The sequence below is a fragment of the Solanum lycopersicum genome, chromosome 9, assembly GCF_036512215.1.
Source record: "Solanum lycopersicum chromosome 9, SLM_r2.1".
NCBI classification, from domain to species: domain Eukaryota; kingdom Viridiplantae; phylum Streptophyta; class Magnoliopsida; order Solanales; family Solanaceae; genus Solanum; species Solanum lycopersicum.
In genome coordinates, this window is record NC_090808.1 from 59,518,694 (window position 1) to 59,590,782 (window position 72,089).

The 72,089-nt window shown below is 34.2% G+C and overlaps 4 protein-coding genes across 6 annotated transcripts; 2 read left to right on the plus strand and 2 right to left on the minus strand.

Annotated features, from left to right (window-relative positions):
• Positions 1–11,296: 11,296 nt before the first annotated feature.
• On the minus strand, positions 11,297–11,875 carry LOC138338629 (uncharacterized). Its single transcript, XM_069289602.1, has one exon. The coding sequence runs from the start codon at positions 11,873–11,875 to the stop codon at positions 11,297–11,299; it is 579 nt and encodes a 192-aa protein (XP_069145703.1).
• Positions 11,876–12,010: 135 nt separating this feature from the next.
• On the minus strand, positions 12,011–15,000 carry LOC138338630 (uncharacterized). The gene is made up of 4 exons (XM_069289603.1): positions 14,306–15,000; positions 13,409–13,693; positions 12,419–13,334; positions 12,011–12,136 (listed from the first exon to the last, which is right to left on the minus strand). Exons 1-4 carry the CDS (start codon positions 14,998–15,000, stop codon positions 12,011–12,013), a joined length of 2,022 nt encoding a protein of 673 aa, XP_069145704.1.
• Positions 15,001–33,896: 18,896 nt separating this feature from the next.
• On the plus strand, positions 33,897–34,565 carry LOC138338631 (secreted RxLR effector protein 161-like). Its single transcript, XM_069289604.1, has one exon. The coding sequence runs from the start codon at positions 33,897–33,899 to the stop codon at positions 34,563–34,565; it is 669 nt and encodes a 222-aa protein (XP_069145705.1).
• Positions 34,566–46,401: 11,836 nt separating this feature from the next.
• On the plus strand, positions 46,402–52,791 carry LOC101253418 (probable F-box protein At2g36090). 3 transcript variants are annotated; one of them, XM_026032806.2, is made up of 2 exons: positions 46,402–46,503; positions 51,498–52,791. In XM_026032806.2, the coding sequence occupies exon 2, from the start codon at positions 51,512–51,514 to the stop codon at positions 52,637–52,639; it is 1,128 nt and encodes a 375-aa protein (XP_025888591.1). In that variant the 5' UTR covers positions 46,402–46,503; positions 51,498–51,511; the 3' UTR covers positions 52,640–52,791. The 3 variants fall into 3 exon arrangements, with proteins under 3 accessions (XP_025888591.1, XP_004247155.1, XP_010326365.1); XM_004247107.5 differs by having other exon boundaries at positions 46,404–46,846; XM_010328063.4 differs by having other exon boundaries at positions 46,407–46,468.
• The last annotated feature ends 19,298 nt before the right edge of the window (positions 52,792–72,089 follow it).

A 72,089-nucleotide genomic window follows, 5' to 3' on the forward strand; every position in this document is an offset into this window, starting at 1 on the left:
TATTACTTTTATATGAAAGAGATTTTGAAGACTATTTTATGTTTTGTGAAAAGTTTTAATTTCGCACTACTTTTCACTATGTTTATGCGATGAATGATTTGAAAGGGCTTGTATAAGACCTCCGAGAGGTCCAGTACGCCGGTTACAATCTGAGATTGTACCCTATCTTCTAGGGTGTGCTTTTGAGTGTGACAGTGATTTTCTTTTTTTGGAAGAACAAGCGGTTTTCGAGCCAAAGGGCTATTTGGTCATTTTATCAAATTAATATTCATCTTGTTTTAGTCAAAATACAACTTTTAACACAAATTTAATAATGCAATAACTATAAGATTTTTAAAATAAAATTTAAAATTGATACTTACATTTACTTAAGACTAAATTAACTCTAAAGTAGACCATATTCCTGACCCAACCTCCTGAAATGGCATAGTCAACAATGTTTGCTAAGAAAAACACTTCAATTTGAAATATAATATTTCTAACGTTTGAATTTATATATCTTAATTATTTTCTAGTTAATTATACATTAAAATGATTTTTAATATTTGTCAGTGAATTACTTTGTTCCTGGATTATAATGGAGAAAAAAAGTTGATTTCAAGAAATAAGAATCTAGTCAAAAAGAAAGGAACTTTCATTACTAAAATAGCATTTTTTTTCACTTTTAAGAAAAATTTAAGGGGCTATAGAACTCCTACGAAATAAAGTGTCTAACTAAAAAAATCAATCTTAATTTAGGGAGTAATTATGCTTTTTAAGTATTATTGTTCTTTTATCAATAACGATAATCTATATATAGGACCTATGATCATGTTTAAGCATATGGATGATATTTGACGAATTAGTATTATTTCTAGGAGAGTGTTTTTATATTATACTGTAAAGAGTAATGCAATAGGCCGGTTCATCTGAATTCCTTTCGACAAAAAATTATAATATTATTTTTACATTGTTAAAATAATTTTTATATATATTTGATAGTTATCGAATCTCCCTCGACTACTTCACGTGTCTATTTCGTTAAATTTTGAATGCCTTATCGAAAATTTTGACTCCATCACTGGCTCGACATGGTAGGATTTCTTCAAATTTTGAATCTCTTATCAAAATTTTCTGACTCCACCACTAACTCGACATGATAGGATTATTAGTTGGTAGTGAATGTCATTTGTGATGATGTTGCCATAAGAGATTGTTTCTCTTATGTTATTGAAAAAGATTATCATTCATTGGGAGGCAGATATTCCATATGTAATATAAAATCATGGTGTCTCACGATATTCAAGTATTACAAGATTTTTAATTTCCTAAAAACCAATCAAAAGTTCAATCCAATTGTTGGTATGATCAGGGGTGCGCAGCAAATTGAATCGAAAAAAATATTATTGATTTATCATTATTAGTTTACGTATTTTGCGCATTACACTGTCCATTGATAAATGTTAAAATAACTACAGTAAAATCTCTATAAATTAATACTCAATATATTAATAATCTTTTTAAAATAATATTTTTCTCCTGTCTTGACTTGGGAAAATGAAAGAAATCATCAATTTCGATAAGATAATATTTCCAAAAGATCCCTATATAAATATATGATGGTCCCATTAATATCATAAACCAACAATCCTTTAAAAAGATCAAATATATCTAAGAAAATTTAGCGAAATATGATTTTATTGTGTGTTGTTTTTCTTAAAATTTAAATCTAGTTGAAGCTCATCTCGAACTTTTCTTATTTCATCCAAGAGTTTCGGTGTTGTCTTTTCGAACTGCACCATAAAATTGTGAAGAGTTCTAGATGTGGCAAATGCTTCTTTACGTGTAACTAATTTCAAAGATATAGTATTGTCTTCAACTTCATCATCAACATTGTTTTTCCGATGGTATCCATAATTTCTTCTAAACTCTGGACCTCTGAACATGTATCACTTTCACCCGGATAATCCAACAGGTTATTGATTGACATCCATTTTATTGTGGTAACCGAGATCATTAATCATTACCTCAAGTTCATGAATTACATTTTCACAAGTGAGTTCATTCAAATTCTCTGATATCGCATCTCCTCGTACGAATTTTACAGTGTCAAAAATAATTTGCTAATTGTTTATTGTTGAACATTTGTTGTCCAAGCAAGATCACAAAATTGATAGCATCCAAAACATTAATTTTTATGAGATTAGTTTGTCCCACTTCATAGCCTTCTAATATCCTATGATAAAAAAAAAACGATAATATATCTTGAAAGCTCTTATTATTCAGCATTACAAGGTTGAACTTAGTAAAATATAATGATTTTGGTGTATTCGTTTTACTTGATGTAACGACCCGCTAGGTTGTTTTGAGAACTACCACTATTTTGACTCTTTCCTTAAAATTTAAATGGAAACTTTAAAATATTCGATAACTAAGAGTATCTAGTTGATAAAAATTTTAATAAATAATTAATATAGCTAATAGTTAGTGGGCCAAATTCATAATTCACCTTATATACTTGACCCATATAATTAAATTAACTTAGTGGAATTAACCACTTTAAGTACTTAATTATCATTAGAAAAGAAAGAAATAAGGGCACAAAAACTTACCGGAAAAGAAGTGGGCGACTCAATCAAATTTTGCAGGTGAGTTGATGCAAATTATATTCTAGGTGCTTGCATGCCTTAATTGCTAAGTGTCCAAAATAAAATACTATTATATTAGTTAATATTGTTAAGGAATTGGAAATTTGCTATATTAACAGAGATTGTACCGTAGGATGGTTTTTTAGTAGGATAAAATTAATTGCTAATGATGATATAATGATTGCCTAATGATGGCATAATGTTTGCCTAATGATTTCTAATGATTGTCAAAGTAATAAGGGTGTAGAATTTAAAATTCATGTGCAGCGGCATAAGCGAAATTGCAGGTTCTGGAAAATTGGGACTATAATTTTCTTATTCTTTTAAGGTACTAAAATGGCGGGGGACAAGATTTCATGATTGATGTTTTTATCGGAAAAAATGAATTTCGGAAAGAGTCTGTTTTGTTTTAAAGATTATTTCGACATTTTAGGAGTCTCCACTTAATTTTTGAGAAAAATTAAGAAAATCATTTTCAAACAACTTAAACAGGCAAATTGTTTTGAAAATATTTTATGGGTTCGGGATTCCTATTAGTGTCTTAGGAAGGTGTTGAAGGCACCTAAGACACTCCGTTAAATACGGTTTTCCGGCGATTAACAATTTGACTATTTATTTTAACTTTTGCGAATCTTTTGTTATTGAACTTATTAGGAATTTACTTAGGCGAATTTTCAAATTTTGAAATATTTATTGTTTATCTTGCAATTTTTGCGAATCTGTTTCGAAGTTAAAATTATTAAAGTTTTTGTCTAAACAAACTTTACGAATTTTAAGATATTTTGTTGTAAGATTTAGTTTTAATTTTAAATTTTGATAGAATAGTCAGGCGTTTCTATGAGGTTTGGAGTTTTCTAACCTTAACTAACGACATTCAAGTAAACGTGTAAACGAATAATAAAAGAGAGAGAGAGAGAGATTTTGGGTCCAAATTCGGGTACTGTTTGCCTTGACCGAATTTTGGACCCACCTATTTTTGGGTGTTCGACCCATTTCTATCTCGCACCTGTCCTAGTCTAAGCATGCAGAAATACTACAATAAAATCAAAACGATAAGGGTTTATGCCCATTACAAGTAAGAATGCAAGAAAGTGAATAAAATCCAATTTCGCCTTCTTGGATTGCTTCACTCTTTGATCATTTGCGTTGTACGTTGCCTCAACTTGACAAAGGGATTGAGCCTTTACGGCTCTTCCGGAATGACCAAGAAAAGGGGAGCCCCAAAGACGGGCTCGAGGGGGGTATTCACATGCCACAATGAAAAAACAAATAGAATGAGAATCAGCACCTTAACCAAATAACTAACACAAACACAATTCTCTTCTATCTCCTTTCATGGGCATTTAATTTTAAACTTAGAGGATTAAAATAAACTCACAACAGTAAGCATAAAAACAACCCAATATTAACCAAACTTAATTTCTCGCAAATAGTATATAAAACAATTAGACGGGAACAAATTTATCCAAAACTAGAAAATAAAAGGAGCCGTGGTTCGAGTAAAAACAAAATCTGCCAGGCAGTAAGCTAAACACATAGTTGCAAAAAGGAATATAGGACGAACCGGTACGCAACATCAACAGACAAAACTCCCAAAGAAAAAAAAATACTCGTTCGATCGAAACGATATATAACAGTCCAACACCAAATTGAATTTAAGCAGAAAATGAGAAGATGAGTGACATTTTGTCACAATTTCCTTATCTGACTCAACACAAGAATGACTCTATATTATATATATATTTTTTTTTACTGTGGCTCCACGAAACGAAACTTATATACATAAGGTAACTAATAATGACAAATTTATTTGAGTCACCCAAAGATAAGTGGGGGCAACTCTTCATCGAAACTTTGACAAAGTGAGAAACAAACAAAGTAGTTTATTAAAATTACTTGAGTTAATGGAACGCCAAAGCTTCAAAAATGGAGAAAACTACATGTAAACTAAGGAAAACAAGATGCAGCTACCTCGTGTGATTCCTTCAATTAATTTCGAAAGGGCGAAACTCACATACGTGACAGTACCGATGCCGAACAGGAAAACCCAAACAATACATGACCTTTAGACGACTGAAAACTCAACACAACTCCATGCGGGCATCTCAACTCATTCACTGACAGGATATGACGAGATGAAAACTAAGTGTAGAGAGGGAAACAACAATGCAGATTCGTGTAGATGCAATATATGTTAAGCGTAAAGTGGCAACAGCCTATGAGCAACCCATCCAATGCTCACCCATACAAATTTTAAACAACCTTAAACTAATAACAGGGAAAGCATGCTGTTGATAGAAACCACATAGCGAGCCAACGAGGGAACACAAATTCGCAGACTAAAAAAAAACAAACGAAAGCGAACCCAACAAGGTATTTACGAACATACAAAATCAACGTGATACTTCGATGGAAAATGAAAATTATACAGCCAAACCAATACATATTGTAAAGCTACATAAGCAAAACTCAGGCGACGAATGCTATCTCTCGCTCGAGACCACTTCATGACTCTACATCGCAGAGACTCGAAGAGGGAGTGAAAACAGAAACGACTCGAAAAATAACATATCGGTGCAGCAAGACCAAACGAGAAACCACCATGTACACCAAATTCAGGGGAGACCAAATAACTAAAAGCATTCAGAACAAGACATGATCGAAAAGGAAAGAATATTACCTTTTAGGATGCAGCGATACCGAGACGGGAACAAGCAGCAAACGACAACAACTTCCACACCAAACGGAAAAATGCGAACACGAGATGATGAAACACGAGTCGCGGAATCGAACAACTCGCCAGTCCTCTGTGACAAAGCGGTATTTCTGGAATTTCTGAAACCTTTCTTCCAATAAACAGTGAAGCCAAGGATTCTTCCCCTCTTTTCCTTATCAACCTCAAAAATCTCTAACCCAATTTCTAACCACGAAAATCCAAACCCTTACCATGTATGAGGTGGGGGTTTATATAGGAGGGGAAAATTAGGGTTTCTCTAGGAGGGCGGGGGGAAATAGGAAAAGGTTTGGGGTAAATTGGAACTTTTTCCCTCCATTTTGAAATTCAAACCTAGGAAGATAAGGTTGAAGCTGTCAATAGTACAATACTTGTACCATTTGCAACGGACAAGGAATGGGAGCCGTTTGATTGCGCTCCAAGGACGCAGGGGCAAGGGGATGGATCCATCTGGCCTGCTCACGTATGAAAAGGTCGTCCTCCAAAAGAGGTACGAACGGATAGGGAGAGAGAGGGAGCGATGCGGTTGAGCGCCACATGAGGGAGAAGACGAAACGGAGAAAGTGCGTTTCTGGGAATTTTTCCTTGCGCGTGGGTTATGGATTGTGGGAATTTTGACGCGTTTGGAGAAGCTTTCTGCTTTTCTGGGTTCGTACTATTTTCCTGAAGAACGCGTGAGGGGGGGGGGGTTTCCGTTTTTGGGTATTTCTTTTCTGGGTTTCTGTTGGGCATGTCGTGTGAGGAAGAAGAATAGGGGGGGGGGAAGGGATTTGGGTCGGGTCGGGGTTTTTATTGGGTTGGGTTGAGGGGTTTTTATCGGGGCGAAATTAAGATGTGGGCCGCCTGAGGGAGAAATGGGCCTGGGAATGTTGGGATTAATTTTTAGGGAACGGGTTATGGGTTTAGGCTATAAAAAAGGGAGTTGGGTTGGATTGGGATGAAGAATTGGGATGATGTTTGGGCCTGGGAATTAGAAAAAGAGATTAAGAAAATACATAGGCTAAGAAGAGACAAAAGGGAAGGGGCCCAAATTTGAATCAAAAAGGAAAAAGAGTCAAATTAATATAAGGTAATTGATTTAAAACAAAACGAGTTTGGTATAAATTTATTAACGAGCTTATTTACTTAGTAACATAACTATTTAATGGTAAAATGGCGATTAAAATATAATTGTGATTTAAAATAAACTAGTTAAATAAAACATTTAAATGTACATTTTGATGGTTTTTTGGGATAAGCATAAGATATACTACTTATATACATAATTATGTAAAACACATATTATCGAAAGTTATGTTAAATGTATTCGAAGTAACATAAAATTCATGTATTATATTATTTAATTTTTGCAAAATTATAAAATTAATTAATTAAAATAATTTGGAAAACTTACGAAGCTCGATAATTAATTTACGCCGACGTGGGTCAAAATTGGGTGTCAACAACTATCCCTCATTTTACTTGGGTTGATGCAAGAAACTCAAGGAAAATGAAATTGACCAAACCAATTTTGACCAACCCTATTCATTTTAAGGAAGGATTTGACAAAGAGTTTAGGAATTATGGCCGAACCCTTGAAAACGGGTTTCCTACATATCTCAGGCTATATGAGAATTCAGGCCACTTGTAGTTTGATAAGTTTGATTTACCGCATGATTTTGAAAGAATCAAAAGCCACTTCGATACCGGATTATGAAGGTATCGGAATGCTCGAGAATAGAATTCAAGAGCGAGTGTTAGAATACAGCTGAGTTTCAACATTGAATCCGCCTACATATCCTTAAACCTTCGAAATCAGGCTGTGTGTAGTTCGACTTAATAGGTGGAAAAGGAAATCTATTATGCTAGATAACCTTTGGTTTTGGACAAGTGACAAATCAACGAGTATGAAAAGCAGGCTTGTAACCTCTTAGCCATGAATGTGGCGCTTCACACCCATAATTAAGAACTTACACAGACATAATTTCCAAAGCTCTTGGCGCATCGTCACTCAGATTGGAAACTTGCTTCCGATAAATCAAAACTTCCGGACGCGAGACTGAAACTGACATAACTAAAGAAAGACCTACATGCTTCGAGAGGGTGGTTCGATTGTGGTGGAAGTCGCTCCTCTGGTCGCGTCCTAAGAGTTTGACATTCCTCTTTGGACACTGTCCAGTTCGCTGCTAAGAAAGAGTTCCACGTTGTGCTGCATCCTTTTTGATGTCGTCCGCACTTGTGGTTTTTGGAGAATTCATCCTTTTGGATGCTCTCGACAAAGACTGAGATAAAACTCGTCAGCTTAAAAATGCAATTAGGATGGGAGACAGTGTCTTTTTACCACGTCGACACTTCGTTGTTCTCCTCGATATTTGTCGTCGACTCGATCGGTCTGACGTCCAGCAAATAAAGCTTATGCCTTGTGTTTTGCGATATACTCTTCAATATATTCTATATTTGATGTCGAAATAAATAAATAAATGATGATGCGATATTGATGTTTCTTTTGTCGTTATCTTCGATGCTTTTCTTGATGTTTACTTTTATAAGAAATAACAGAATGCAATCGAGGCCAATGGATAAGTGTTGATCTTTCTTTATCCGTGTATGTCCTCTTGCGTGGCATGAATATCTTCCCGCGATATGTAAATTCCTGCGAGGCATGAAATCTTCTCGACATGTTCAAATTTCAACGAGGCATGGATTCTTCTCGTGATGCATAAATCTCGGCGAGGTATGAACTCTTCTCGCGATGTCTAAATTTCAACGAGGCATAAAATCTTCTCGCGATGTATAAATTTTGACGAGGCATGTAATCTTCTTGTCGTGAATAATTATTGACTCGCAATGCATTATTTTCCGCAATGCATGACTTTTCCGCGATGCATGATTTTCAACGAGGCACGGACCCTTCTCGTGATGCACAAATTCCAACGAGGTATAAATTCTTCTCGCGATGTCTAAATTTCAGCGAGGCATGAAATCTTCTCGCGATGTATAAATTTTGACGAGGCATGGAATCTTCTCGTCGTGTCTAAATTTCGGCGAGGTATGAAATCTTCTCGCGATGTATAAATTTTGACGAGGCATGAAATCTTCTCGTGTACATAATTGTTGACTCGCAATGCATGATTTTCCGCGATGCATGATTTTTCCGCGATGCATGATTTCCGCGATGCATGACTTCCGCGATGCATGATTTTTCTGCAGTATATGACTTCCGCGATGCATGACTTCCGCGATGCATGATTTTTCTGCAGTATATGACTTCCGCGATGCATGATTCCGCAATGCATGATTTCTGCAGTATGACTTCCGCGATGCATGATTTTTCAGCAGTATATGACTTCCGCGATGCATGATTCCGCGATGCATGATTGTTCAGTGTATAAATTCCGCGATGCATGATTTTTCAGCAGTATATGACTTCCGCGATGCATGACTCCCGCGATGCATGATTCCGCGATGCATAATTCTTCAGTGTATGAATTCCGCGATGCATGATTTTTCAGCAGTATATGACTTCTGCGATGCATGACTCCCGTGATGCATGATTCCGCGATGCATGATTCTTCAGTGTATGAATTTCGCGATGAATGAATATGTATATCACCTCCGCGGATAATGGCAAGACGATCTTCAAATAATATATCGACTTGATCGATAATGGTAAAATAATAATAGCACAACTATCTCTTCTGATGTAATGCATTGTCTTGATCGACAATAATTATCTTGCTTTGATAAAGCAATGCAAATAGCATACTCTATAAAATCGTGAAATCCTCGTTGAGATTCCTATTTGATTCACCTTTGAATTTGGCTGGACACTTTTGTAATATCATATTGTTGGGAATGTCTTGACATAAACAAACACATTCACAAGCATCCTGACACAAATGAGATGAACAGCCTCCCGCTATCAGTAACTTCACTGGTTTTGGTTATGGTTTTCTCCTCTTTGGGAGCTCTCCATATTCATCCATCGGGAGAATTCAGCCGATTTCAAAGCAAAGCTATAAACCTGCATCCACAGAAAAATTGTCAGTTTTAAACATACTGATATGTGTCGATTCCTTCGGTTGTTTGCTCCTTGTCTTGATATCTCCGGTTGATTTCCCGATCTCCCGACTCTTGATATATAAGAAAATATCTTATGCCAAAACAAATGAAACACAAAGGGGAAATTTTAAGGGAAATAAGAAATTTTTAAGAAATTAGTATCTTGAAAAAGTCACTGCCAAGTCAGGTCATGTCAGGCTTAACGAGCTCATTTGAGTCCGACATTCGCTGATGAGTTTTAGAGGCACTCCGGACTTGTAGGGAAAACCCATAAAGAAATTTTGAGGCCATCCTCAAAATTTCTGTCCCAGTTTACTGTCCTGCTTATCCTTCTACTGTAACTGAACAGATCGCGGGATTTTTAAGATCCTCTCAAAAATTCTGTCCCAGTCGCAAATCTCAACGTCTTTGGTTTGACTTGCTGAAGAGAAGGCTTCTTCCGGAGAATTTTTGAGTCCCTCTCAAAAATTCTATCCAGTTCCTATTGTAAAGGGGAATAGAAATCTTACGAGAGATATGACCGAACCCTTGTGGCGCCTACGTATCTCGTTGAGGCAGGAATCAGGTCAAACGTAGTTCCCCCTTAAGGTTAACAAGAATACAATTTACAAAGAAACCGAACGAGGCCGACAAAGGCCGCCTACGTATCTCATTCTTGAGAATTCAGGTCAAACGTAGTTCAGACACAAAGAAATTATTAAAAGGGAAGTAAATGGGGTGACCGAAGCCGACATAGGCCGCCTACGTATCTCGTTCTCGAGAATTCAGGTCAGACGTAGTTCATTAAAAAGAGGGATAAGAATTCAAATTGAACGAATACAAGCAAACAGAACGATTACAAGCAAATGATAGAAAACACAAAACGAAACTTCACGCATAGTATTTCTTGACAGCATCTGAGTTGATAGCTTGGGCCATACAGCGCCATCCATCTCTGACAGGACCAAAGCACCTCCAGATAATACTTTACGAACCATGTAAGGACCTTGCCAGTTTGGTGCGAACTTTCCTTTGTACTCGTCTTGTTGAGGAAAAATACGCTTAAGAACCAACTGACCAACTTCAAAATTTCTGGCTCTTACTCTTTTGTGAAACGCGCGGGTCATTCTCTGTCTATACAACTGGCCATGGCAAACGGCGACCATTCTTTTCTCATCAATCAAAGCTAGTTGATCAATCCATTTACCAACCCATTCGGCGTTACTTAATTCGGCTTCTTGGATGATCCTCAACGATGGTATCTCGACTTCAATAGGTACGACTGCTTCTGTTCCATATACTAGCAAATATGAAGTAGCACCAGTCGATGTTCTGACTGTTGTTTGATAACCTAGCAGAGCGTATGGCAACATTTCATGCCAACCTCGCTGTTTGTCAATCATTTTCCTCAAAATCTTATTGATATTCTTGTTGGCGGCCTCTACAGCTCCGTTCATTTGGGGGCGATAAGCAGTTGACTTTCGATGAATAATCTTAAATTGTTCGAATATCTCTTTCATTAGGTGACTGTTGAGATTTGCACCGTTATATGTAATGATGGATTCCGGAACTCCAAATCTGCATATCAAGTTGTTGCGGACAAAATCGACCACCACTTTCTTGGTTACCGACTTGTAAGAGGCTGCTTCCACCCACTTGGTGAAATGATCAATGGCAACCAAAATAAACATGTGTCCATTAGAAGCGGACGACTATATAGGACCGATGACATCTTTTCCCCAAGCTACAAATGGCCAAGGTGAACTCATAGCATTAAGTTCGTGAGGTGGCACCGGTATCAAATAGCCGTGCACTTGACATTTATGGCATTTTTGCACGAATTTGCAACAGTCATTCTCCATAGTCATCTAGAAATAACCGGCTCGAAGCACCTTTCTTGCCAAAGTGAGCCCATTCATGTGTGTACCGCAACTTCAACATGTATCTGTTCAATAAGCCTCACCGCTTCAGCAGCATCCACGTATCTTAAAAGACCCAGATCTGGAGTCCTCCTGTACAGGACTTCTCCATTTAGGAAAAAATTAAGATCCATACAGTGTATCAACTTCTTCTGACCAGATGTAGCGTCTTCTGGATATGTCCCAGACTCCAAGTATCTCTTTATGTCAAAATACCAAGGCAAACCATCTGGTTCTAATTCAACGTGTGAACAATGGACTGGATGTTCCTTCAAATCTATATCCAGCGGGTCAATGTAATCAGTATTCGTATGTTTAATCATTGAAGCGATGGTGGCAAGAGCATCAGCTAATTCATTTTGTATTCTGGGAGTGTGTCTGAACTCGATCTTGCGAAACCTTTTACACAGATTTTTCACATACTGTACGTAAGGTACAATTTTCGGGTTTTTCACAGCCCATTCTCCTTGAACCTGATGAATCAAGAGGTCTGAATCTCCAATAACCAATAACTCGCAGACGTTCATGTCGACGACCATTTTTAAACCAAGAATACAAGCTTCGTATTCAGCCATGTTATTTGTGCAATTGAACCGGAGTTTAGCTGCCATAGGATAGTGCTGACCAGATTCTGACACTAAGACCGCTCCAACACCTTTACCTTGGTGATTCGCCACTCCGTCAAAGAATAATCTCCAACCTGGATACGCTTAAGAGATATCTTCACCCACAAATGACACTTCTTCATCGTGAAAGTAAGTCTTGAGTGGCTCATATTCTTCGTCAACGGGATTTTCTGCAAGATGATCAGCCAAAGCTTGTGCCTTTATTGCCTTCTGAGTCACATACACGATATCAAACTCACTCAACAGCATTTGCCATTTAGCTAACTTTCCCGTTGGTATCGCTTTCTAGAAGATGTACTTCAATGGATCCATTCTGGAAATGAGATATGTAGTATACGAAGAAAAGTAGTGTCTCAATTTCTGGGCAAGCCACGTCAGAGCACAACATGTTCTCTCCAGCAAAGTGTACCGGGACTCGTACGAAGTAAATTTCTTGCTTATGTAGTAGATAGCCTTTTCCTTCTACCCTGTCTCGTCGTGTTGACCAAGTACACATCCAAAGGCACTATCCAAAACAGACAAATACAGCAACAAAAAACTCCCTTCTCGTGGCAGAACCAATACTGTTGGGTTAGACAAATAGCTCTTGATAGCGTCGAAAGCAGTTTGGCACTCCTCAGTCCATTTAGTCGGGGCGTCTTTCTTCAGCAACTTGAAAATGGGCTCGCATACTGTTGATTGTGCTATAAACCGGCTGATATAGTTTAACCTCCCCAAGAAACTCATCACCTCTTTTCTCGTTTTCGGTGGAGGTAACTCTTGAATTGTTTTGATCTTCGAGGGGTCAAACTCAATGCCTCTTCTGCTGACTATAAATCCCAACAACTTTCCAGCTGGGACTCCAAAAGCACATTTGGCGGGATTTAGCTTCAAGTTGTACCGACGCAAACGTTCAAAGAATTTTCTCAGGTGTGTCAAATGATCCGAACTCTCGCGGGATTTGATTATGACGTCGTCCACATACACTTCAATTTCCTTGTGAATCATGTCATGGAAAATAGTCGACATGGCTCTCATGTAAGTGGCACCGGCGTTCTTTAGGCCGAACGGCATCACCCTGTAGTGATATACACCCCAAGGTGTGATGAATGCCATTTTTTCCGCGTCTTCTTCATCCATTAAAATTTGGTGATAACCTGCGTAACAATCCACAAATGACTGCATCTTATGTTTGGCACAGTTGTCAATCAAAATATGGATATTCGGCAACGGAAAATTATCCTTCGGACTAGCCTTGTTGAGGTCTCTATAATCAACACAAATCCTGATTTTTCCATCTTTCTTGGCGACCAGAACGACATTGGCCAACCAGGATGGATATTGCGTTACTTCTACCAATCGAGACTCTATCTGCTTGGTGATTTCTTCCTTTATCTTCAAACTCAATTCAGGCTTGAATTTTCGAACCCTGAGTTGATAGGTAGCTTATGAGATACGACATCAGTACTCAACCCCTGCATGTCACCGACTTCCTAAACGAACACATCACTGTATTCGGCAAGCAAATGAACCAGGCTCCCCTTCTGAGTTTCATTCAGGTAGGTGCTGATCTTAACTTCTTTGACACATTTCGAATCTCCCAGATTCACCGTTTCTGTCTCCTCTAGATTCGGTTTATGTTGATTCTCGAATTGTCGGAATTCTTCTGCAACATAATCTGGTTCCCCACTTTCTTCGTCGTAGTCGTCAACCTCGTCGTTGTTTATCTCATTTTGTTTATTTAGCCCATGACATGACATGATATTGGCAGGTCTGTAATTTAAGTTACTGAAATTGTAAACAGACAAAATTACGAAAGTAAAGTATAACAAACAATTAAATAAACAAAGTTAAAATAAGGAGGCTTTCATTTAAAACAAAATGCAAACTTTGGTCAGGCACAGGGCCATGTCGCTTTTTAAACATCACAACGAAAATTCAACATTTGAACTGTTAAGAAAAATGCAGAAATGGTGGGTCTCGTGCCTCTTCCGTACAACCACCGATTTTAGTATGCATAAAATAACTCCTTTATACCAAAGAGTTCGGGACATCAGGATTGGCGTGGAAGTCCAATTCTGCAGCATGTCCCCTGGTTCCGCATCACGAATTCTAGCTGGCTCGACCTCCTATTCGATGATAGAATTGATCTCCTTGAAAAGGTCACAGATTCCTTCCCCACAGTCTTCAGGCTCGGCATGCTCCCGGACTGGATTGGATTGATACAGATGCGGGATCGGCTTAGCTAACTCTTGATCCTTTTTCTTCTTGATCTTCGCATCGTCATCTGTGGGGATGTACCCCAAACCATATTTGGATCCTTTAACAAGGACAGGAACTGGCCCGATAATCCCTTAGGAATTTTTTCCCAATCCGAAACCTGGTTCGAACCCATTCTACAGCATTACCGTGGCGATCATTCTGTACACGGACGACATGGGAGTCTGCGGGACCAAACCCTCATCGGTGGCATTTACCAACTCCACCGTGTAAAAATCTGAACCTTGTGGCATCTCGTCAAAGACCGGTACCTGCTTGCCTGAGTGGTTTCTTTCACCATGAATAACTAGCTCTTCATTTTTCCATACTAGTTTCATCATTTGGTGGAGAGTGGAGGGGACAGCTCCAGCCATGTGAATGAATGGCCTTCCCAAAAGAAGGTTATAGCTAGTGTCGATATCCAACACTTGGAACTTTGCCTCAAACTCCGCCGGGCCCATTGGGAGGGTTAAGTTCACCGCTCCTAATGTGTCCCTTTGTAGACCATCGAACGCCCTTACATTAACCTGGTTTTGCTTAAATTTTCCGAGGTCAAACCTCAGCTGTTTCAATGTGGACAAGGGGCATATGTTCAAACCAGATCCATCGTCTACCAAAACATGATTGACGACCTTTTCGCGGCATATCACAGTGACGTGTAGAGCTTTGTTATGGGATCTCCCTTCGGCCGGCAATTCATCATCGCAGAAGCTGATGCGGTGTCCCCAAATGACTTGGTGAATCATGGCAGCTACGTTGTCGCTGCTTGTACCCGAGGGAACGTATGTGTCATCCAGGGTTTTCATCAAAGCCTGTCTGTGGGACCAGGAGCTCATCAGTATAGCCCACACAGAAATCTAGGCTGGAGTCTTCTCCAAGTGCTTGACAATGGAGTAATCTTTAGGCTGCATTCTCCTCCAGAGCTCCTCGGCTTCTGCTTCACTTATTGGTCTTTTGACATGATCTTTCTTTTGTCCTCCGAGATCAAGCTCATCAGGAGTGTAGCATCTGCCAGATCTAGTCATGCCTTGGGCCACGGCCGTTTCTATGACAAACTTGGGTTTGGCGAGAGTCTTCGAGGTCACCAAGGCAACAACCTTTGCAGGTGTCAGAATAACGAACTCTTCTTTTTCCCTGACGCTTAAAGAAGCGACAACCTTTTCCAAGTCTTCCTGCGCAACAAGAGTAATCCTCTTAGTTTCACACTCATCTTCGTCTATTTCTATCATGTTGATGTTTCCACCCCCATGATTCGACAGCGGATTTGTATTGAAGTTCGGCGCCGCAGGCTAGAGGGAGACCACTTCCTGGTTGATCAAATTTCTGGATCTTGTGCTTAAGATTGATACAGTCTTCAGTGCCATGTCCAACGCTGTTGGAATGATAAGCACATCTCTGCTCTTGTTTGTAGAATCTGGAGTTGACATCCACGGGCTTGGGCCCCATAGGGTGGATGTATCCAGCCGCGGATAATCTTTCGAACAACTTGGTTCTACTTTCAGCCAGTGCGGTAAAGTTTCTGGAGGGCTTCTTCTCAAACCTGGGACGAGAAGGATCATACCCGTTCTGTTGAGGGGGAGGAACCTGTTGATAATTGCGAGCATTTGGGCGAGGAGCTTGGGTTCTAGGGTAGGGATTTGTCTGGTAATTTGGCATTGGAGCTTGGTTATTTGGGAGGGCTTTGATATGCTGGAGTTTGGATTTGATATGCGGGGGAAGGTGCTCGATAGCTTGGCTATACATTTGTGCAGCTGGGAGCGACATTCTGGTAAGGGGGAGGAATTTGATAAGCTTGGGGGTAATTTGGGTATACAGAGGGAAAATTTTGGGGATTTGGGGGTGGATTTTGATATGACAAAATTTGAGCATCTGGATAAGCGGGGGCAGCATGGTAGTTGCCAGAATGATTGGATTGTGGACGATAGGCTTGGTGAGACTTTGGTGGAGGCTTGGAGCGGTCTTAAGGACGCGAGGAGTTTCTAGGAACTTTTCTTCCCCCGTATGAAATAGCGGCAACCTCCTCTCTCTTCTTCCTCACAAGTCCGGAAGATCCAGGCGTCGTGGACACTCGGTCTATCTTTCTCGACTTCAGGCCATCTTCGATAGTCTCACCCACTTTGACTATCTCAGCGAACTTGGCGCTGATCAACAAGATGATCCTGTCATAGTATTCGGGCTCTTGCACCCGTACGAACACCTCTATAATCTCCTTCTCTGTCATCGGAGGCCTCACCCTCACTGCCTCTTTCCTCCGTCTGTATCCAAATTCCTGATACCTTTCTGTGGATTTCTGCTTCATTTTCTCCAAGGAATACCGATCAGGGACTATCTCGACGTTGTATGCAAATCTATCGATGAAGTCTTTGGCTAGTGCGCTCCAACTGGGCCATTGTCAAGTTTCGTGTGACGTGAACCATTCCAGGGCCTCACCGCACAGACTCCGGCTGAACAACCTCATCAGTAGAGCTTCATCTTTGCCAACTCCCACGAGTTGGTCTCAGTATACTCTTAATTGCGCCATGGGGTTGCCCACCGCTCCGAAGGTATCAAACTTCGGGATTTTGAACCCTTTAGGGAGATTCAAATCTGGGTGGATACACAGTTCCACATAACTTAACCCAGTTACGTTTGGAATGCATTGCAATTCTTTCATTGCCTTTTTGATCTCCTCCTTTATGTTAATATTCGTTTCTTCCCTCGCCTTCCACTCTCTCTCATGCTCCTTGTAATGGTTCAACTCGGAACCGTACACCTCATGCTTGGCCGAGATGGTGACTTGAAAGGTGGTTCTTTTTGGGAGGGGTGGAGCTATGGAAGGGCTCGGGACGTTCTGTGCAGTTTGATAGTTTTGTGGATAGTTTTGAGGGTTGGTATTTTGGGTCAAGTGGGGATGTGGTGTTTGGGGGTTGAAGGCGGTCGGATTTTTGTTCTGATTTTGGGTTGGTGGGGCTGTTTGAGTATTCTGGGGGTGTGGTGTCATTTGTGGAGGGTTGTTTGGAAGCGGTGAGGGGGTTTGATAGGATACTGAAGCGTATTGGGGGTTTTGGGTTGTTATATCTATCCCGGACGGGCTATGCACGGGTGTCGACGGATGGTTCTGAGTAGGATCCAAGTTGGACGAGGGGAAGTACGTCAGAGGTCTTGCGTCGATAAAATTAGGGCCAAACCCGGGTGGAGGCGTGTCTTGCCTTCACTGCATCTCGACCCTCATATCTGCTATCTGCTGCATCAGTTGCGCAATTAGCTCATTTTGCTCTGCCACGGTGGGCTGAGCCACCACAACATCTGTGAGGCTAACTTCATCATTATTGTCTCCCATGGCTGTATTTTCTCTGTCAGCATTTTGTCCGGGGAAGGAATCTGCGGGACCTTTTGATCTGGTGAAGTAGGGGTGATCTGCCAGCTTTTATCGACACAGATTAGTTAAAGGTACCTGAGAGGTGAAACAACTCAAAGGCAAATTTGTTAGTGCATATCCGGAGCACAAAATGCATAATATCGCACGGAAAACAGATAAACACATAAGTCGCTTCGTTTGAGGATATTTCAACCCACGAATAAGGACGAAAATATATTTTGAACAAATAGGAATTTGTTTGTTTAATGCTATCTCAGGAAGGCTGAATCAAGTTGAGCTATGGTCTTCTTGCAACTGTTTTTCGATGCCCATTGATCTTGTCTTCGTATCCTCGAAACACGGAGGAGAATGAAAATTTTCAGCGATAGGGGCCGGGCCGGGAAAGGCTGCCTACGTATCTCACAAGAAGAATTCAGGCCCAACGTAGTTCGAGTAGGATGAAATATTTTCATTCATTCTTTCATTGCGATTACAAGGGAGTTGAAAAACAACATTGAAATTCCTAGAAGATAACGACAGCATTTGGGTGATTTCCCATCTTGTGGCTGCGTCATTCCTTCTCTTTCAAACAATCAGAAATGGAGGCTTGTAGACGATCTCCTCCTCATCGTCCTCCTCAATTACTTTATTGTCAGGACTATTGTTATCTGCTTTCTGGCCACGGGCGAGGTATTTTCCGCCGTTTGAGTTGCTGCACGTCGTCAGTTTCTCATCGAGGGACGCACTTCTGGCCAACAACACAGCAGTCTCAATATCTATCTTCGCTTCCCTCGCCTTTCCTTCATGTACCTCCAAAAGAAGCAAGTTCAACCTTTTTCTTAGGCTTTAGGTTTCCATCTCAACCTCCTTCTTTCTTTTTATCTGCGATGCCAGATCTTCATCCAAGGTCGTGACCGCAACTTTGTAGATTGCCGTGGTCATATCTACTTTGAGTCCTTCCTCCTTAATCTTCTGAATTTCTCGAGTGACTCGCTCGATCTTTCTTCGCTATTCCTCCTCATTGAGCTCTGTCTGGACGTTCTTGCCTTGTCCATAGCAGTGATTCACCTTTTCTGAGACGATAGAGCGGTATTCAGGATTTGAGGTATGGGAGATGGATTTTTGCGTGAGAAACTTGAGACTTGGGAATTTTGGTCAGACATTTGTAATAGTGGCTTCCGTATACTCTTTGGAATTTTGGCTAGGAGTGGGTTTACGATATCCTCATTCAAAGCATCGTAACACATAAGCATTTAAATACACATATATATCACGTCCTAATCATGCATGGGGACCCTTTTGTGCCAAGGGTAGGCCTAGCGCATTCAAATGATGTACGTGTGAATTTAAACCAAATAAATGATTCCCCCCAAAATAATATTTAATAATGAGTAAAATGTTCGAAAAGGGAAATAGACAAACCCAAGCAGGGTCTATTAGAAATTGCAACAAAATCAGGCCCACGCAGGGGCTAAAGTAGTGTGAATACAAACAAAGAAAAACCCGCGCAGGGGCGATGTCCACTATGCAGCTTCGGATGGTCCTTCTCCGTCGTCGTCTTTCTAGATTTTGTGCTGCTGATACATGTACCTCAGCATCAACAGAAAACCTTCACCCAGACGCCCTTTGTCTTCCAGAATCTCGTATCGCATCCTCTCGATTTTCTGTTGGATCCAGCTGTCAAACTCATCATACCCCTGCCTCAGTGTCTCGATCTCTCAAGTTTCCCTCTCAAGAGCGTCTTGATTCTCTACGAACTTGGCATAGACTTCATTGGCTTCTTCCTTTAACTCTCACAATTCGGCCACTGCTTTGGCTTCTTTGTCTGTCACACTGCGAAAGCTACGCGGAATCTGAAAGGAGATATTTTGTATATCCTTCTTCAACCATGCTTTGTAACCTTTGTCATATCCAGCGTCGAATCGGTCAGGGACGATAGTATCTTTACCCATGCGCTTGGCGTTTTTCCATTCTCTGAGCATTTCCGAAGCGTCGTCCACTCTGTCGTCCCCAATGTCATATACATAAGCGCCATAATACGCTTCTCTGGGCATGGTCTATTTTTTCTGAACTGTTGCAAGACTCGGAATGGCGCGTAAGGGTGAATTCCTCGAATGCCAGGTAAAGGGAGCACGACACATCTACGAATCTCCACGACAACTTCCTTGGGTATGAAGCGGTCGAGCATCCATTGGAGGTCCTCCTCTCTCTATTTGGAGAAAATTTGGGCCCATCTCCCTCTTGTTCTCCGATTGTTCATGTTTGCCCAGAATAGTAAGTCGTTTAGGTCCTTGAGAGTGTTCTTGTTGTCGAGAGTGTGCAATTCTCGAGTTCCAGCACCCTTCGCCAAGTGGCTGAGAATCCACCATTGGAGGAGCAGATTACACCCCTAGAAATATCGGTGTCCTTCTTTGCATTTACGCAAGGCTCGATATATGTCTGATAATATGATCGGAGCTACGGAGTAGTACTTTGTTGTTCCTTGATTTTCGTATCCCTTGAACAGCGTATGGACTAGCGTTATGACTCTGGTGTTGATGCTCAGACTCGGACCGTGCGGGAAGACCATTGTTCCCAACAAGGCCACGACAAACGCCAAGGGGCGCACCTCATTCCACTCCCTGTAGGAAATCTTAAACTCCCAATTATACGCGGCGTAGAAACTTGCGTGTCCGAATCTGATGTAGAGATCTCTGAACATCACGTGGGAGTCCTGACACCAATAAGTGAAGTCCTTTCTTAGCCCTAACCAATCCGAGATGTTCTCTATGGAAGGTTTGTTGGGGATGAAAATATCCTCTTGTCTTCGGGCTCTTCTTTCTATACCCGTGCCCACGGTGTCTATGCAATCCCTTATCTCTTTTAGCGTAGGGGTAATTTCGGCCGTTCCGAAACGGAAGACCATCCTTTGATTGTCCCAGTACCCTGTAAGCACCTATATTGACTTTGGCCAACCATCCATGCTGATCAGCTCGGTCAAAGTCCCTACGTACTTGTTGAGGGTTCGTCTATGATCTCCGTCTAAGTCGTTGTGCCACATCGTGAGCTGAGGTGGCGCTGAGATGACCATGTCAAATTTGGGGAAGCGGTCCATATCTGTAAAACAGAAACCCATTAGACTTTCCCCTACCCCCAAGTTGGTTTTCACACATACGTTTTCGAATGTCACATAATATGATGCGTCATGAGGTCGAAGACCTTAGACGCGATTCGCGATCTTCTACTAAAATGGACTTAATACGCCTTAGGTATTAAGTCATCCTAGGCTGATGCCTAATTTTGGTTTTGGTTTCGCTCTATCTTAGGCTTTCTAGAGTTGTTTTTCAAATAGACGGTTACCTGAGTCGGACAAACATCGGGGTGGAGCTATCGAACAACGCCGGATGACCGCATTCCGACTATTTGTTCGATACTTCCAAACGACTTTTTGGATATATCTAAGAGAAGTCGCGGTAAGCCGCGTAACTTCCGTTTCCTAATGCAAACTATTTGCCGTTTGGCGGAAGTTATGCCATGAACTGCAATTTTTAAAACTAAAGTAATCAAACAAGTAAACAGTTATCGTAAATAGTCAAACAAGTTAACCTTAGGGTTAGAATCCTCCAAATGGTCCCCAGTGGAGTCGCCATTCTGTTTTTATCGGAAAAAATGAATTTCGGAAAGAGTCTGTTTTGTTTTAAAGATGATTTCGACATTAGGAGTCGCCACTTAATTTTTGAGAAAAATTAAGAAAACTCATTTTCAAACAACTTAAACAGGCAAATTGTTTTGAAAATATTTTATGGGTTCGGGATTCCTATTAGTGTCTTAGGAAGGTGTTGAAGGCACCTAAGACACTCCGTTAAATACGATTTTCCGGCGATTAACAATTTGACTATTTATTTTAACTTTTGCGAATCTTTTGTTATTGAACTTATTAGGAATTTACTTAGGCAAATTTTCAAATTTTGAAATATTTATTGTTTATCTTTTAATTTTGCGAATCTGTTTCGAAGTTAAAATTATTAAAGTTTTTGTCTAAACAAACTTTACGAATTTTAAGATATGTTGTTGTAAGATTTAGTTTTAGTTTTAAATTTTGATAGAATAGACAGGCGTTTCTACGAGGTTTGGAGTTTTCTAACCCTAACTAACGACATTCAAGCAAACATGTAAACGAATAATAAAAGAAAGAGAGAGAGAGAGATTTTGGGTCAAAATTCGGGTACTGTTCGCCTTGACCGAATTTTGGACCCACCTGTTTTTGGGTGTTTGACCCATTTCTATCTCGCACCTGTCCTAGTCTAAGCATGCAGAAATACTACAATAAAATCAAAACGATAAGGACTTATGCCCATTACAAGTAAGAATGCAAGAAAGTGAATAAAATCCAATTTCGCTTTCTTGGATTGCTTCACTCTTCGATCATTTGCGTTGTACGTTGCCTCGACTTGACAAAGGGATTGAGCCTTTATGGCTCTTCCAGAATGACCAAGAAAAGGGGAGACCCAAAGACGGGCTCGAGGGGGGTATTCACATGTCACAAAGAAAAAATAAATAGAATGAGAATCAGCACCTTAACCAAATAACTAACACAAACACAATTCACTTCTATCTCCTTTCATGGGCATTTAATTTTAAACTAAGAGAATTAAAATAAACTCACAAGAGTAAGCATAAAAACAACCCAATATTAACCAAACTTAATTTCCCGCAAATAATATATTAAACAATTAGACGGGAACAAATTTCTCTGAAACTAGAAAATAAAAGGAGCTGTGGTTCGAGTAAAAACAAAGTCTGCCAGGCAGTAAGCTGAACACGTAGTTGCAAAGAAGGAATATAGGACGAACCGGTATGCAACATCAATAGACAAAACTCCCAAAGAAAAAAATTACTTGTTCGATCGAAACGATATATAACAATCCAACACCAAATTGAATTTAAGCAGAAAATGAGAAGATGAGTGACATTTCGTCACAATTTCCTTATCTGACTCAACACAAGAATGACTCCATATTATATATATATTTTTTTACTGTGGCTCCACGAAACGAAACTTATATATATAATGTAACTAATAATGACAAATTTATTTGAGTCACCCAAAGAAAAGTGGGGGCAACTCTTCATCGAAACTTTGACAAAGTGAGAAACAAACAAAGTAGTTTATTAAAATTACTTGAGTTAATGGAACGCCAAAGCTTCAAAAATGGAGAAAACTACATGTAAACTAAGGAAAACAAGATGCAGCTACCTCGTGTGTTTCCTTCAATTAATTTCGAAAGGGCGACACTCACATACTTGACAGTACCGATGCTGAACAGGAAAACCCAAACAATACATGACCTTCAAACGACTGAAAACTCAACATAACTCCATGCGGGCATCTCAACTCATTCACTGACAGGATATGACCAGATGAAAACTAAGTGTAGAGAGGGAAACAACAATGCAGATTCGTGTAGATGCAATATATGTTAAGCGTAAAGTGGCAATAGCCTATGAGCAACCCATCCAATGCTCACCCGTACAAATTTTAAACAACCTTAAACTAATAACAAGGAAAGCATGTTGTTGATAGAAACCACATAGCGAGCCAACGAGGGAACACAAATTCGCAGACTAAAAAAAACAAACGAAAGCGAACCCAACAAGGTATTTACGAACATACAAAATCAACGTGATGCTTCGATGGAAAATGAAGATTAGACTGCCAAAGCAAAACATATTGTAAAGCTACATAAGCAAAACTCAGGCGATGAATGCTATCTCTCACTCGAGACCACTTCATGACTCTACATCGCAGAGACTCGAAGAGGGAGAGAAAATAGAAACGACTCGAAAAATAACATATCGGTGCAGCAAGACCGAACGAGAAACCACCATGTACATCAAATTCAAGGGAGACCAAATAACTAAAAGCATTCAGAACAAGACATGATCGAAAAGGAAAGAAGATTACCTTTTAGGATGCAGCGATACCGAGACGGGAACGAGCAGCAAACGATAGCAACTTCCACACCAAACGGAAAAATGCGAACACGAGATGATGGTCCTCTGTGACAAAGCGGTATTTCTGGAATTTCTGAAACCTTTCTTCCAATAAACAGGGAAGCCAAGGATTCTTCCACTCCTTTCCTTTTCAACCTCAAAAATCTCTAACCCAATTTCTAACCACGAAAATCCAACCCCTTACCATGTCTGAGGTGGGGGTTTATATAGGAGGGGAAAATTAGGGTTTCGCTAGGAGGGCGGGGGGAAAAAGGAAAAGGTTTGGGGTAAATCGGAACTTTTGCCCTCCATTTTGAAATTCAAACCTTGGAAGATAAGGTTGAAGCTGTCAATAGTACAATACTTGTACCATTTGCAACGGACAAGGAATGGGAGCCGTTCGATTGCGCTCCAAGGACGCAGGGGCAAGGGAATGGATCCATCTGGCCTGCTCACGTACGAAAAGGTCGTCCTCCTGGAGAAGTATGAATAGACAGGGAGCGACGCGGTTGAGCGCCACGTGAGGGAGAAGACGAAACGGAGAAAGTGCGTTTCTGGGAATTTTTCCTTGCGCGTAGGTTATGGATTGTGGGAATTTTGACGCATTTGGAGAAGCTTTCTGCTTTTTTGGGTTCGTACTATTTTCCTGAAGAACGCGTGAGGGGGGGTTTCCGTTTTTGGGTATTTCTTCTCTGGGTTTCTGTTGGGCATGTCGTGTGAGGAATAAGAATGGGGGGCGGGGGGAAGGGATTTGGGTCGGGTCGGAGTTTTTATTGGGTTGGGTTGAGGGGTTTTTATTGGGGCGAAATTAAGACGTGGGCCGCCTGAGGGAGAATTGGGCCTGGGAATGTTGGGATTAATTTTTAGGGAACAGGTTATGGGTTTAGGCTATAAAAAAGGGAGTTGGGTTGGATTGGGATGAAGAATTGGGATGATGTTTGGGCTTGGGAATTGATTGGGCTGGAAATTAGAAAAAGAGATTAAGAAAATACATAGGCTAAGAAGAGACAAAAGGGAAGGGGCCCAAATTTGAATCAAAAGGGAAAAGGAGTCAAATTAATATAAGCAAATTGATTTAAAACAAAACGAGTTTGGTATAAATTTAGTAACGAGCTTATTTACTTAGTAACATAACTATTTAAATTGTAAAATGGCGATTAAAATATAATTGTGATTTAAAATAAACTAGTTAAATAAAACATTTAAATGTATATTTTGATGGTTTTATGGGATAAGCATAAGATATACTACTTATATACATAACTATGTAAAACACATATTATCGAAAGTTATGTTAAACGTATTCGAAGTAACATAAAATTCATGTATTATATTATTTAATGTTCGCAAAATTTATAAAATTAATTAATTAAAATAATTTGGAAAACTTACGAAGCTCGATAATTAATTTACGCCGACGTGGGTCAAAATTGGGTGTCAACAATTGACATTTGGATAGATTATTTTAGGAATTTTGGCATTTTGCAGAATGAATTTAATGAAAATGGGTCACGTCAATGGGTGGAATTGGTTACTCTTTTATTTATTTATCACTATTAAGATACTATATTTTAATATATTGAGTTAGGTAATTAATCATTAGGTGTATATTATATGATTTAACATTTAATTTTAGGGTATTTGAAGAGATTAAGGTTCAATTACTGACTTGAAATTTAACAAATATGATAATTTTAGCATATAATTTATATCAATATATGAAGCTTGATTAGAGATATGACTGAGTTTTAGGGTCTATGATAGACATATAATAAATTGAATGCCCACAAATTCGCTTACTTATGAATTTTGCATCGTTGGTAGATTGGAAACGTTTCGAAAACTTTGCGAAAAGGGAAGGAACTATCTTGAGGATTCGTGGCTCAAGTTCGACATTTAAGGTATGTTAAGGCTTTTTAGACTTCGTTGAAAGACATTTTCCTAATTAAAGATTTAAATCGAAATAGACAATGGGTAAGGGCGAAAGTTGGGGTATCGTACCAATGATGTGACGGGCATTGGTACGAGTACCGGGATATAAAGGGAAAGTTAATTACAATGGAATTTGGGTTGAAACCCGAGAATGCCAAAGCATATGGGCATTGGCTAATTTATTATTGACTTAAATTCTTTGTGTGATTGTGTTTTTTCTTTATTGCACCTGTATAGTGTGATAAATGAGGTGGTTATATATTAAGCTGATATTAATTGATTGAGATGCATCTTCATCCCCTTTATTGAAATAATATTGTGTACATGCATTGACATGAAACTGAGTATAAGTTGAGCACGTAGAGATCGTTCGTGCTGGGGATGATGAGATGTTAAGATTATAATTTGGGCACGTGGAGATCGTCCATGCGGAAATTGTTTGACTTTATGATAGTGCGTTGAGATCGTCCGCACAGACACGTGAAGATCGTCCATGTCGGTACATGGACCTCGCTAGTCCCCCATGGGTCATGAACTCTCGATGTATTTTCGAGGAGTATCATGCATATACGGTTGATAAAATACAATCAATGGTTTAGATTTTTAGCTTCTTTCGTATTAGATATCAAGATCTTTTATGTCTTAGTAAGAACTGAAAATTTATGGATGAAGCATCGTTTCCTTTTTAGATTTCAATTGAAAATCTTTTAAAGATTTGACAATGAAAAAGTAAGAATAATAGCATAAAAAAGAAGAAGGAGAAATTAAACACTTACTGAATGTCTATGTCTTTCTTCAAGATTCACGCGCAGATGGTATACCTTCAAAAGAAAGGCAAATTAAAGGCAAATTTATAAAATGAAGACCGTGAAATAGAAACAACAACCTAAAATGAAGATTAGCTCACCAAACTAATCGATGCTTGACTTCCCCAAAATGTTTGCTATTTACTCATAGATGAAGGAGACGGAATCAATAGTTTGAGAACCAAATCTTGGCCGAAGTATTTTGGGAGACGGAAGCAGTAGTTTTCTAGAACATTTTCACCTGAGACAGAAACTTGGAACGAGATGGTGTTTTTAAGAAAACCCTATTTTTAGACGGATGTTTGGAAAGAAATGTTCTTTTTTTTATTATTATTTGGACTCACTTTGAGCCCAACAAAATTAATAAAATGGACCCTGGTCAAAATATAGTGTTAAAAAAAAATTTGCAACATCCTAATTAACGAATTATAATATCCGTCACTACAAGAAAAATATGTTTATTTAGATTAAATTCTAGTAACGGATTTTTTTTATCACTATATGTTTTAAGTTTCATAAAATATATTTATAATTCTAGTAACGCTTTTCCATCACAAATTCCATGTCACCCCTATTTTGTTGCAAAATTCGTAGTATAAATTAGGGCGCCAAAATTTTGCGCTATTTTTAGCGACTGGAAAAATATTTCGTAGCCAATCCGTTACTATATCGTACCTCAAAAAAATATTTTTAATTTTTGCGACAAAATATATATTTTGTTGCGAATTTGTCGTTATTTAACAATGAAATATAATTTGTCGCTAATATCTATCGCTAAACACAGTTATTTTAGTAATGTATATTAAGCTTATTCAAGCTTAAATTTACTTTGATTGGAAAGATTTTGAATTTATAATTCTTGAATGTGAAAATAGGGTGAACTTGACATCTATGATTTGTGGTATATATCGATTGATGAAGTTATGAAAGTGATTTGAAAATGGTGAGTAGTGGTGATATTTGGCCATGGAGAAGAAAACAAACTAGAAGTGAGATAGAAACAAATAATAAAAATAAAAGTACATCCATAAAAAAATATTTAAAAGAAAATTTTAATATCTTTGATCTTTACCGTCTTAAAGAAAGTGATATACACTCACAGTGCTATGTCTTTTGAACAATATACGAAGAAATGAACTATTCTAACGACAAAATGAGTCATTTTAAAAGTTTTGAGATTTTTAGAGTGCTAAAGTTAAAATGACTATGAAGTTAAACGAGTTGTTTCACTAGTACATGTCAAATTTTAGGGGTCGATGATTAATTAGAGTTTTTATTGTGTGTATTAAGAATATATTTAGTTTGTGTATCAACAAACACAAATTAGAGTTTTAATGATACTTTGACCCTTTTCTAGTCCACACTCCAGGTGGATGATCTTGAATATTCTTATTTTGATTGATATCTTTTTAATGTTATATATGTTCAATAATTTTAATTTTTGATCTCAAAGGTTTGTTGAAACAATTTACATCCAAGGAGAAAAGTGGATGTAAATTTTTTAATTCAAATTTTATGATTTAATGGAAGAAATCATGTGAAGACGAAGAAAGGAAAAGGGGAGAATGAAGGTGATGAACGTGAAATGGGAGGTTGATGAATGAGAGTGATTTGAATATGATAAAGGAGTTAATCATGGGATACAAAATGTGTTTAGATACTCAATTACATATTAATGTAGGCTAATTATTAAAGAATGATAATATATTTCAATATATTCAATTATTTAAAAATATGAATATATATCGAGAAACTTACATACATATAGTATATTAAGAAAATATTTACTATTTATAATAATAATATTTTTTTTCACTTGATCACTTTTAATATATTTATAATACAGTTTTAATACATATTACAAAGAACAATTTATTATTCACATATAATACACATTTTATTGTTAATTAATATATTTATCTCACATTTTAATTCACTTATAATACAATGTGTCAAATTCTTACAAAACAAGCATAATATATTGTTAAACACAATTATAATACTCCCTCTGTCTCGTTTCCTTTTGGTTAGTCCCAAAAAGATTGTCATATTTCCTTATTCGTAAGCATTTAAAGGTACAATTCATCTTTCACTCTTGTTGGTCCCACTTAACTTTAAAGATAATACTCTAATACGAGGAGAGAGAAAAATAAATTTACTTTTTTGAAGGACAATTTAACAAACATTTCAAAGTCTTCATTATTTCTTAAATTCCGTGCCCGGTCAAATGTTGCCACATAAAATGAGACAGATAAGTAATATTTATTGCATACATAACTTACTTTTAATATATATTGCAGATTTAACATAAAACTGTTATAAATGATAATAAATACTCCCCCTGTCCCTATTTAGTTTTCCACTTTAGAAGTGACACACGTATTAAGGCACCAATTATTATCATAGATTAATTAAAATTTTACCCTTAATTTAAAAGATTATGTAATTCCACAAGTATAATTAATATATTTTCTGGTTCCAAAAAGATGCATTACAACTTAGTAGTACTAGAAATTTTCTAAAATTAAATAAGGACATATTAGGAAAAAAATTATTGGCCTTTTTGATTTATTAAAATGGACAAGTAAATAGAAACAAATATAAAAGAAAATATGAATAAGTAAATAAGGACAGTGAAAATAAAAAACATCACTAAAATCAATAATTATTTAATAAAAATTATCATTATAAGTAATTATTTAGATTCATAGGGCCTGACTAGTCGAGCCCAATTAGACATGTTTCTTTTGTTTTCTTAGGGGATAAGCCACCCACCTTGTCTTAGTGCCCAAGTCATCAAACTCTCATCTCTCTCACTATAAGTAATTCCCAGAAACACAATTGAAAACCTAAAAGCACTCAGATTCTTCTTTTTCTTCATCTTTTCAGTTTCAATCATCAATAACGAAGATAGATTCGCTGAAATCAACAGCTGTGGTAGTTGGTGCCCTAGCTTGTGGGTGGCTAGCTATTAAGTTTGCCTTCAAATCGTTTCTCGAGAAAGCTCATGCTGCCTTGAACAAGTCTGACCCTGCTCGTGATCCTGATGATAAAGATGATCCGGTAAATCTCTATTTGAGATTAATCCTTCCCAAAAAAATTTCGTCCATTCACTTTTAATTGTTTATGAGGTATGTCTAAAAATTACAATTTTGTTATAAAGTATTTGTATTATTGTGAATGTCTATCATGTGGAGTCCTTTTTAGGATATAGTTAAAGAGTCCTACTTGGGGACCAAGTTAGATTTCTCTTATAAATAGAGTGCTCCTCTTCATTGTAGATTAATTCATCAAGAGAAATAACAAGTATTCTCTTCTTTTCTCTCTAGTTTCTTCTTCTTATTCTATAGTTTTATAACACGTTATCAGCACGAGACTCTAATTTCTCAAAAGTGAAGGTTAGATTTGAAGAATTAATAAAGGTATTATTTATTCTTTTATTTTTAATTTTAATGGTCAATCTTACATAACTAGAGTTCACTGCCCTTCAAAGTTCGGGCAGGAACTACCTCTCATGGGTATTGGAATGAAATCCACCTTGATGCAATGGGTCTTGGAGACACCATAAAAGAATAAACTAAGGCATCAAATCAAAATTGTGCACGAGCAATGATATTCTTGCGTCATCATCTTGATGAGATTCTGAAAATCGAATATCTGACAATTAAGGATCCACTTTTTTTGTGGAAAAACCTAAAAGAAAGATTTGACCACTTGAAGATGGTCATACATCCAAAGGCACGATATGATTGGATGCATCTAAGGCTACAAGACTTTAAGTCTATACATGAGTACAATTCTTCCATGTTCAAAATCACTTCTCAATTGAAATTATGTGGAAAAACGATTAGTGAGATTGATATGATGGAAAAAACGTTCTCCACTTTCCATGCCTCGAATGTGCTCTTGCAGCAACAATATCGAGAGAAAGATTTCAAAAAGTATTCTGAACTAATTTCTCATCTTCTTGTGGCCGAGCAAAATAATGATTTATTATTGAAAAATCATGAGAATCGACCTACTGGATCTGAACCACTTCCTGAGTGAATGAGGCATACGCCCACCATGTTAGGCGTGAAAAAGGTCACGGTCTTAATCGTGATCGTGGACGTGGACGTGGACGTGGACGTGGACATGGTCGTGATTATGGTCAAGAACGTAATTCTATTCCTGGCATTAATCATTCATCAAATAAAAAGAAAAAAAGAAAGGATGAGAAACGTGAAACAACTAGGGAAGGTTGTTTTCGATATGGTGGAAGAGGTCATTATGCACGTGATTGTCGTACTCCCAAACACTTGGTTGAGCTTTATCAAGAATCACTAAAGAAGAAAGAGAAAAATCCTAAAGCAAATTTTATCTCTAAAAATCAAGTTGACATCACGCACTTGGATGTAGCAGATTTCTTCGCACATCCTGAAGGAAAAATAGATCACTTAATTGGTGATGGTTCTGTGAACATGGAAGAGTGATATTTTTTTGGTAGTATTTATTAATAAATTTCATGTAATGATAGTTGTTTGCATGAGTATTAGTATTTTAAATTAGTTTAGTCGTTCATTAGCTTGTTCCTTAATTCTTAATTAAATAATATAAATTTTTTCATTGATTTATTTATATGATTCTAATATGATAGAGTTAGTCAAATACTAAATTTTATCACGTGTTTGTATTATATTAGGTCTTTAACTTGGTCTAATGTTAAAAACATAAATTCTGATATTAACTAGGATGTATCATGTGTTTGTATTATATTAGGTCTTTAATTTGATCTAATGTTAAAAACATGCAGTCTGTTATTAACTAGGATTAAATGATGATTTTATTTTATTTTCCTAACTACTCGTTTTTGACTTAGAGGAAACAATAAATTAAGGCTCAATTTTTAATATTTAATTATTAATTTATTCCTTTGAATATGATTGTACCCTTTTGACAACACTAATATTTAATATATATTTATTTTGTGTATGTCATTTCATGTGAAGATATGACTAATTCTAAGAAAATATTATCAAAATATGAAGATATTTGTGTAATTGATTCTAGTACAACACATACAATATTCGAAAATAAGAAATATTTTTTCTCATTTAAGTATGGGTAAAATAAATGTTACTACAATTTTTGGTAGTACTAATATGATTGAGGGTTTTGGAAGAGTCATTGTAATTTTGCCCAAGGGAACTAAACTCATCATTAATAATGCTATGTTTTCTCCGAAATCTAAGAGAAACTTGTTGAGTTTTAAAGATATCCGTGAAAATGGTTATCATATCCAATCAATGGATGAAATAAATCTTGAATATCTTGGTATCACCAATAATGTCTCTGGGCAGACATGTGTTATAGAAAAGTTCCCTACTTTATCTTCTGGCTTGTATTGGACAAAAATTAGTGCAATTGAGGCACATTTTTATAGTAAATAAGAAGTTTACTGATTCCAATACATTTGTACTTTGGCATGATCGTCTAGGACATCCTAGGTCAATAATGATGACACGAATTATAGAAAATTCGAATGCACATCCACTAAAAGACCTAAAAGTTTTTTTAAATGGTGAATTTTCTTATACTGCTTGTTATCAAGGCAAGTTAATTGTGAAACCATCACCAATGAAAGTTAAGATTGAGTCCCTTGCGTTCTTGGAACTTATACATGGGGATATTTGTGGAACTATTCACCCACCTAGTGGGTCATTTAGATAATTTATGGTTCTAATAGATGCTTCTTCTTGATGGTTTCATGTGTGCCTATTGTCATCTCGTAACTTGTCATTTGCAAAATTATTGGCACAAATAATAAGGTTAAAAGGCACACTTTCCTGATAATCAGATTAAGTCCATTCGTCTTGATAATGCTGCAGAGTTTTCATCCCAATCATTTAATGATTATTGTTTAGTAATTGGGATAAGAGTTGAACACTATGTTGGTCATGTTCATACTCAGATGGTCTCGCTAAGTCATTAATTAAACGTTTGCAATTAATAGCAAGACCATTGCTTATGAAAACTAAGTTGCCCACTTCTGTGTGGGGACATGCAATTTTGCATGCTGCAACACTTATTCGTCTTAGACCGACAAGTTATCATAAGGTTTCTCCATTGCAATTGGTTATGGTCAAGAACCTAATATATCCCATCTAAGACTTTTTGGAAGTGTTGTACATGTGCCTGTGGCACCACCAAACCGTACTAAGATGGGCTCTCAAAGAAGGTTAGGAATATATGTTGGGTTTGAGTCACCCTCCATTATCCGCTTTCTTGAACCATTGACTGGAGACATGTTTACTGCTATATTTGCAGATTGTCGGTTTGATGAGACGATTTTTTCAAAATTAGGGGTAGAGAATAGGAAAATAAAACAAGAAATTTTGTGGAAAAATTTATCATTGTCTCATTTTTATCCATATTCTTCTACTTGCGAACAAAAAGTACAAAACATTATTCATCTGCAGAAAATTGCAAATCAAATGCTAGACGCATTTACAAATTTGAAAAGGATTACTAAATCATATATTCGTGCAGAGAATGTCCCAATTCGAATTGATGTCCCTAAAGAACCATCCACTAGTGTCATAGCTAATGAGTCAAAAACACACCTAAAGCGTGGTAGACCATTGGGGTCTAAGGATCAAAATCCTAGAAAAAAAAAGATTAAATGTCAAGATGACACTATGAAAGAATCTCATATGGAAGTTCAAAATTTGAATAGTCTGATATTCATGAAAGAATCAATGAACTTGAAACTCAAGAAAATAATGAACTTTCCATAAATTTAAGAGATGTTGAAACTAATATGAATCGATCAAAAATAGTGATTGATTATGTCTTTGCATATAATGTTGCAACAAATATCATGCAAGATAATGAGGATCATGAACCTTAATCTTTTATAGAATGTCGACAACGAAATGATTGGCAAAAATGGCAAGAAGCAATTCAATCAGAGTTGAATTCACCTGCCAAGCGTGAAGTTTTTGGACCTATAATTCAAACACCTAATGGTATTAAACTTGTTAGTTACAAATGGATTTTTGTGCGAAAAAGAAATGAGAAAAACGAAATAGAAAGGTATAAAACACACCTTGTGGCACAGGGATTTTCTCAAAGGCCTGGCGTCGACTATGAAGAGACATACTCATCCGTTATGGATGCAATACATTGCGTTATCTCATTAGTTTCACAGTCCATGAGCAACTTGAAATGCATTTGATGGATGTGGTTACATCCTACCTTTATGGATCACTTGATATTGAAATATACATGAAAATTGCTGAAGGATTTGCGATGCCTAAATCATGTAATTCAAAATCTCGAGAAATCTATTCAATTAAATTGCAAAGATCATTATATGGTTTGAAGCAATCTAGGCGCATGTGGTATAACCGTCTTAGTGAGTATTTAATTAAGGAAGGTTATACAAATGATGCAATTTGTCCATGTGTCTTTATAAAGAAAACAATATCAAAATTTGTTGTACTTGCTATTTATGTTGATGACATAAATCTTATTAGAACTCCAATAGAGCTTCAAAAGGCAATTGATTATTTGAAGAATGAATTTTTGAGATGAAAGATCTGGGAAGGACAAAATTATGCCTTGGTTTGCAAATTGAGCATTTACAAATAGTATTTTTGTTCATCAATCTGCCTACACAGAAAAAGTGTTGAAAAGATTCTGTATGGATGAAGCGCATCCATTAAGTACTCCGATGATTTTCCGTTCACTTGATGTGAATAAGGATCCATTCCGATCTCAAGAAAAGGATGAAGAAATTCTTGGTTCTGAAGTACCATATCTTATTACAATTGGTGCACTAATGTATCTTGCTAATACTACAAGGCCTGATATAGCTTTTGTTGTTAACTTGTTAGCAAGGTATAGTTCTGCTCCTACTAGGAGACATTGGAATGGGATCAAACACATTTTGCGATATCTTAAAGGGACAACTGATATGAGCTTATTTTATTCTGTTAATTGGAGCTCAAATCTTGTTGGTTATGCTGATTTAGGATATTTATCTGATCCACACAAAGCTCGATCCCAAACAGGCTATGTGTTTATATGTGGGGGGACCGCCATATCTTGGAGATCTACAAAGCATTCCATCGTAACCGCTTCATCTAATCATGCTGAAATAATAGTTATTCATGAAGCAAGTAGAGAATGTGTGTGGTTAAGGTCAATGATACATCTCATTCGAGAGAAATGTGGTACTTTACATGAAGATAATGCAGCATGCATATCACAACTTAAGGGAGGATTCATAAAAGGAGATAGAACAAAGCATATGTCACCGAAGCTTTTCTATACACATGAACTTCAAAAGAATGGTGATATAAACGTGTAACATATTCGTTCAAGTGACAATGTGGCTGATCTATTCACCAAGTCTCTACCAACTGCAACTTTCTAGAAAATGGTGCACAAGCTTGGAATGTGAAGATTCAAGTCTCTGGATTGATGTTCTCATTAGGGGGAGTTAATATGCGCTGTACTCTTTTTCTCTTACGAGGTTTTGTCCCATTGGGTTTTTCTTATAAGGTTTTTAATGAGGCAGCCTAGATGCGTATTAATAGATATGTGTACTCTTTTCCTTTACTAGAGTTTTTCTTTTCTTAAAGTTGTTTTTAGTAAGTTTTTTGACGTGGCACATCATCTATGAATTAGACATTCAGGGAGAGTGTAATAAAGTATTTGTATTATAGTGAATGTCTATCATGTGGAGTCCTTTTTAGGATATGCTTAAAAAGTCCTACTTGGGGACCAATTTAGATTTCTCCTATAAATAGATTGCTCCTCCTCATTGTAGAATCATTTATCAAGAGAAATAACAAGTCTTCTCTTCTTTTCTCTCTAGTTTTTTCTTCTTATTCTATAGTTTTATAACAAATTTATAATATTTTTAATATAATTTTTTAATATTTATTTTTTTTGACATAGAATTGAATTAATTTAATTTAATTTTTATAATTAGTTAAATTAAATTTTAAAAAATCTAACCTGGCAATTAAAAATAAATATAGGAAATATAAAGAGTAAAGAGTACTACTAGATTCAAAGTTGTTGAATCCAATCTGTAAAAGTTTGGCGCCGCAAGGGAAAAATATTTTTGTCACAAATTTCAAAAAGATAAAAAATTTGATTTTGGAATCGAAAGAGCAATTTGATTGAATTAATATCGTTAAAATTAGGGTGAGCACTGCAAGGTGCAAAATTTTATACGCCTTGCAAGACTCAATAGCTATGAGCCTTGTAAGACTCAGCCATATAGGCGTTTTTTACTAAATTAAAAATAATTCTATTTCATTTTGATTGACTTTTAAATTCACCAAATTAAAAATAATTTTGTTTCATTCCGATTAACGTTTAAAAAGTTACTCCATTGTACTATCTTTATGGTGCTTAAAATTTTTAGAGGTTAAATGAATTCACGCATTTGATGTGTATTTTTTTAATTCAAATATTAATTTACTGTAAATTGTTTACACGAACAAATAATATTTGAACAAAATAATAGAAAGGTAACAATTAATTCAAAGCATAGGCGCAGTGCACCATAACCTTGTAAGGCGCGGGCCTACGTGCCTTACTTGAGATTTTTACAGTGTTTGAATTAAATAAACACTGTAAATTTTTACGCAAATACCTACTATGGATAAGTTTCAACAAAAATGAACAAAAAATTAATAAAAATATATATAAAAAAGCACAAACAAAAAAATTTGATTAAAAAAATTTACAGTAAAATATTATTTGAACAAAAAAAAATCAAATATGAGAATTCATTTAACTTCTTTTAAGTTTTAACCACCACAGAGATTTTAAAATAAAGTAAAAAAAAATATTTTTTTTAAATTAAACCGAAATAAAAAAATAAAAAATTGGCGGAAGGCGCAGAATTTCATGCGCCTTGTAAGCCATAAGGGGGCTGAGCCTTACGAGGCTTATGGAATTCCACGTCTTGCAGCGCCCACCCTAATTTTAATGACGTTAATTCAACCATTAGAAAATTTTCCTTTTGGTTCTAAAACAATTATGTTATCCTTTTGAAATTTTGACATTTTGTACTCTTTTTACTCCGAACTCTGATCTATAGTATGTGAAAGTATCAAGTCAATTTGATACTATTATTCCATGTGGAGGGTTATTAGGTCCGAATGCAAGAGCGGACCCACATATATAGGTAAGAGTGCATGTGCACCTGTTAACTTCGAAAAAAATTACACACACACACATAATAATAGTAAATATATTAAAGAGTGCACCTTAAGGACTCATTTGGTAGGCGATATTAGATTGAATAATCCATAGATTATAATTTAATCCAACTAGTACATTGTTTGGTTAGTTCATTTAATTTAATCCATGGATTGTTTATCCATTATATATGGTCTTATCTTATCCCTAGAAAATGGAGGGATAACTAATCTAAGGTTTGTTAAACCTTGGATAAGACCCTTAAATGACTAAACTAACCCTTTATTCCTTTTTCTAAATTTCTTTTGTATTTAATTTCCCTTTTATTTATATTGGAACGATTATAAATATATATTTTTTTATTTTCCAATTCGTTTAGTGTAATTTAATGATTTCACTAATATTTTTTTCTCTATTTTTTTTAAGATAGTTTGTTGATTATCTACTTGAACTGTTTTTTTTAATTTTTTTAAAAAAATAAGCTTTAGGTATTGAACAATTTAAGTAGTCTTAAATCTATGTTAGGTTTAAGATATACTTAGCCAACAAAAAATTAGAAATACATTGTGCCATCAATGATCTTCTTAGTGGTACATCACACCTTAAAATCAATAACAATTTTATGTGTATATGTATTTTATTTAACTAATTAAATGAAATAGAAAATTCTTTAAAAAAAATTATCCGATCCGATGGTTATCTATCTTGACCCAATTACATGAAACAAACACTCATAATAATCCCTATACTACTAATCTCTGCAATACTAATTCCTGTTTTACTGACTTTGCATTATTAATCCCAGCATTATCAATGTTTGTACCAAACGACCCCTAAAATCACATAAAACTGTGTCGGTCTGCTGGTAGAAGCAAGGAGATCCACCCTTTCAACCCAGGTTCAATCTTGGGTGACATCTTATCAGACATTTTCATTAATTGTCATTTAAAATATGCTATTATCCATTAATCGTCATTAACAAATTTTTCTATGATCCATTGATCCTAGGTGACATCTTATCTTTTTACTCATTTAATTATAAACTTTCGAGTTTATTTATAACATCAAAATTGCTAAAAAGGGTAGGGTTTATTTATAACATCAAAATTTTTAAATAGGGGAATTTGAACTCATGACTATCTAATAACTATTAATAACTAACAAATACGACATTTCCATTAATTGTCATTAAAATATTGCTATTATCAATTAATCGTCATTAAAATATTACTATTATCCATTAATCGTCATTGAAAACTTCGCTAATACTAATCAAATACGACATTATCCATTAATCGTCATTAAAAACTTCGCTAATACTAATCAAATACGACATTATCCATTAATCGTCATCAATAAAAAAATGCTATTATCCATTAATCGTTTTTGAAAAAGACATTATCCATTAATTTTTATTAAAAAATTTGCTATTATATGTTAATCATCAATGAAATATTCGCTAATGCTTAAATTAAGATACTACTAGTACATCCAAACTCTTTAAATCCTGAATTCGCCTCTGTCAGAATATTATATGAAAAAAAATATATTTCATATGATACAACCGAAAGATCCATGATAATGATGTTGAAGATATATTTGGAGAACTTTTAAAAATATAGATTTTAATATATTTTGGTGGTATTAACTAAGGGAAAAGGGTCTGATATACTCCTCAACTTTGTCATCTGGAGTTGATATGCCCCTCATTATGAAAGTGGCTCATATATGCCCCTACTGTTATACAAACGGCTCACTATACCCCTACCGTTACAAAATGAGCTCACATATACCCTTCATTTAACATAAGTTAATAAAATTAGTTTTTAAATTTATATTTTTTACTTTAATTTTTTTTAAAAAAAATTGTTTAGGGGTATACATAATTCTTTTATCAAAGTTCAAGTTATATTTTAATTTTTTTCATACATAAATTATTTTGTGACTTCTTTTATTATAATTATTTGAGTTTCTTATTTTTATCTTTTTCTTTCATTCATTAGTTTAAAGAAAAAAATTTAAACTGTTTTTTTGTTTATATTATAATTTGACTTTTGTATTCAAAGAAAAAAATTTGGTCATCTACAATAAGTTTTACAATAATATTAATGAAACATAAATAAATTTGATTATCAAATTAATAATTCTAAATTAGTCATTGAAACAAAAAAAATTAAAAGAATATATTTGACGAGGATTAAATTTACTCGTATGAGATTATATTTTTTAGAAAAATAATAAATTAGATTAAAATTAATTTTTTTCATTTCCTGTTATATTCAAGGTGTTTTGATGCTTCTCACAAATGTGAGGACCTGTTCCCTGATAGAGTGCTCTCCTCCGAATACAAATGGAGTACAGCCGAAAAAGCTGTCATGTCGGGTGCTAGGTGAAAAGTGCAGTGACCTACACAAATAAGAAGCGCGGATGAGATTGTATGTTTTAGTATCTCATAAATGTAGGGACCTGGTCCTAGGCAGAGTTTCCTCCATCAGGTGCATAATGGAGTACAACTGTAAAAGTTGTCCGCGTCAGAAGGTTGGTGAAGCGTCAGCGTATTACATCAATCAGATGGAGAAGGGTGCTTGTCCAATAGATAATTACTCTTTATGTTATGATATTTTCAACATGACAAACTCCATATTAAATTCATTCATCCAAAGAAGGAAGTCAGTAGCAAATCTTTTCAAGAACTCACAAAGAAGTTTGCAAGGGACCTGGTTCCCGCAAGACTACGATATGAAAAGGTGATGATACAGTTATCAGAAAAGCTGTCACCTCTGATGCGGTAGGTGCACAACTTTTTTGAACTGCAAGCCTTCAACCAATAGGATTTTCTTAAAGAATTTGTGGTGATTTATATTATCTCTTTCCAACAAACACAAATTTAAGACTTGGCAAACTACAATTGGATTTTCTCTCAAAATTCACAAGCTTGAAAAGTGAAGGCGATCTTCAAGGAAGAACACTGCTCATCGACAAAGAACTAGATGAAGTGCTAAAGATTCTTGTTGTATTTAGAGCTTAGTGTCTTATGTGCTTACATTGTAAATCTGATCCTAATCTATAAAGTATTCAGATCTTGTTTCGATTTGTAAAAGTCTAAGTCATCTAGAGTTAGGTAATTTAGTGGGCAACATTGTTGTTGCCTAGTCAAAATCTAAATCGTCCAGAGAGTGGGGGTTTAGTGGGTGGTGTGGTATCCACTTAGAAAAATATATATTAATCGGTGAGGGTTAGTATAGTGGGTAGTATTGTATCTACTCTGGCTCAGCTAAGTGATAGAAAGTACTACTTAGCATAGAGATTAGGAGGTTAGTCTCTTGGTGTAAAACTGGTTTTACTTTTGCTTGTAAGAAGTTGTGAAACGCAGTTCGAAAAGTCCTGTTGAGACAGGTCGTGGTTTTTTCCCTTGAGCAAGGAGGTTTCCATGTAAAGTTGTGTGTTCAACCTTTATTTTTAGTACTTATTTGTTGTCTGTTATTGTAATTGTGCTGAGGACCTGATCCATCAAAACAGGTGGACGCAACTTATAGTTACTGTTCCTACTGAGTCAAGGAATCTGGTCCTTGACTGATTGGTGGGTGCATACATTCCAACATTTCTGTTAGAGGAAAAAGGTATATGTGAGCTATTAGTTTATAAGTAGAGGTATATATGAGTCACTTTCATAACAAGGGGTATATCAGCTCTAAATGATAAAATTGAGAGACATATCAAAACCCTTTTCCCTCAAATTAATGATGTAGGAAGTACTAAAAAGGAGAAATAATTATTCTTTCTAAAATAATTTAAAAAGAGTAAGAAAAATAAATTACAAGCAAAGAGTTATCGGTAGCTCGATATAATATCAAATAATCTGCAATAACCGCTTATAGTAGTTTGAATCAAAAATTTAATTACAAATGTGTGTCAAATGTATAAAGCAAAAGCTTCATTGCTTGCTTGTGATTTTCGTTGAGGTTGTAAATTTGGTCACCTAAACTTAGTCATGACTTGTGACTTTTTAATTATATATTATAATATTGTATAATTTTAATTTATGTGATATTTTTAGTTTTTGTGAGTTAAAAAATTTAAGTTTGGTCGAAAATTTGTATATGAAAATTTTAATTTATTTGAATCAAATTTATGTATAAATAAACTATGTAAAAAATAATATAAGTCAGAATTAATGGCGGAGTAAAAATTTCAACTAAGGAGTTCCAAAATATAGAGAAGTTAAATTGTGTAGAAGTCCAGGAATGTCAATATAAAATATATATATATAAAAATATAGTTTATAGTACAATTTTCTAACGAAAGAATATCGATCGACATTCTTTAATTGTACATGACTCCCCAGTAATCACAATATTTAGTGATTCAAGAGATATATAAGAAAAATAAACTTATTTAAATATTAAAATTTAGAACAAGCTACATAAATTGAGACAAAGAAATTACTTTACCTTTGACTTAGACACATCAGTAGTACTTAGGGGACCATCTTGCTTTGAAAATAAATTATTTAAACTACTTATTTTGTGTATTGAAACTAAATAATATAAATTAATGGGCAGCAAGATAGTAGATTTTATCGACGGGTGTTAAAAAATAATATAAAAACATAAATGTAAAGAGATTTAAAAGTAAATTAATTTACGTTATGTGGTTTTGGTGAGATATCATTATTATAGTAAGTGAAGTGGATTCTTACTTATAAAATAACAAATACCTATAATGTATAAGTATCAATATATTCTTGTGAGCTTCTTACTCGATATGCTTGAAAGCGATTATTTAACTTTTGTTGAAATAAAATGAAGAAATTTTCGAAGTAAAGGTTTGAGTGAGCCGTAAAAAAATTGAGTGAAATTAACTAGTCATTTTCTATGTTCTATTTTCTATGCAAAACATTTATTCGTTGATTATATTATTAAGTCATTTTTAATTTGAATAATATACTTTTAAATGGTAAGATATTGTATTGAGTGATTAATGATTATTTCTTTATTCAACATTTAAGTATTATAATTATCTAATTGAACGAAATATAAAATCTAGAATATTATATCTATAAATTATTATGTTATAAAGTGATGGCTGACTTTTATGGTATTAGAATTTTGATGGTGGTGGCGGGTGGCTATGATGGTCGCGCAGTTGGAATAGTGATAATGATGATTGTTGATGTCGGTGTTGATGGTATGATAGTAATGGTTGATAATGTTAATTTGTGTAAGAGTGATTGACGATAGTGATATTTGTGATGGTGAAATAGTTATTATATTAATTGTATGATGATTGATAATGATGATTGACATTATAATAATAAAAGCGTGAGTGACATGCAGGGCTTGACATTCGGTTTGTTCGGTTCGATTTACGAAATTAGGCGCAATTTTTCATACTTCGATTTGAAAAAAATACAAACTGAAACTTAACTGAAATGAATTCGATTCAGTTCGATTTCTACAATTAGTTCGATTAATTTTTTCGATTTTTATAATATATGAAACGCTGATCTGATCATTAACACTAACCCACTACATATACTATTTTTAAGCTTTAATCAGCCAACAAACTATTTTATGCTTAAGGCGATTAATAAGAATACAACATACTAAGAAACCAAGAGTATTTTACTGCCACAAATCACAATAAGAACTATTTTGCAGCTAAGAAGTGCAACAAGCCAAAACCAAGTGCACTGTGCACATTGTACACTAGCACTAGTGTTTTAGTGTTTACTACCTGTGGAAACTGGTAAGTTTAACAAAAACTAAGAAACCAAGAGTATTCAAAATGTAATAAAATACTAGAGTATTAGAATTTAGACATCAATAACAGTCAAAACAAAAATAAACAACACAAGAGAACTCTCATGCAGTCACAACTCACAGAACTCAGAACTCTCCCTGCGAAGGCAAAGCAGTCACAACTCACAAATTTCAGAAAGCAACGCCGCAACTCGCAATGCCTGAACGCACTCACAAAAATTCTGAGTTCTGAATTAAGGCCTAAGGGATTAAAGATTTAGGGATATTTCATATTGGGCTTTGTTGGGTACTTCATATTAACTCTTAAAACTTAAAAGTTCATATATAAAATATAATGTAGTAAATACATTAAATTCAGTTTTTCAGTTAAACCGAAATAAAAAACTTAAAAACCAAAAACCAAATCGATATATTGAAATTTTAAAATTAAAAATCAAAACCGATCGGTTTAACAAAAAAATCAAAATCGAAATTTAAAAAAAATCAGTTCGATCGGTTTTTTTGATTTCGACCTAGTGACATGACAATTGTGCAATGATTTCACATAGTAGTTGTTGAAAATGGTGAAAGACCATCTTCGCAATAATATTTGAATAGTTATTTTTAAGAAGTTTTGAATCATTCGTATTCAAATGATCAAAAATTATTTTAATTAAAAAAAGGGGCAAGGAAAGGGAAAGTCACTACTAAAAAATCACCATTTCCCATTAAATTTACCACTAAAAAATATTTTGGCTATTTTCATAAATATTTTGATTAAATGAGCTAGAAACTAAAAATAGAAGTGTTTTCACATGAAAAAAATTAGAAAACTTCCCTAACATTTCAACGCGAATCTATTTTTCACCATGCTTTTTTCTAGTGAGTTGATTAGTGAAAAATAAGAGGAAAAATCATGTTTATAACATAATTTTTTAAAAAAGAATCTCTATTTTTAATAATAAATAAAAAAATGATTACAAAACAAAAAATCAAACACACAACAGGATGAAAAGTTTAGTTGAGCTATTAAGATTCTCAAGAACTAAATTAAGTGGTTAGTTTTTGAATAAAAAATAAACTTAATGATTGAGGTCATTGTAAATTATGGAACACGTCCTCACCAAGAATAATATCTTCTAGGAATATCTTTTATTAACTACCAATGGTAAAATATATTTGTCAAAACACTATTTTGATACATTATCCAACATCATACATCTTATCTATGATTATAATAATAAATATGCCACCAACCTTTATATCCAAACCAAAACACTTACATATTTTCAATAAGAAGTTCTTTTCTTCCACACCTAACACAATCGATTTGATTCTAAAATGTGTATAACAAGGAGAACAATTAGAAGGTAAATCAATTTATTCAAAACAAAATGTTATAAATTAGATATAACATCAAAATCAACATTAATGGATGAAGATGCAAAGTCATAATAATATTAAAATTCAATAAATAGGTCAAATGCTTGCTTATAATGTTTCAATTAATTAATATTTTCGTGGCTTGTCCTCGATGGGAAAGCTTATAAAATGATCCTAGATAATTAGTCTAATCACATGTCTATTTTATCCAAATCCACGTTACCACATGTAAGAACCCAAAGTAGTATATTTAGATTAAAAATAATGATCACGCAACATTAAATATTATGTATACAAAAAGAAAAAGAAAAGACAAGAAGGCAATCTATTGACATATTTTAAAAGTCTTTTCGTTCCATATTAGTTGTTTATATTATAATACATAGTTATTTCATATATGAATCTTAAACATACTACGTAATTTATTCCCAGGACTTTGAAATCAAATCCCTATCACACCTACGACCTTTGTAAATCATTATTTACATACACCACTTTTGTGTTTGACCAATTTTTTTAATACATGTTCATATCACGATTCAATAAAATATGTGATGATTTTATTTAATTTAGAGTTAATATACTCCTCCTTAAAATACCACGGCTACCACTATCGTCATTGTTTGTGAAAGACCTTCAAACTAATTCGAAATTCATCCACAACAGCTAAACAACTCTCCGATCAAAAAAATAAATAAATTACATAACAAATACTTAATTTTCAAATTTGAAATTTTAGATCTCCTATATGGGAAAAACTAAAAAGGTGTCACTCATATGCCTAATTAATCATCGTAGAGTGAGTGTTTCATTTAACAATTAATATAGGATACATTTTCTTAATTTCTTAAATTTTTTTCATATAATCAACTTATTTTCATTGTGTACTTTCTATGGGAAAAACTAAAAAGATGTCACCCATATGCCTAACTAATCTTCCCAGACATATTTCAAAAAAGTTATTAAATATATTAAGAAAATGAAAAGAAAATAAGACACTTCAATAGAATTGGAAGAACAGTACTATTTTACAAGATGATTATGATAACTCACATTTTAATAGGATGAGTATTTGTGTAAAGTGCAATATTTTAGGCTTTTAAGTTATTAGTAATGCAAGTTTCACTATTTGAGAAAAAATACATATCATATGAATGGTCAATTTTGTGATTCTTGTAGACCTTTTGTATGAAAAGAAAAAGGGTTTTAATTTCGAGTAATTACAAATAAAGACTTTAGGCAGGAGATATTCATTTTACAAAAGAGTATTAAATGTCAAACTCCAAACCTACTTTGAGTAAGAACATTTAATGGTGGTGGCTCTCATTGGCCGTCAGAAGCCGAGCTAGTGGGATTCATATATATATATATATATATATATATATATATATAAACCTTCAAATTCATTAATTTATAATCTCCAAACACTTAATCTTGGTTCCGCCTCTGATCATACAAAAAGCATAGAAGGTAAATCTATGGTTCCACATTGCAGAAGTTGCCAGTTGGATGAACTTAATAAAAACAACTTTAAAAAAAGTACTTTTGAAAGTGTTGAAATTTATTTTTAAAATAAGCAGTTATGCGTTTGGATAAAATTGCTGAAGTTAAAAAAAAGTTGTTGATGTGTTTGACAAATAAGTGCTGATAAATAACTTTTTAAATCAAAATGTCTGAAATACCCTTAAAAGCTGTTAACATAATAAAAGTTAATTAATTTATATTTTACAGCCATAAATAATTATATTTTGTTATCATTCACATATTTCTTTCTCATCACAAATTATTTATAAGAGGAATATAAACTTATTATAGAGTTTAAAGATATATAATTTGAATAGATCAAAGAACGATTTAAGATTTTATTTTAATTTCATCCATAGGTAATAATAATAGTCTATCATTCACATATTTCTTTATTATCACAAATTATTTATAAAAGAAATATAAATTTTTATTTAAGTTATATGTGCAACTTATTTTACATTTTAATAATATATAATTTGAATAGATCACTTGAAAGATTTAAGATTTATTTTATTTTCATTCATTAGTAATAGTAATTGTCTATCATCCACACGTGAAAAGGGAAAAATAAAAGAAAGAGATGTTAGGGTTATGTGGGTAATTTGGAGATTGCATAAAAATATTAATGGTAATTTTGTGCATAATAATTTTTTATTTTAATAAATAATACATATTAAACGGTTAGTTATAAACAAAAATGACACAATAAAACATGACATTACATGTCTAAAATGAATAACATTTAATTAAAATATTTATATAAAAATTATCGTCAACTTTAAAAGCTATCAATTAGTTTAACCTTTTGTTATTCTATTTATACACCAAAATGAATGATCTGCTGGTGGAATAAAAACAAGGATAATGGAGGGAAGGCGATTAAGGTGACGAGTTGGATGAAAGTAAACCATGTTCTCTTTTAAAATGGATTTGGATTTTGTTATACGTGGACTAATAAAAAAAATCCATATATTTTTAATTTTATATATTCCACATCTAGTTACGTCAATTGGAGTGACCATTTTAGACTTAATTGTAATATTTAGGATATGTTTAATTCAAATGCATTTTTTCAATTTATTTATTTAAATTCTATACAAATTTAAAAAGTATTCTGATTTTAAAATATTAAAATAAATCAATTTAAAGTCTTCGATTATAATTTTATCACGTAGAAATATTAATAAAAAACTTATTATAAAAAGAATAAAATACTAGTAGCTCCTAAACAAATAATCCAAATACAAAAGCACACTTTAATTAAAATAAAATATTACTATTTTTTTTCAAAAACCATTTTTTATTTTTATACATCTTTTTTATTTACTCATCGTCCAAACATTTGTCACATCTTACAACCACATTCGACTAACAAAGTATGCCACGTAAACGGAGGTCGGAGGTATATTATATAAGTTCCGTAGTAAAATTCGTCTGGTAGGTCCAAATAAAATGTTGTTGTCGATGTTGAACAATGAAGTTCTTGAATGTTGATTTGAAATACCCCAACGTAAACAAGTTTTGCTGCATAATTATTGTTTTCTACAAACTTTTGAGATTCATTTTATTGGATTATTGTTATCCACAATAATTACAATAAATATCTTGTTGAACTCTCTTTCCCCTTTGCACTTCAATTTGTAGTACAAACTATGTCTTTCTTCTTTTGAATTTCAATTTTTGAGTATTACCCCACTTGACAGAACTGGAAATTTGCCTAGGATATTCTCTTTTTCCTCCTTTTCACTTGTATTTCTACCACAAAATCAGCAGTTCCCAGGTTTGTTTGATCTTCAATTTTGTTTTTGTTTTTCATGTTTTGGTGCTATGTTACTTGAGATGATTGTAGTTGTATGAGTTTTGGTTAATTTGTTGGTGGAAAATTCTGTATGTTGCTGAACTTGGTGAATCCCTTTGTTGTTTTGTTTAGTTTTGTTCGTTATAGAACCTACAAAGGCAATTGATTGAGAATTTGGTTAAAAGTTGCAGCTTTTTTTTTCTTCTCTAGAATGCTTCCATGATGTTGAGAACTTAGAAGGGTTCTAGTTGATACTAAGGGTGTGATCGAAGTAAAATGATGGGTTTCTTTTCATTCTTTTTTGTGTTCGGTATGTAAGTAAAAAGTTATCCTAAAATATTTGTATATAATCTAGATAAATACTATCAAGAGGGTGGGGGTAGGAGGGTGTGGGGTGGTGGGGATGCAGGCTACTTGGCGGGGATGAAGATGAGGTGTGTGGGGTGGTGGGGATGCAGGCTACTTGGCGGTGGTGAAGATGAGGTGTGTTGGAGGGTGGTGAGGACATAATGAACTTGGAATGCCTTGTGGAACTTGTTTTCCTAGAGAGAATTTTTGACCAACTGAAAAGGGGGAAATTGGAAATGTTTTGCTCCACATCGTAAAGGCCCTAAGTGCTTCGAAATTCTGCAATTAAACAGTATTGTACTTAATGTTTTGTTCAAACCTTGTCATGGTACATCATTCTTTTTACATGTTTTCAGGAGATTTTTGATATTAATAATACTGTATTATTGGGGGGGGGGGGGGGGGGGAGAAAAATGTGCATGGGGGTGGGAGTGAGGAAGATGTGTTTGTGCTGATAGTTCTATTTTCCTTCAGACATGTGGAACAGACAGAAAGGAGTTTGGCATTTAGATTTATTTAAACTTGATTTCGTATTCTGGCTCAATTTAGCAGCAAGTTTTGGGGGGGGGGGGGTTTGTTGTGACATGTGAGAAAGCCTTTGCCATTGAGGATTTGATATACTTTCTACTTTGTTTTCTGCAGCAAGGCAGCTGTTATTTATTGAAAAATTTAAACAGCAAATTAACTTTTTTTCCTTGCAAATTGGACCATATGTAGCTCAATTTGCCTATCTTATAATGTTGGACTATATCATGACTTCATACTCGCAAGTAGTTTTGGCTTAGCACTGATTATAGTGAGTTTGCAACCATGTTACTAGATCTAGATTGATAGTAGAACACAAGTTGTCGCCATCTGCCCCTCAGGTCTTGCACAAACTATTGAAGAAAGGCATATGCTAATGCTCTTAAGAGAAAAAAAGAGCAGAAAATTAGAAGTGGAAGTGGAGAGAATAATGTTGGGGCTTGAATGGCTGTGGTGGAAATTGGAACTTAAGAGAAATTGAATCAAATCTCTCTTTTCACTGACCATTTGGAACTTTAGAAATAAAGAATCAAAATCTCTTCTTTCACTGACTGTGATTATTTTCAGCGGAAAAGATTTCGATCAGCAGGAAGTCAGCATATAATATTTTGAGATTTGGCTATGAAATTCCTTACCTTGTGGAACTTCGACAGATCTTCCTTCATTTACTCAAGTCAGAATGAAATGGACAGATATTGCCACTCGTTAGCTTATGACTGGCTGGTATCGTGAAGAATAAGAAATTTTGAAAACCAAGATTTCCTTCACTGTCTAAAACTTGGGGATCTAGTATATTTTTAACCAGCCAGAAGCCTTGAAATTATGTCAGCTTTTGACCAAAGTTGTACCCAGGTTTCAGAAGTTTTAAGTCGTTGGGAGGCACTTCATTTCAGGAGCTTCTAGCTGTCAAAGAGAGTTTAAAATTGAGGAAAACAAAACAATAAGAGTTTCCCTGAGAATAGTGTGAAACATGAAAATGTTTTACTCTAATCAACTTTGAGGTTAAGCATTGAAATTCCTTTTCCTGTACCATCTTATGAAATGTGAGGGAATTGGATTGCCATAGCTAAAAGTGCTGCATCATTTATATCAATTAAATTTTGCTCAAGGAATGCTAATGTATTGCTATTTGTATTAGAGATAACCTTCTGTTATAATTACCAATTGGACTTATCAAAAAGAATTCTCAATCGTGTATGGATCTAAGGGGATTCAAATACCAATTACAGGGTCAATTAAGCTGCAATTGTCATACTAACATGTAGGAATTTATATTTGATGTAACCTTCAGTTGTAATTGCGAATGTTGATTTTGAAACAAGAGGTGCCTGATTGGTTCATGCAAGATTTGATCACAAGTGTGTAACATCCTTATAGCACAAGAGGAGCTGGATACTCTAGAGGGTGAATTAAACTCCTATTGTGAGAGTAGGAAATTTTCTCTTCTATTCTGAAGGTTTAAATAATCACTTTTATTAATGTAGTGCCTTTTGATTTTGGTTAGAAGTTAACAATGTAGGACCATAATATATTTTGCCTTTTAGGATGGTTTAATGATTTGAAACTGAAAGGCGTACAAAATCTCTCTCTTTCTTTGGTGATGTACTATTTTTAGCTAGCATGTTATTTCAAAGGTATGGTAAAATGTGGATTCTAGAGGTTCGTGGGTTTCTTAGGGTTATGATGTTCAAGGGCTTTGTTTGGGCATTGCAAATAATTTACAATGTCATAAAATGTTCTTAGAATATGAGTTTCATAACATGGAGAACTTTTATGAAAGAAAGTGCAGACAGTGTTGTCAAAGCTGCACTTGAGTCCTGAAGCGAGGATCAAGACGTGTTGAACGCTTCGCCTCGCTTAATGTGCGCTTTAGTGTCGTCATCAAGTTCTTAAGGCATACTTTTCCTTGCCAATGAACCTCTTCTGATGAGGCGACACTAAAACAATTTATATTGCACTTCATAGTAATTATTTTTCAATTTTGCTATTCATATATTTGTCATATATGCACGGACACACACACACACACACACACACCCACACACACACACACACCCACACACACACACATACACCCACACACATACATGTGTGTATGTATGTAGTTTTCTCCCTTTGCCCCTTCTTTCACTAAATCCCACAATTTATTTGCGCTTTGCGCGTAAAGCCCCAATGGACCTTAGATTTGCTCTTTTTGCTTTTGATGAAACTGAATGCAAATAGTGGAATTGTATGGATCTTTTCTGTTTACCTGTGCTGTGTTACTCATTCGGCAAAATCATAGTTGTAAATACTGTGAATCTTGTAAAAGTTATCCTAAGATAGAAGTCATAACTAAAAAAGAAATTGAAATGAACTTTTTGTGGATAACCAACCATGCCTTACTGATAGCTCAAACACTTTTTTGACAAAGATTAATGTGGACGAGGTCAAGATATATTAGTAGGAATCATGACCAATAGGAACCAAAAACCTTTGAACTAAATTTATTGCTTTCTTTCAGTATCTGTATCAGCATTGTCGCAGCATGATCCAATATGAATATTATGTTACTCAAGAAAATTCAGAATCACAAACATCTCATATAAGTAATAGGATACTGCCTGCCAGAAATTTAAGATACAGATGAAATTCACACATCGATTTGTTATAAGATACATACGGTTGGGTGTTTGTATCTAACTTCAGTATGGTGCTTCATAGGATCCCAACAGCTATGGTTATGTTTTAAGAATCAAATTAATCCCTAGTTTTAAGAACACAATGGGTTCCCCTGTAATTCTATTGTTAAGTATCAAGAAATATACTTTTGCAGAAAATGGACATTGTTTCGCGCAAGAAGAAAGAGGAAAGTAATCTAAAATTTTATGTAACCATCCATCTTTTCTTCGGAGCTTATTTCGTCCAATGTAAGATTACTCGAATGGCTAACAGGATCTGAAGTAAAACTTGTGAAATCACACTTATATTAGAGTCTAAAGTACTGTTGTCTGCTCAGATTTACATATTGTTTATGAAATTACATGCATGCCTGGAGTATTGTATATCATCCTAGATTAAACCTTTCATAAAAGTTGCTGTATCTAGAAAGGTACATCAGCTATTCCTAATCTAATTGAATAAGTGAAAAGCTTCATGGATCAGTTTTAGCACATATTGTCTAGTTATTTTGATGCACTAATATACTGGAAGTGGGAAGTCAAAGGCAGTTGAAATAATAGTTTCCTCTAATATATGTTCTAGGATGCATGTGCCCTTTCTTTTTCTTGATAATCCATGGATGTAGCTTCTTTCTCCTTATATTCTGGAAATAACTGCTGAATATCCAAGGAAAACATAGGAAACCACAGTGCATTGTATATAGTGGCAATTAGGAAGTAAATGAATTTACGATGTTTTTGAGACGAGGAAAGAGCAGATTAGCAAAATCCAGTTTAATTGTGTATTCTTTTGTTTTCCTTATGGTGTTCATAGGAATCTAGATTTTATCAACTCTCTTCAGAAGCAAGGAATGTATTCTTGTGTTTTTTGCTGTACATATTCAGCACCATATTACTGCTGCTTCATCAATCAAGTTGTACATTTACCAATCCAAAAAAAATAAAAAAATAAAAATCAAGTTGGAGACATCTCTGCTTTTAGAAGTATGAGCCGGGATGGACTACTTTTGGCGTTGTGATGGCAGATACTGTTTCCTGGTTATGAATAGGCTCGCCTGCCTTTGTTATCGTTTAATCTTCGGTATCTGGTTTTATTTCAGATGACGTGAGAATTATGGCCACATCAGTTACATCTGCTGAAAGCAGGGGATCCTTAAGTAGTGATCTGTTCTACGACATACTTAGGCGTCTTGATGGTGCAACCTTGGCTAGTGCCGCCTGTGCCTGTGAAGCATTCTGCTCGATTTCCAAGGAAGAGAAGCTTTGGGAAAATGTATGCTCTTCCATGTGGCCTTCAACTAACAGGGATGACGTCAAAAGTTTAATATCTTCTATTGGTGGATTTAAAAAATTCTATGCTGATTGCTTCCCCCTTATCGTGAACAAGGAAGTGCCTGAATGTCGATGGAATGAATATCTCGAGTATCCTGAAGAATTGACTGAAGCTGAATATTATGGTGACATGGATGAAATTGAAATTGTTGCTCCATCAGATTTTGTCTCTATAGTCGATGTAAGATACAAAGATAAAACGATTTGCTCGAAAGTCCTTTGGGGCATTCCTAACGCGAATGGGTTCCCACATTGGTTTTACAGCTGCCCATTTCGAATCGATCTTTTCACGTACTCTACTAGAGATGATGAACATGCAGGTGAAGTTACTCTATCAGTTTCTGATGGATTGCCTCCAATTACATCTATGGAGAAAGAGAGGAAAGATGGTAAGCTCTGGCAAGAGCTCAGGGATGGAATACGCCTTAGTTGGATTGTTGTGAATACCAAAATAAAACAAGCTGCTAATCTCTCAAGCTGGAGTCCGCTTGGAGGGCAAAGACACTGGCCAACAGATAAGGACTTCCTGCTTCGCTTCGGTTCAGTTCTTCCTGCCAAGGACATTCTTCCTTGTCAAGCTGTGGAGTGTATCGTTCTTATGAAGTTCAGAGTGATCTATACAGAAGAGGGAGGCGTGCCGACAACTCTCAAACTGACAGAACTAAGCATGCAAGTGGGTGACATGGAAGGTGCACATCTAAATGGTAGAAACAGTTTGCTTGTCCTCAAGGAAGCGTTGAGCTGTAAGCGGAGCAAGAATTATGACGAGGCGCTTGAATCATGTCAACTGTACTCAAAGGTGCAAAGCGAACTACGGGAAGAAAAAATGAGAAATGAGAGCAGGTTAGATAGACTTTATATATTAGGAGGCATTATGGCATGCATCACGGTTTGTTTCTATTTGTGGTGACATGAGTTGATATCTTTTTGGGTCATCTTGACAGTTCTCTCCACTCTGATGTTGATGTAAATGCAATTTTGACCAGCAAATGACCTGCTGATTTTACCCAACCTTCCTTGCGTTGTAAATATTTGTTACTGTTTATTTGGACCATTTTTCGATTTGTGCTTCTCATTCATGTCAAGTTAACCTTTTCAGTATTATTCCAAATTTATCGATGTCTTTGAAGGGCCTAATTGTTACCGTTTATGTTGGCATGACACTGGCCCTACGACGATTGTGTTGACACATTTTCGAATGATAGTTTGATCTCTTACATTCTTATGATAGATTAAGTTGCAAATTCATTGAGAGCTGTCTTACCATTCTCTGATACCACAACCTTTTCAGTATTATTCCAAATTTATCGATGTCTTTGAAGGGCCTAATTGTTACCGTTTATGTTGGCATGACACTGGCCCTACGACGATTGTGTTGACACATTTTCGAATGATAGTTTGATCTCTTACATTCTTATGATAGATTAAGTTGCAAATTCATTGAGAGCTGTCTTACCATTCTCTGATACCACAGAGTCCATATGGTGCAGATCTTGTATTTGTATTGAGAAATCCATAAGGTATATATATAATTATTAGTTGGGAACCTAATTACATAGTAGGTAGTCATAATAAAACCTGCAAGTAAGAAAAAAAATATTATCTTAAGAGGATTAATATGTAGTCTAGCAAAGCAATATAAAGATGTGATGGAGTAGGCCGTGGGGTTGGGGGTGGGGTGGTCATTGACTGGAGGTCTGAGGTGTTGGGTTGGTGGGGGAAGAAACAATTAACTTGGAATATCACTTATACAACTTGTTTTACCTACTTCCGTGAAGGAAATTATGTTCGAAACTTATTAGTTAAGAGAAGGTATAACCATTCCGACTTGAATTTTTCCCAAACGAAGTAACAAGCTATCTCAATGTGTTTGGCTCTCTCATGGAATATGGGATTAGCAACAACTTGAAGTGCAGCCTTACCGCCCTTAGTGCAACAGCTATGTGTGAGCGTGTGGGTTTTTGCATGAACTGATGATTGGATACCTACATCGTGAAGCAGATGTCAGGCCTGGTAATGTCAAATATTACAACTTTGGAACCAACATGTGTAGCTGGTAAATCAGCTAATTTTGGATCAACTATTCTCACTTGAATGTCATATTCTAACAGTGGTGAGCTTTTTATTGAGCTTCAAGGTGTTATAATTAGCTTAGCTCTACTAGAACCAACTTTAGCTTTCAACTCAAGCACATACTTCTTCTGGTTGAGGAGGACACCTTTAGATGATCTCAACACTTTAATTTCAAGAAAGTATCTTCACTAACCTAGCTCCTTGACCTTGATTTCCTTTGATTGTCGAATTGACTTCTGAGCTCCCGGTGATAAGGATATTATCCCCGTAAATCAGGATAACAACAATGCATGAACTAGTCTTCTGGATAAAAAATGAATGATCATATCACTCTGTTGATAACCACCCTCTATAAGTGCATTAGTTAGCTTAATGTTCCGCTATTGAGAGAGACTTTTTTATTCTGCAAATTCTATGGTCTCCCCGAACTTGGAAGCTTTGTGTCAATTTGATAAATACCTCTTCATATAGGTCTCATTGTAGGAATGCATTACTATTCGTGAGAATTCACAGTTCTTGGCTTCTGTTATGCTGATGATAACTGATAACCTAGTCCCTCTTGTTTGTTATAATCAATTGCCACTAGTCTAGCCTTGTAGCTTTTCACATCACTATTTGCCTTGTATTTGACCCTATATCATGCTTACTAACAGGCAGAAGTACTAGCTCTCAAGTATTGTTTTCTGGTAAAGCATCAATCTGATGTCACATTGACGAAATCTATTGTAGCTGTGACAGTTCCTTTAGAACTCTTGGGCTCTAAATTGGTATGCAGGAGATCAACCATGCATTGAGTAGATAGAAACTGCAGATGGATTCTTAGTGGTCACATAATCCTTCAACAAAAGATAATAGGTTTAACTACTCTAATTTGTCCTTCTCCCCTCCTGCTGAGGTCCAAAGATAGCAGTAGGCACTAGGTCTTAACATGCATTGGTTCTTGGTGCTGTCTTGTGATGTGAGCTGGTTCAGGAGCGACCTCCCCTAGTGGCACTGTCTCTGCTACTGGATCTAATGGGGCAACTGAATTCTCAACAACAGTCTCATGGATAGTTCTGACATTGACACTTCTCACCTACGCGGATCACAGGGACACACTGTTGGTGAAGTATCAGGAATATAACAACTTCCGCTCCTTGCAACCCTTTGAAAGGAAAAGATATCCTCTCTGGCCTCTGCTGAAGATCATATAGTCTATAACCCTTTTGTGTTTCTTGAATATCTAATAAACACTGTTTTCTTGGCTTCAACATCAAACTTACTTCCCTTTGATAAGGAGCTAGCAAAACAGAGACAATCAAACAAACTCAACTGATCATAACAAGAAAGTAGAAACCTTATGATATAGTCGCTCATAATCATTTCACTTTTATCTTGGACCATACATGCCAAGTATATCTATAACGATCAGTTTAACAAAGCAATTCTTTCTATTATAGACAGGAGTTTTATATGGTCTCCATATCTACATGTATTAACTGAAAAATACTACTAGAAGAGTGTTAACTGATACAAAATTTTAACTTCGTCTGTTTTGGTAGTGACATACTTCAAACATGAGTGTTGTACTCGCTTACTCTTATTGCTGTTATATGCTCTATAGCAGTTGCAGAAGGATATCCTAGTCTTCCATGCCATAATATTCCCTCTTTTATCTCCTTGATTGTTACTTTTGCAATGATGTATACTACTCAATCATAAATCTTCAACAGGTATAGCCCATTTTTTCTTCACCAGTCGCCATCATCTTGCCATTGTAAAGGCCCTAGAAAACACAAAAATCTAGGTAAAAGCTCACTGAACAACAAAGATCTTTTGTGAGCTTTGAGACAGACATAAGATTGAATTTAAGTTCTGGCTTATGAACATTCTTGAGTTTATGATTTTTGAGCATCAATGTATGTGTGCTCTCACCCCCACTAGTAGCTGTTTTTTTTTCTTTTGTTCTCCTATGGGGTGTCCAGAGCCCGCATTGAAGTTTCGGGGTGATGCTCTCAATAGGATTTTCTTCATTCTCAGAACTTGAACTCGGGACCTCCAATTAAGGATGAAACGGTTTCATCACTCCACCATAACTCATGCGGGTCCTAATAGGTACCTCATGTATTTCATCTAAAAACTTAGTATGTATGTGAGTAATATAGTGTGATGCTCCTGAATCTATTATCCAATCATTTGAAAGAATATCTGATAGTAAAGTTATTATACCTTCTATGTGTGCCTGAAATTCACATGAAGTTCTTGAAGTATATCCCCTTGTTAAAAGTGTTGAAATTTTGATTACATCTCCCTGCCATCATGGTTAAGATTTTCTTATTTCCACTAATTACACTTAACACTTTTTTTTAAAAACTAGTATCTGGGACGTGCGTTGCATGTTTTGTTCCCATAATATTTTTATTTTAAATTTTTCTTTATAAAGTTCAGTTACAATAAGAAATGCAGAAATAACAGTTTAATTATGATTTAGTCTCTAATGGTATGAATATGTCTATGAATAGCCAATTATTTTTTCAGATCAAACAATTTATTTATTGAAATAGTTTACAATGAATTTCTACTAGACAAAAATAATAAACAGATGTAAAAGTCTTTGACGAAGGTAGCAAAGACATGAAGAAGAAATAAATGTAATTCTAGTTATTGCTGAAATCACAAATATAAAAATCTTTTTCTTTCGTGCTTATATGAATTGCATTCTTCTTTTTTTTAAAAAAAAAATATACAGAAGTATTTTTTAAATGAAAATAGAAAAAAAAAAAGACGAACATTACTCTCATTTTCGAATATCTTTTGATCTTTGTTTCCATAGATGAAATTTAATTATATGAACCAAAAGATTAATTAAAGAAATTGGGAAAAATAGTTCTAATTTAAAAATAATCATTCCGTTTTCATATCAAACACTATATCGCTAAACATACTAAGATTGAGGCTTAAACCACACATACATATATAAAAATGAAAGATATACCTGGAAAAAAAGAATCTCTAGCAGAATGAGAATGACTGGAGATGAGAGAAAGAAAACTTATTGTATACCTATATAGAGTTTTGTAATGTAAAGAATATGAAAAGGTGGAGAAAATGATATAAACATTGATCAACAATAACTAAGAAAAAAACTGTTTTGCTATCATTATTTATTTAATTTTTAAATTTTGTAAATGACATTTTCTAATTTAATAAATAAGTAAAGAGCATTTTAGTAAGTATAAATTATAGGAACCACATATTATAAATACAAAATGACCATTTGTCCCTTTAAGAATTGAAATTACTAAAAATCCCTTAAAAATCAAAGAAGCGGGATACATCACTCTGGCGCGGGATACATAAGTACTGATACATTCCATTTTAACAGCTGCTGCGATTAATTAGGATTAATTATCGTGATTTCTGTTATTATTAACTGAAATCACGTAATTAATGGTCATCAGATTGTGTAACTGATTAGTAAATTCAAATTTTAAATCAGATGAGCTTCATAATTCAAAAATATTCTTGTAAAGGTTGATCTGCATACTAAGAATTCAAAAAAAAAGGTTTTGAAGATAAATATCTCAATTCTGCTGCGGCATTCTGGAATTTGGGTAAGCGATATTAATTATGAAGGTTACAATTTGAATTTTGAGATATTCAAGTGTACAAAAAAATTGATTTGTTCAATTGTTTACTATATGGTTCGTGTATACATACTTATGAGTTATAAATTTGATATATTATATTCAACAGTGTTTGAGTTTCAGTGTAACAGTAATTCAACCTGAGTTTATTTGTGTAACTTATGTATCAGATACATTCATTTGAGTGAAAAATATATTATATTTTTCGTGTATACTCCATCATGAGTTATTCTAGTGTCCCAAAACTTGACTTGTTCAAATGTGTACGACATGTTTAGTGTGTAAAGCCTTATGAACTATAATTTTGATATAGTACATTCTAGTGGTGCGTTTCACTGTAATATTAATCAGGGTTAAGTTTGTTTATGTATATGATGTATCATATACATTCATATAATTCAAGTTGCTAAATATATAACTGCAATATTTTTTCATGTATATATTATACTTATGTATCATATACATCATTTTTATAAGTGAAAAATACTTAATAATGTATCATACACATTAGAACTTAAGTGTCATATACTTCATTTTGTAAATTAAATGTCAAAATTACTTAAACTGAAACAGTTAAAATTTGTAAAGAAACAACTGTTTCTAAAACAATAACTTGAAAAAACATAACATTCATAGCTAACAAAAAATTATAATACCAATAAGCTTTTAGAAAAACACAAAAGATAATTGTTTTCAACAAAAAACAACATATAAACTTGTTCATTCTGTCCCAGCTAATTACTAATCTATGTTAACAATGTCATCTTCAGTTGGTGTTGTGAATTGACCCTTAGGCTTTGGTGGATCGTCATTGTCACTTATGTATCCACCATTGACCTTGTCACTGCCGTATCTCCATAACAATGCAGCATATCTATTGCGTAGGTAATTTGCAAGATGTCCATCAGTATCAGGTGGTATAACAAGTTGGTCACTCAAAAACTCTGCAAATGTAGCTACGTATAACCCGCAGTCCCTACAATGGATGCGCCGGAATTTTTTTTATAACATAATACAAGCCCTGTTTATACAAAAAAATAAAATAACATAATTCATGCACTGCATTATATGAATGTATATGATACATTAAATTTTAATTTATAAGACAAAGGAATCATAATATGTATATGATACATCTTATTAACTAAACTTATAAACATTGTAAATAGACTTAGTGTATCTGATACATCCCACAACTGTACCACAGAATTTTATTTTACTAATAATAACCCACAAAATTATTACCATATTTATAGACCTTAAAACTGAAAACCACGTAATGCTTTTAAGATGTATATGATACATTCTATAAGTGGTACCTATTATATTCTATAACAACCATCATATTAAGTTTTAATTGAATGTATATGATACATTAAAGTTAAATTATAAGACATAAGAATCATAATATGTGTATGATACATTTTATTAACTGAACTTATAAACATTGTAAATAGAGTTAATGTATCTGATACATCTCACAACTGTACCACACAGTTTTATTTTACTAATAACAACTCACAAAATTATTACCATATTATAGACCTTAAAACTGAAAACCACATAATGCTTTTACTAATCGAAATTTTACTGAAGAATCTTAAAATTTTACAGACACTGTGCTTTCAGTGATACACAACTCAAAATTATTGACAAAAATTATGAATCTGATACACACTATAAAATGTAAAGAAACATGTTGGTTGTACTTTAATTTGAATGTATCAATCTTCATTGTTAATTTCAGTTTACAAACACATACAACAGTTTATAATTAGGGTATTATAAACAAAAACACAAAATTATGAATTTTAAACACATACCTTAGGAAGTGTGGGTCTTGAAACAGTTGATGTAACTTTTCTTGGCCTTTTTTTCTTGATTTCTTCAGTCTTCTTCTTTGGCTCAAGTACATTGTTGTTCTTCATCAACAATGGGTCATGTAGTCTCTTAGATCTATTCTCAGCCCACAACTCATCATCAGAATCATAAACACGTTTGGAATTACCACAATCTTCCATGATATTTGTAAACTCACAAGATGAAGAGAATGAAGGAGAAAATCTGGTTAGATGGAAAGAGAGTCCTACAAAATATTAGATATGGATGAAAATTTGAACTGGAATTCAAAATTTACCTGCAAACGTGTGGAATGGGGAGTAGACAATTATACACCTACAATGTAGGGAAATAAAAAGGAAAAGGAATAAAATTAATATGGTAAATTTTAATTGGGGATGTTAATGGGGTAGTGGGTAGCTTGAAAATAGGATTTAGTTTTTGTTAAAGTAAAACTTGCCAATTGGGTGAAAAAAAGGTGGAAAATCTTGATGTATCTTTTATATTTTTTTAAATTGGGGGAATAAGGGATTTTTGAAATTTTTAAAATAAGTTGGGATAAATGGTTATTAAGATAATTAAGTATAAATTATAGGAACCACATATTATAAATACAAAATGACCATTTGTCCCTTTAAGAATTGAAATTACTAAAAATCCCTTAAAAATCAAAGAAGCGGGATACATCACTCTGGCGCGGGATACATAAGTACTGATACATCCCATTTTAACAGCTGCTGCGATTAATTAGGATTAATTATCGCGATTTCTGTTATTATTAACTGAAATCACGTAATTAATGATCATCGGATTTTGTAACTGATTAGTAAATTCAAATTTTAAATCAGATGAGCTTCATAATTCAAAAATATTCTTGTAAAGGTTGATCTGCATACTAAGGATTCAAAAAAAAAAGGTTTTGAAGATGAATATCTCAATTCTGCTGCGGCATTCTGGAATTTGGGTAAGCGATATTAATTATGAAGGTTACAATTTGAATTTTGAGATATTCAAGTGTACAAAAAAATTGATTTGTTCAATTGTTTACTATATGGTTCGTGTATACATACTTATGAGTTATAAATTTGATATATTATATTCAACAGTGTTTGAGTTTCAGTGTAACAGTAATTCAACCTGAGTTTATTTGTGTAACTTATGTATCAGATACATTCATTTGAGTGAAAAATATATTATATTTTTCGTGTATACTCCATCATGAGTTATTCTAGTGTCCCAAAACTTGACTTGTTCAAATGTGTACGACATGTTTAGTGTGTAAAGCCTTATGAACTATAATTTTGATATAGTACATTCTAGTGGTGCGTTTCACTGTAATATTAATCAGGGTTAAGTTTGTTTGTGTATATGATGTATCATATACATTCATATAATTCAAGTTGCTAAATATATAACTGCAATATTTTTTCATGTATATATTATACTTATGTATCATATACATCATTTTTATAAGTGAAAAATACTTAATAATGTATCATACACATTAGAACTTAAGTGTCATATACTTCATTTTGTAAATTAAATGTCAAAATTACTTAAACTGAAACAGTTAAAATTTGTAAAGAAACAACTGTTTCTAAAACAATAACTTGAAAAAACATAACATTCATAGCTAACAAAAAATTATAATACCAATAAGCTTTTAGAAAAACACAAAAGATAATTGTTTTCAACAAAAAACAACATATAAACTTGTTCATTCTGTCCCAGCTAATTACTAATCTATGTTAACAATGTCATCTTCAGTTGGTGTTGTGAATTGACCCTTAGGCTTTGGTGGATCGTCATTGTCACTTATGTATCCACCATTGACCTTGTCACTGCCGTATCTCCATAACAATGCAGCATATCTATTGCGTAGGTAATTTGCAAGATGTCCATCAGTATCAGGTGGTATAACAAGTTGGTCACTCAAAAACTCTGCAAATGTAGCTACGTATAACCCGCAGTCCCTACAATGGATGCGCCGGAATTTTTTTTATAACATAATACATGCCCTGTTTATACAAAAAATAAAATAACATAATTCATGCACTGCATTATATGAATGTATATGATACATTAAATTTTAATTTATAAGACAAAGGAATCATAATATGTATATGATACATCTTATTAACTAAACTTATAAACATTGTAAATAGACTTAGTGTATCTGATACATCCCACAACTGTACCACAGAATTTTATTTTACTAATAATAACCCACAAAATTATTACCATATTATAGACCTTAAAACTGAAAACCACGTAATGCTTTTAAGATGTATATGATACATTCTATAAGTGGTACCTATTATATTCTATAACAACCATCATATTAAGTTTTAATTGAATGTATATGATACATTAAAGTTAAATTATAAGACATAAGAATCATAATATGTGTATGATACATTTTATTAACTGAACTTATAAACATTGTAAATAGAGTTAATGTATCTGATACATCTCACAACTGTACCACACAGTTTTATTTTACTAATAACAACCCACAAAATTATTACCATATTATAGACCTTAAAACTGAAAACCACATAATGCTTTTACTAATCGAAATTTTACTGAAGAATCTTAAAATTTTACAGACACTGTGCTTTCAGTGATACACAACTCAAAATTATTGACAAAAATTATGAATCTGATACACACTATAAAATGTAAAGAAACATGTTGGTTGTACTTTAATTTGAATGTATCAATCTTCATTGTTAATTTCAGTTTACAAACACATACAACAGTTTATAATTAGGGTATTATAAACAAAAACACAAAATTATGAATTTTAAACACATACCTTAGGAAGTGTGGGTCTTGAAACAGTTGATGTAACTTTTCTTGGCCTTTTTTTCTTGATTTCTTCAGTCTTCTTCTTTGGCTCAAGTACATTGTTGTTCTTCATCAACAATGGGTCATGTAGTCTCTTAGATCTATTCTCAGCCCACAACTCATCATCAGAATCATAAACACGTTTGGAATTACCACAATCTTCCATGATATTTGTAAACTCACAAGATGAAGAGAATGAAGGAGAAAATCTGGTTAGATGGAAAGAGAGTCCTACAAAATATTAGATATGGATGAAAATTTGAACTGGAATTCAAAATTTACCTGCAAACGTGTGGAATGGGGAGTAGACAATTATACACCTACAATGTAGGGAAATAAAAAGGAAAAGGAATAAAATTAATATGGTAAATTTTAATTGGGGATGTTAATGGGGAAGTGAGTAGCTTGAAAATAGGATTTAGTTTTTGTTAAAGTAAAACTTGCCAATTGGGTGAAAAAAAGGTGGAAAATCTTGATGTATCTTTTATATTTTTTTAAATTGGGGGAATAAGGGATTTTTGAAATTTTTAAAATAAGTTGGGATAAATGGTTATTAAGATAATTAAAGTAGTGTATTTAAGTAATTTTTCCTTTTAGTAATCCAATTTTGAACTCAAAACCTTCCCACTTATAATAATATATGAATTTCTTCATGTTTAGTTTATAGACAATGCAAAGGTTTTAAGTAAATATCACTCCTCACATAAGCAAAGCTTTTATTGAGTCCCATTATTTTGTATTTTTTTTTGACGATCATGGTCTCCATACTAGTTTTCGTATCTTGATTAATTTTACGGGATATTTATCACCTTTCACCAACAATATGTATTAGATAACTCTGTCCGCCAAGTGGATGGAAAGAATCACCTAATATTTTTTGTCTTCGCTGAATTTTGAACATAAGAACTCCGGATTCTCAATCACTAACCACTATGCTACACCCAGTATCACAAAGTGATCGTTTGGTAGCAGGTTAGAGTTATGTAGATATAAATAATCTAGGGATTTGTTACAAAGTAATTCTATTTTAATTTTATGCAGGAATTAGTTGTTCATACGTTTTTTTACTTATAGAAATACTCATGCCAATCCTCTTGGTGATGAAGAACCCGTTCACACACAATTTTAAGAGAGCCTAGTTCCACAAGTGCGTTATAACGAGTCTTTACTTGATGAAAAGTGTCCTTTAATATGTGCTATATCAATAAGGTGAGAAAGCAACATAATGAGAATAATACATGTATTAGTTATTTCATTTTCTATCCTACATAAAATACATAAATTACATAAATACTCTCGTAACTTACACATGTAATAGTTAGTTATGTCTAAATTGTCAATCAAATATAATACTTCCTTTTTTTTATTTATATGTCATCCTTACTAAAAATGGTGGAACATTTTTTCTTTTCATTTTGGTTAATAGTTAGTTATGTCCTAAAAATGGTGGAACATTTTTTCTTTTCATTTTGGTTAATAGTTAGTTATGTCTAAATTGTCAATCAAACATAATACCCCCTCTTTTTTAATTATATGTCGTCCTTACTAAAAATGGTGGAACATTTTTTCTTTTCATTTTGGTTGAGTTGTACTCCCTATGTTCAATTTAACTTGTCATTGTTTGACACAACCATCACAAAATCAGTGCATAAATAACAATGTTCTTTCAATTTTATCTTTGATATTAGTTTTGAAAGTATGAATTTGAAATACATAGAAAAACTAGAGATTAATTTAGGTTCATTGGTCAATTAATTAATCAAAAGAAATTAATTTATGTCCATTTATTGAAAACTTCAAGAGAATAATAAAAGATACAATGACAAACTTACATAGTCGGACATGAAATTTAAAATGATGACATATAAATAGAAGTTGATGGAGTATTAATTTTATATATGAATAACTTATTTTCCATCTGCCTACCAAATAAAGCAAAAAATATTAAAAATTAAAACACAAATAAATTATTTCTTATTCAGCTATTAAACAACCATACAATGTAGTTTTCTAGTCCATTTAGCTTGATTCCTATCTCTCATGCAACTGAATTTGTAAATTTTCTAGTCCATTGTAAGGTTGGAAGAAGAGATTTTATTTTTTATATGGGAAAAGGGTCAAATATTTTTTTAAACTATTTGAAAAAATTTAGATATACCTTTCGTTTAAAGTTTGGCTCACTCATGTCCTCGCCGTTCAAGTTTTGGCCCAGTTATGCCTTTATGGGCGTTAGTGGGTATGCTGGACGTATCCAACTTATTTTTTATTTCTTTAAATTTCACATGGAATTGTCATGTCATTTTGACCTTATCACATAATATTTATATGAAAATGGAAAGAGATCAATTATGCCCCTAAAAAGTTCGAATATATAAGAACCTAATTCGCCCATAAATCAACCCCCTTTAAAATAAACTTTCCGACCCATTTTCAATAATTTTGTTTAATTTTTATTTTTTTCAATAAATTCCAAAAATGAGCAATTGATTAATAAAAAACAGAAAAATATGGAAAAAAATATAATATTAACGCTAACTTCACAAATAAATATGGTAACCTTAAATTCAACAATTTTAACACTTTTTTTTTAAATTTTATTTTTTCGATAAATCCCAAAAATGAGTAATTGATTAATACAAAATATGAAAAAAATAATATAAAATTAACGCCAAAAATTCAAAAATGAATATAGTAACCTTAAATTCAATAATTTTAATATTTTTTAATTTTAATTTTTTGGAAATCCCAATAATGAGTAATTTATTAATAAAAAATAGGAAAAATATGAAAAAAAAAGAAAAAAAACATTTCATCCAAAATTTCACAAATAAATATAGTAACCTTTAAAACATATTTTTTATTAAATAATTACTCATTTTCGAGGTTTATCAAAAAAATATTTTTTTTTAAAATTATTAAAATTGTTGGATTTAAGGTCACTATATTTATTTGTGAATTTTTGTCGTCAATTTCATATGTTTCCAATTTCTTATTAATCAATTACTCATTTTTGGGATATACCAAAAAAATAAAAATTAAACAAAATTGTTAAAACATGGGTCGGATAGTTTATTTAAAAGGAGGGTTGATTTATGGGTTGGATTAGGTGTTTATGGGTCCGAATCCATTTTCATATAAATATCATGTGGTAAAGTCAAAATGACATGGCAATTCCATGTGACATTTAACAAAATGAAAAATGAGTAGGATATGTCCAGCATACCAGCTAATGACCATAAGGGCATATTTGGACCAAAAGTTAAACACCGAAGGCATGAGTGAGCCAAACTTTAAACGAGGAGCATATCTAGACCTTTTCGAATAGTTTAAGAGCATATTTGACCCTTTTTCCTTTTTATATTGTATTGAAAAAACATCAGTTGACTATTAAAGCCTTACAATCAACTCAACTAACTCTTGACAATAAAACATAAATAACATATTTAGAAAATAAAAACTTGATAATCTCCTGTACACACTTGTTTCACCGGGCTCAACAATTATATTTAAAAGAACACTTACTTGATCGAAACTATTTTAAGAAACATTTGTTATTTTCTATCAGCACAATGTACGTATATTAAGTAATTTTGTTCAGAAGAATTTGGGTAGATAAAAAGTAGAGTCCAGAGCCTAAAGGGTGAAAAATGTTAGCAAAAATTTTAAAACGGCATATGAAATATTTTCTTAACCAAAACGGCAAAATCTCTCATGAAGTAGCGATTTTGTCCACTGGAAAAAGGAAAATCGTTGTAGCGATTTTCCTATTTTTTATTAATCAACTACTCATTTACGAGATTTACTGAAAAAATAATTATTTATTTTGAAATTATTAAATTTAAGGTTACTATATTTATTTGTGAATTTTAGGTGTAAATTTTATATTTTTATTTTCAAATATTCCTTTTTTATTAATAAGTTATTATTTTTTGGGATTTGTCGAAAAAATAAAAATTTAAAAAAGAATTGTAGAATTAAAGGTTACTATATTTATTTATGTACTTTTGGCATTAATTTTATATTTTTTCATACTTTTCATATTTTTTATTAAACAATTACTCATTTTCGAGATTTATAAAAAAAAATTTATTAAAATTGTTGGATTTAATGTTACTGTATTTATTTGAGAATTTTTGCCGTCAATTTCATATGTTTCCTATTTTTTATTAATCAATTACACATTTACGGGATATACCAAAAAAATAAAAATCAAACAAAATTGTTAAAAAAGGGGTCGGATAGTTTATTTAAAAGGGGGGTTGATTTATGGGTTGAATTAGATGTTTTTTGGTTCGAATCCATTTTCATATAAATATCATGTGGTAAAGTCAAAATGACATGACAATTTCATGTGACATTTAAAGAAATGAAAAATGAGTTAGATATGTCCAGCATACGAACTAACGTCCATAAGGGCATATTTGGACCAAAAGTTAGACGACGAAGACATGAGTAAGCAAAATTTTAAACGAGGAGCATATCTAGATCTTTTCGAATAGTTTAAGAGCATATTTGACATTTCCCCTATTTTATATTGTATTGAAAAAACATCAGTTGACTATTAAAGCCTTACAATCGACTCAACTAACTCTTGATAATAAAACATAATTAACATATTTAGAAAAGAAAAACTTGATAATCTCCTGTACACACTTATTTCACCGGGCTCAACAATTATATTAGAAAAAACGCTTACTTAATCGAAACTATTTTATGAAATATCTGTTATTTTCTATCAGCACAATGTACGTATATTAAGTAATTTTGCTCACAAGAGTTTGGGTAGATAAAAAGTAGAGTCCGGAGTCTAAAGTGTTTCAAATGTTAACAAAACTCCAAAACGGTATATGAAATATTTTTTTAACCAAAACGGCAAAATCGCTCATGAAGTAGCGATTTTGTCCGATTGAAATAGCAAAATCGTTGCTTGTTTTTAAAATCGCTCTAAAAAATAAAATCCTGCCTATTTTTGTGTAGTAAATTTTGTGCAAAAAATATCAAATTCTTACCAAAGAAATTCACGTCAAACTTTTACAAAAAAAAAAAAAATTTGCACAAATTTTACTACACAAAAATAGGCAGAATTTATTTTTTGGAGCAATTTTAAAAAAACAAAAAATCTTGTAAATCGCTGCCTGCCTGCCTGCCAGTGCAGCGATTTACTTAATTTTTTTTTAAAAAAATAAAAATTAGTAACTCTCTGCCTATTTACTTTTAAAAAATTAAGTGTAAAATCGCTGCCTTTACATCAATTTATTAAAACAATAATAAAAAAATTGATTGAAAATCGTTGCCTTGGTAGCGATTTAATTTAAAAAAAGAAAAAAAGAAAATTTGATTCAAAATCGCTACCTTGGCAGCTATTTGATTTTTTTTAAAAAAAAATAGCAAATAAATAATAATAAAAATAAAAAAAATTAACGTTAAATCAAGGCAGTGATTTCTTAAAAGAATAATTTAAAAAAAAATTATTTTTCAGAATCACTGCCAAATTTTATTTTATTTTTTTAAAAACAAACAACGATTTTGTTTTTTTCGGTGGACAAAATTGTTACTTCGTGCGCGATTTTATCATTTTGATTTAAAAATATTTCATAGACCATTTTAAAATTTTTATTAATATTTTTTCACCCTTTAGACTCCGAACTCATAAAAAGTACAAAGGAATTATCTAATAGATATATTTTATGATAATATTAAAATTTGAAGTGAGAAATTTATGTGAAATTAGACATTGATTGGTGCAACTTTCTTTACTATAGGCGATGATTCTTAAAATATACATTTAAATTAAATTAGTTGAACACTAATTATGTTACAAATGAATAGAAAATTATAGTGTCTTAAAATCTGTGCACTTTATGATTTGTAGGTCACACTTGTTACGTGTTATATTTTGCATTGGTAAGCTTATATAATTCAACAATTATTAAACAATATGGGTTCTAGTAGATAGTAGATACATTAAAATTAAATGAATTTGGAATATTTTGTTAACATATATTTAGAGGATAAAACGATACAGATAGCAAATTAAACTCGTAATCGTGCCATTAAATTAATTTATTTAGTGTTAGTTTTATGATGTAGCCTATTTAGACGCTTATATTTAATTATTAATCTGTCTATACTTAATTATTCTAAATATTTATTTGGTAAGCCAATGCCCAATGTAATAAAAATTTGGACAAAATTGCACCTCTTGCCCTTGTCTTTTAGTTAGTACAATAGTGGTAATAGATCAAAATATAGATTTCACAATTGATGAACATACTTTGAGTCGATGTTTAATTATCACAATTTTTTTAAGAATTACATTATAAGAATTTTAATTAAAAATGTATTATGTATTTTTTTTATTATATTTACATATAAAAAAATTATAATTTATAATACTTTTTATATGTTTTTAAAATATCTCAATTATTTTGTTTAAAATTGTAACGACCTGTTAGTCGTTTTGAGCAGTAGAGTTTATTTCTGGTAATAACTGTCTGGGTCGACGGATCCCACGACGGACCGTCATGGCACGACGGACCGTCGAGGGTGTCTCGTTCCAAAACACTTAGAATTCTGAAAAATTGAGTACTGAGAACAACTCTCTGAACTTCGCGACGGAAGAGCAGGACGGACCGTCGTAGGCATGACAGACCGTCACAGGGTCTTAAATAAAAATTGAGTCTCTGAACTCCGTGACGACTCAGCAGGACAGACCGTCGCAGGCACGACGGCCCGTCACAGACTGCGTAACCCTGATTGGGTCGGATTTCTGTTAAAAGTTTTAAGGGGCGTTTTGGACTATTCCTGCTTATAATTATAAAGTTACGGGTTTAATGTTAATAATTCTCTAAGTGTGAGTTTTGGCTAGATTCAGTATCCTTCTTGGGGCATGTGGTTTCTAAGGATGGAGTGATGGTGGATCCTTTTAAGATCGAAGCAGTGAAGAATTGGGTAAGACCTACTAATGTTACAGAGGTAATGAGCTTCGTTGGTTTAGCTAGCTACTACCGTCGATTTGTCAAGGGATTTTCTTCCATTGCTTCCCAGTTGACAAACTTGATAAGCAGAGTGTTCCATTTGTATGGTCGGACGAGTGTGAAGAAAGCTTTCAGAAGCTCAAGACTTTGTTGACTACTGCACCAATTCTTACCCTGCCAGTGGAAGGTAAGAATTTCATTGTTTACTGTAATGCATCCTATTCGGGTTTGAGTGCAGTGCTAATGCAAGAGAAGAATGTAATTGCTTATGCTTCGAGGCAATTAAAGGTGCATGAACGTAATTATCCGACCCATGATTTGGAGTTGGCTACGGTAGTGTTTGCATTAAAGCAATGGAGACATTATCTATATGGGGTTAAATGTGAAGTCTATACGGATCATCGTAGTTTACAGTATGTCTTTACTCAGAAAGATTTGAATTTGAGACAGAGGAGATGGATGGAACTACTGAAGGACTATGATATCACCATCTTGTATCATCTGGGAAAGGCTAATGTCGTGGCGGATGCTTTAAGTAGAAAGGCAGGGAGCATGGGAAGTCTAGCCCACTTGCAGGTTTCTAGACGCCCATTGGCTAGAGAGGTTCAGACTCCGGCTAATGACTTTATGAGGCTAGAAGTAAATGGGAAGGGAGGATTCTTGGCCTATGTAGAAGCAAGATCTTCCTTTCTTGACAAGATTAAGGGAAAGCAGTTCACTGATGAGAAACTGATCCAGATTCGAGATAAGGTATTGCGAGGAGAGGCTAAAGAAGAAAAAATCGATGAGGAAGGTGTTTTGAGAATTAAGGGAAGAGTATGTGTACCCTGCGTCGATGATTTGATTCGCACTATTCTTACAGAGGCTCATAGTTCAAAGTACTCTATACATCCTGGTGCAACCAAGATGTATCGTGACCTAAAGCAATATTTTTGGTGGAGTAGGATGAAGCGTGACATTGTTGATTTTGTTACTCAATGCCCGAATTATCAGCAAGTAAAGTATGAACACCAGAGGCCTGGAGGGACACTTCAGAGAATGCCCATTCTTGAATGGAAGTGGGAGAGAATTACAATGGACTTCGTGGTTGGTCTTCCAAAGACGATGGGTAGGTATGACTCTATTTGGGTGATTGTTGACAGATTAACTAAGTCTACTCATTTCATTCCGGTCAAGGTGACTTATAATGCAGAGAAGTTAGCCAAACTTTACATTTCAGAAATTGTTCGATTGCATGGAGTTCCACTTTCCATTATATCAGATAGGGGTACACAGTTTACTTCTAAGTTTTGGAAAACATTGCATGCTGAATTAGGTACTAGGTTGGATCTTAGTACTGCATTTCACCCTCAGACTGATGGTCAGTCTGAGCGAACGATCCAGGTTTTGGAGGATAAGCTTCGTGCATGTGTGATAGAGTTTGGTGGTCATTGGGATAACTTCTTACCCTTAGCAGAGTTCTCATACAACAATAGCTATCACTCAAGTATTGATATGGCCCCATTTGAGGCACTGTATGGGAGAAGATGTAGGTCTCTCATTGGGTGGTTTGATGCATTCGAGGTTAGACCTTGGGGTACTGACCTTCTGAGGGAATCGTTAGATAAAGTGAAATGCATTCAAGAAAAGCTTTTAGCGGCTCAAAGTAGGCAGAAAGAATATGCAGATCGAAAGGTTAGAGACTTGGAGTTTATGGAGGGTGAACAAGTCTTACTGAAGGTTTCACCCATGAAAGGGGTGATGCGGTTTGGTAAGCGAGGTAAGCTTAGTCTGAGGTATATTGGTCCATTTGAAGTTCTGAAGCGCGTGAGAGAGGTAGCTTATGAATTAGCCTTGCCCCCAGGACTCTCAGGAGTGCACCCGGTATTTCATGTGTCTATGTTGAAAAGATACCATGGGGATGGAAACTACATCATTCGTTGGGATTCAGTTCTTCTTGATGAGAATTTGTCTTATGAGGAGGAGCCTGTTGCTATCTTAGATAGGGAAGTCCGCAAGTTGAGGTCAAGGGAGATTGAATCTGTCAAAGTTAAATGGAAGAATCGGCCAGTTGAAGAGTCCACTTGGGAGAAGGAGGCTGATATGCAAGAAAAATACCCACACCTGTTTACAGATTCAGGGTCTCCTTTTCGCCCTTGTTTTTCTTCTTGTGATCGTTCGGGGACGAACGATGGGTAAATTGGTATCTATTGTAACGACCTGTTTGTCGTTTTGAGCAGTAGAGTTTATTTCTGGTAATAACTGTCTGGATCGACGGATCTCACGACGAACGGTCATGGGCACGACGGACCATCGAGGGTGTCTCGTTCCAAAACACTTAGAATTCTGAAAAATTGGGTACTGAGAACAACTCTCTGAACTTCGCGACGGAAGAGCAGGACGGATCGTCGTAGGCACGATGGACCGTCACAGGGTCTTAATTAAAAATTGAGTCTCTAAACTCTGTAACGACTCAGCAGGACGGACCGTCGCAGGCACACGGCCCGTCACAGACTGCGTAACCCTGATTGGGTCGGATTTCTGTTAAAAGTTTTAAGGGGTGTTTTGGACTATTCCTGCTTATAATTATAAAGTTAGGGGTTTAATGTTAATAATTCAATTACTTGGGGGTTAAAGGAGATAACCTTGGAATAAGTAATGGGTTACTTTAGCATCTTTTATACTTAATTATATGGTAATTAGGGTAAAAGAAAAAGAGTTTGAAGAAGGAAAAATAGAGAGAACAGAAGAGAGGGACGAACGAGCGAGAGAAGAGAGAACGAAGAGGAAAGCAAGGCATTAACAAAGTAGATTGCTTGATCACGAATTCTTCGGTGGAGGCAGGTTATGGTTTTTATGCTATTTCATAGTAAACTCTTAATAGCGAATGATATGTATTGGGTAGTATTGTAAAGTCTTCTACATGCTTAATTGTGTGCTTGCATGATGTGATTATGTAATTGTGATGAAGTAGCATGATGAAACTGTTGAATCTTAAACCTTAAAACCTCTTTGT

Coding starts and splice junctions, on each gene's coding strand:
- LOC138338629 (XM_069289602.1), bottom strand. CDS start 11,875: ATGGCTGAATACGAAGCTTGTATTCTTGGTTTAAAAATGGTCGTCGAC.
- LOC138338630 (XM_069289603.1), bottom strand. CDS start 15,000: ATGAGCTCCTGGTCCCACAGACAGGCTTTGATGAAAACCCTGGATGAC. Junction 13,335..13,408: donor CTTGCCGAATACAGTGATGT/GTTCGTTTAGGA, acceptor CTATCAACTCAG/GGTTCGAAAATTCAAGCCTG. Junction 12,137..12,418: donor TGGATAGTGCCTTTGGATGT/GTACTTGGTCAA, acceptor TATGTGACTCAG/AAGGCAATAAAGGCACAAGC.
- LOC138338631 (XM_069289604.1), top strand. CDS start 33,897: ATGGATGAAGCGCATCCATTAAGTACTCCGATGATTTTCCGTTCACTT.
- LOC101253418 (XM_026032806.2), top strand. CDS start 51,512: ATGGCCACATCAGTTACATCTGCTGAAAGCAGGGGATCCTTAAGTAGT.